The sequence below is a fragment of the Equus quagga genome, chromosome 8 (assembly GCF_021613505.1).
Source record: "Equus quagga isolate Etosha38 chromosome 8, UCLA_HA_Equagga_1.0, whole genome shotgun sequence".
NCBI classification, from domain to species: Eukaryota; Metazoa; Chordata; class Mammalia; order Perissodactyla; family Equidae; genus Equus; species Equus quagga.
This window is the reverse complement of record NC_060274.1, coordinates 8,257,205-8,329,293: the sequence shown is the minus strand read 5'-3', so window position 1 is coordinate 8,329,293 and position 72,089 is coordinate 8,257,205. Positions and strand designations below refer to the sequence as shown.

The 72,089-nt window shown below is 46.7% G+C and overlaps 1 protein-coding gene across 1 annotated transcript; it reads left to right on the top strand.

Moving 5' to 3' along the window:
* The first annotated feature begins 28,487 nt into the window (after nt 1-28,487).
* On the top strand, nt 28,488-29,462 carry MAS1 (MAS1 proto-oncogene, G protein-coupled receptor). The gene has a single exon (XM_046669784.1). The coding sequence runs from the start codon at nt 28,488-28,490 to the stop codon at nt 29,460-29,462; it is 975 nt and encodes a 324-aa protein (XP_046525740.1).
* Nucleotides 29,463-72,089: the final 42,627 nt, after the last annotated feature.

The following is a 72,089-nucleotide window of genomic DNA, read 5'->3' as shown; positions in this document are numbered from 1 at the left end:
AGGAATGCCTGGAGCCACCAGAGGCTGGAAGAGGCAAGGAAGGATTCTCCCTTCGGAGGGAGCACAGCCCTGCTGACACCTTGGTTTCAGCCCTCTGGCCTCAAGAACTGTGGGAGAATAAACTTGGGCTATTTCAAGCCCACCCCCCTGTTTGTAGTAATGTGTTCCCACAGCCCTAGGAAGCTTACACAGCTCTCTAACGTAATCATGGTGATCAGAATGGGTCCGACCCTAGCAATTCCGGGGCTCAGAGAGGAGGCCCACATCCTCCACGTCTAAATATTAAATATAAAAACAAGCTACCCTTTACACCCACTAGTGTGGCTGTTATCAAACAGACACAAACAAGTGTTGGCAAGGATGTGGAGAAACTGGAACTCTTGTACATTGCTGGCGGGAGTGTGAAATGGTGCCGTCGCTGTGGAAAACACTTCGGCGGTTCCTCAAATACTTAAACATGGGGTTACCGCTTGATCCAGCAATTCCACTGCTAGGTATACACCCAAAAGAATTGCAAGCGGGGACTCTATCCCCGTGTTCATAGCGGGGTTATTCACCCTAGCCAAAAGGGGGGATCAACAAAGTGTCTGTTAACTGATGAATGGATGAACAAAACGAGGTAGAAAAATACAGTGAATGTTATTTATTCAGCCTTAAAAAGGAAATTCAGACGCATGCTACAACATGGGTGGACCTTGAAAACATCCTGCTGAGTGAGATAAGCCAGACACAGAAGGAAAAATATTGTATGATTCCATGTACATGAGGTAGCTGAGTCGTCAGCCTCAGAGACAGAAGGCAGATGAGAGATTCCTAGAGGCCGGTGGAGGGAGGAACAGGGACTTCATGTTTAATGCGGACAGAGTTTCAGTTTGCAAAGATGACAAAGTTCTGGAAATGGATGGAGGGGATGGTTGGAATTGATGTCACTGAACTGTACATTTAAAAATGGCTAACATGGTAAATTTGATGTATGTTTTAAAAAACAAGCTACCAAACGTTAAAAATCTTCTCTCTTTCCACCTTGACAAATACACCTTTGTAACCGTTGGAAGGCCAGGTTCAAGTTTAGAAGTCCTGGACTCCTTGGAGTTCTGTGCTGGAACATCGCTGCATGTGGAGAGATGGCCCGTGGCCCCTGTCCAGCCCGCTTGTGCTCCTGCTTTTGGCCCTGTCCCTCACCATGGGGGGCTTCACTCACACGTGTGGGTACCCTTCCAGCACATCCGAGTTCTGTGTACATCTGCTACAAACAGCCCAATTTGGCCACCCTTCGCCCCAGGGGAGTAGTTGACCCTCAGTGGGGTGGACCCAGGGACAAGGCCTGTGCAGGCCCTGGAAGCAGGCCCAGTGCTGTTTGGCCCAGAATACCAGGGTCCAAATGTGCCATTGGCGCTGGGTCCCCGTGGTAGTGAGGGAGCGAGGGAAGCATCCGTGGCTTGGCGGGGGCAGCAGCAGCATCTTGCCGGAGCTAATTCTGCTGCACTATTTTAGCATCGTGCAATTGTTTTTGGCATCCCAGCTTAGCCTGGCTTTTTCTGTCCTCCTGGAGACTCTGTGAGCTAGCTGACATCCTTTTAATAAATTCCCTCCCTACACAAATTAGCTGGAGTCTATTTCTGTTGTCTGCGGTTAAGAACCCTGATTGATACCGGTCCCTTGGCACAAGTGGAGTTTAGAGCCAGAAGTACCTACAAAGGACCTTCTATGTAGTTTTAGGTGAAGTATACCAGACCATTGATTTCAATGGGGTTCCTGAAAACTAGATGGAAAGAAGGGTATTTGGGCATTGATCTGTGGCATGTCCCCCCAGGGCAGCATCTCAAAAAGGATGTCCTCCACCAACCCACATGTCCATCAATGGATGAAAGGATAAACAAAATGTGTTGCATACACATCCCCTTCCATATTATTCAGCCTTCAAAGGAATGGAGTTCTGATACGTGCTACAACATGGATGGCTCTGGAAGACATCGTGCTGAGTGAAATAAGCTGGACACAGAAGGACAAATGAGGCATGATTCCACTTACACCAGGTACCTGAGTGGTCAAAGTCATAGAGACAGAAGGCAGATGAGAGGTTCCCAGAGGCTGGTGGAGGGAGGAATGGGGAGTTAGTGTCTAATGGGGACCAAGTTCAGTTTGGAAAGATGAAAAAGGTTCTGGAGATGGTTGCAGAATGATGTGAATGTACCCTGAACGGTACACTTAAAGTGGTTAAAACAGTAAAATTTTTATGTTATGTATATTTTAACATAAAAAATTATTTTAAAAGATGTCCTCCAAAGAGGCTGTCTGACAGTGAGATTGAACCCTACATCAAATGAGACTTACTGGTCCTCAAGGCAGCCCTTATAAACTGGTTTCAGGAGTATGTGTGTGGGGCCATCTTTGTGGTAAGGATGGACAATGACCCCTCACAAAACTGCTCCCTGGGACCAAAACAGATGCCAGTGGTCTGAGGTGGGCGGCCATGTTCGCTAACCATTATTTCAGGATTCAGTGTGGATGGAGCCACAGCAATGAAGACCCGGATGCTCATTCCTGCAGGTCCCGTATGTGGGTCACTAAGACTTCCCCGGGAAGGCTCGAGAGAATTTGGCATTCCAAGATGTCAGCAGATATTCCTGTTGGAAGTCTGGCTGAGGACTCACGGCTGAGAGCCCACCTCCCAAAGCCCAGAACTCCATGGCACCGGGTAGCTCTGTGCCACTTCAGTTAGGGCAGGAAACGGAGGAGGACGCAGGCAGATGGTCCTGAGCTGAGGGAATTAGTACGTGGGAAGAGTAAAGCTTTTGTCTCCAAGGGCCTCAACGTTTTCCTGTTGAACTAGACTGAAACGTGCTGTTGACCTGGGCACTTCAGAGCCGTGTCCAGCGTGGTGGGTGGGAAACAGCAAGTCTTTCTTCCTGACCAATGTTCATGACTCTAGTGGCATCAAATGATGAGCATGGACTTCTGGGAAGGCACATTTTTGGTCCCAGATGGCAGGATGTGGCAACTCTATTTGAGTGCCTGGGGCCTGCTGTATCCAGAGGAGCACGATTGACCTCCAGGCTACTTGGCTGTAGACTCTTCAAAGCAACACATCATGGGCATTAATGTCCCCAAACCATTTGTCCTGGGAACTCGGGAGCGTGAGCCTGGTGTGTCTGCCAGGTCACCCATAGTGCGTGAGGGGAGGCCACCCTGGGCTGGAATTCCATCAATTCAGACATGCATGGGCCCCCTGCTAGAATCCTCTCATGTCAGGATGATGCATACGGCATGTACCTTAGGTGGGGAAGGGCGGAAATCCAGAACTGTCCACCAGCCACTCCCAAGGAGGCCTCAGCTAGGGAGATTTAACTGAACTTGTAAAGATGTTGGACGTCAGCAGGTCCCTCATGTCTCTGGGAGGAATGCCACAGATTTCTCACATCGGGGAACATGAGGGGGGACCTAGGCTGCCCACGTCTCTCTGGGAAGAGTCGAGACACAGGAAACCTAATCCAGTGGCAGCTGCTTTCAGGCCCAAACCCAAGAACTGCCGTGAGGAGCCACTGACATGTCTTGGAGCACCTCAGACTGGAATAGGCAATGGCTGGATGCTGGAGCCAGAAGCTGCAGGACAGGGACAAAATGGCCGACTGCTGAAGCCTCTCTCCTTCTTGTCCCGAGACAGTTTAGGACCTTACTGTAATTGGCCATTGTTGTGGGCTGGACTGCGTTCCCCCAAATTCGTATGTCAAAGCCATAACCCCTAGTACCTCAGAATGTGACTGTATTTGGAGAGAGGGTCTTTAAAGAGGTGATTATGTTAAATGAGGCCATCTGGGTGGGCCCTCATCCAATATGACAGTTGTCCTTATAAGAAGAGGAGATGAGGACACAGACACACAGAGGGATGACCACGTGGACAGGGGAGAAGGTGGCCATCTACTCACCAAGGAGAGAGGGTCAGAAGGAACCAACCCTGCCCACACACCTTGTGTCAGACTTCCAGCCTCCAGGACTGTGAGAAAGTAAATTTCTGTTGTTTGAGCCACCCAGTCTCTAGTATTTTGTTATGGCTGCCCTATCAAACCAATATACCCATGTGTAAAGTAGGGGAGGAGAATGAAATAGGGCAAGGTATCATAATCCACATGAAAAAGCCTATTGCCCATTAGGGAGCATCCCTAGTGCTTGCCAGTGTAGACAGGGTTGGCCAGACAGAGATCCTGACAGCTTTCCTGGGAGGTCAAGTCTTCTGCCCCTCCTTGGGGAGTCTGGATGGGAGACTGGGGGCAGTGGGGACAAAGCACGCCTAGGGGGGGTCTCACCCTTGCCTCAGGAAGTGGAGCCAGAGCCCATGCAGGCAAAGGGCAGGACTAAGAGTCCTTGGCCTCAGGGGTGGGCATGGGGCGCGGGGCACAGTGGAAGAGGTCATGCACACAGCCTCTTGCTGGTTTGTGAGGGGGCCTAGAACAACACCTTGCTGGAGGAACAGGCTGGGGACAGACTCCCAGCTTCTCTCTGGTTGGGAGAAACCCGAAATAAGACACGCAGATTTTCTGATATTCCTTCTCCCCATTGTCCCCTGAGGGCACCTCCCCAGCCTCAGGCTGCATTGCTCAGCATCGTCCTCTACTGCAGTTACAGGGGGAAAAAAAATAGGCTGCAGTTTGCCCAAGATGGAAAACTCAAGCACACATCTGCAGAGCAATATTCCCCCTGACATTGGCTGGATAAATGTTGCCAGACTGGGAAGAAGGAGAACCCTGTGGACCAGAGAGGTGGGGGGCATGTGCTGGGGGGTGTCGAGGGCTGCTTGGGCAAGACTCCGCTCCGAGCCATCCTCTTGTCTTGTCTTGTCCCTGAGGTCAGCTTGTTGTCCATAGCACTGCGAGCCACTCATCTACCAGTGCCCAGGACACTGCCCAGCTCTGCCACCCGCTTGCTAAGTGGGTGGCTCTCTGCTCCACAACCCTCCAGCACAGAGTGGAAACTGGGACATCTTTGGACTAATAAAGGCAAGCAGGGAAAACTCCTAGCCCTGCTTGAGGGGGACAAAATAGTGCCTCTCTGTGACCGTTCAATTCGGATACCAATGACATGTTCGCTATTTGCAAAGGCATCCACTGGAAATGCCCAAAGGGTAACGTGAAGCCTAAGCTTTATATCTTCTCACGCTTTCTCTTTGCAGCACATTTTGTTTGTGTGTTGGTTTCTTAAAAATCACTTTTATAGATATATAAATTACATACAAAAAATTAACATACTTTAAGTGTACAGGTTGATGACTATTGATAACTATACACACCTATATAACCATCACCCTCTTCAAGATACAGAAGCAGACATTTTTTACTGAGATATAATTGACATATAACATTCTATTAGTTTCAGGTGTACAACATAATGATTTGAAATATGTATACAATGCAAAATGATCACCACAATAAGTTTGGTTAACATCCATCACCTCACAAAGTTACAAACTTTTTTCTTGTGATGAGAACTTTTAAGATCTACTCTCTTAGCAACTTTCAAATATACAATATAATATTGTTCACTATAGTCACCATGTTATATATCACATGCCCAGAACTTATTTATCTTATAACTGGAAGTTTGTACCTTTTGACAACCTTCACCCATTTCCATGACCCCCTGGCCTCTGAACCACCAATCTGTTCTCTGTATCTATGAGTTTGGGTTTTTTTTTGATTCCACAGGTAAGTGAGATCGTATGATATTTGTGTTTCTCTGATTTATTGCACTTAGATAATACCCTCAAGTTCCATCCATGTTGATGCAAATGGCATGATTTCCTTTTTTATGACTGAGTAATATTCCATTGCATATATATAGACCACATTTTCTTTATCCATTCATCCATTGATGGGCACTTAGCTTGTTTCCATGGAAGCAGACAGTATAAAAGGATGGCAGCAAAAGAAGCCTGTTTTCTTTCTTTCTTTACAAATCACTTTTCTCCCTAGTCACCACCCCTCAACAGACACATGAGATTTTTCATTAATGTTGAAATGCCTTTTTCCCCCTGAGCACATGCCAACAGAGGGCTGGGTTGGGGTTCAGAGGGCACACAGGACGCCCCACGCCACCCGTACGGGGGTGTTGCTCCCCTAGCGTTACCTGAGCAGTGGCTGAAGGACACTTTCCAGTATCATCCATCACCTGGCAGAGCAATAAAATTCAACTTTGTAAAGCAGTTGTTATGAGCCGAGTTGCATCCCCCCAAAATACGTTAAAGTCCTAACCCCTGGAACCTCAGAATGTCACCTTATTTGGAAATAGGGTCAGTGTAGATGTAATTAGTTAAGATGAGGTCAGGTTGGACCAGAGTGAAGTCACGTTGGAGGAATGCTCTGTAACTGGCGTCTTAATAAGCAGGCGGCCACGTGAAGACAATGCCCTGTGACGGTGGAGGCGGAGACGGAGTCAGGCAGCTGCAAGCTGAGGAACGCCAAGCGTGGCCAGCCACCACCAGAGGCTAAGAGGAGGCGCGGAAGGACTCTACCCCAGAGTCTCAGAGCGCGGCCCTGCCGACACCTTGATTTTGACGTCTGGCCTCCAGAACCGTGAGAGAATCAGTCTCTGTTGTTTTAAGCCCCTCAGTTTGTGGTACTTTGTCACAGCGGCCGCGGGCAACCGACACGGTGCACACACCACGCCACCCACCATGCTGTCCCACCCTGCTGTCTCCATCCACCAGCCAAGGAGACTCGGCTGAGACCTAGGTTTTACAGTTTGTATTTTATAAACAACGAACTGACTTATTGACAATTTAGATTGAATTTCAAATGACACGTTCCCTGGGCTACACTGGTGTACCCCACAACAGCAGCAGAAGCAACAGCAACAAAACAGGGGCGAAGATGTAGGAGTCACTACTAAGGTCACTACGAGACCTTCCTGCGTCTCCCTCACACAGCCTCGGCAGCTCGGCGTTGGCCCCACTTCACCGAGGAAGGACCTGATGGAACTTGAGTAACTCGCTCAAGGTCGACAATGGGGAAATGGGATTGGTGTTGAAACCCTGGACGGTGTGAGCACACAGCCTGTGGTGTTATGTGGGCTCCTCGTCCCCCTGGCTGCCATCTTTCCCTTACTCTGTGCAAGTGTTGACTGAGTCCTCGCCTTGTCCACAGGAACTGCCGCTGTTGAGGTCTGGTTGGAGGTGGATACAGGGAACGAGGCTTCCCTGTGCAAGTAATGGATTGTCTCTTGATGCAGGTATAAACAGCACGAACGAGTCAGTTTCCGGAGTGCGGCATCTAAAGACCCACTTTCCAGTAATAGCAGGCAGTCAGGTGTCACCTGCTCCAAGGCTAATAGTGAAAACCCCTCAGAGTTAGTCTGTGGCAAGGCAGCTACCGGGGAGGGGACACCTCCGCTGGGGAAGCAATGATGTGGAGACTGTGCATCCAGACGCAGGGAGAGGGCAGGGTGGGAGGATCCGTGCCTGTGGAGTTGGTCAGGAAAGGCTTCTGATCCTAGAACTTCCCTGTTCTAGAACTTTCTAGAACCTTCACCTCAGGTTATTCCTTTTGCAATTTCAGGGTATCAGAACTATTTGAGGGATTTGCATGTAACTCTGATCAATGATGACATTGCTTTAGGTTGGACTTGGCTTGACCTGTATCAATAGGTCTGCCCACTACCCCTGACGTCTCCCCATGGATTCCAGGAATTCCCTGAGGGGTGGAAGTGGACTTCCCAGGGGTCATTAATTTGTGCTTGTGTGTGGAGGCCTGCCTTCTTCATCATCCACTTCTTTCTTCTCAGCACTTAGGAACCTTCTGTACCACTCCCTCCCTCCATTCCTGCCTTAGGGCTTGGAGGACATGTAAAGGCCAGCATCTTCTGACTCAGGGATGGTGACCTGAGGTGACTGGAACCATCCTCATCAGCAGAGCACAGGGAGAGAATGTTCCCTGGAAAATACTGAAAATCCCTTAATCTCTTTTTGGCCAATAGTACAACCTCCTTCTCTAGCACATTCTTATAAGAAGAACACGAGTGTGGAGGGCTTACCCCTATCTTGGTTCTCTGGCTCATCTTTACGTGGTGAGGGGTCTGTGGAAATGAGGAAAGAGCCAAGATTGACAGACGGACTTGACCTTGACAGGTCATAGACTTGGAGAGCCACACCCCAAGTGGTCAAGTCTGAACCCCTGGAAGTTGACTGTACATTCCTCTTTACCCTGAGCGGTGACTGAAATTGGGACAAAATTAACAAGGTTGATTTTATTTATTTTGCCTAATTTACGCTGTTGTAGGCTGGACATTTTTGATTTTGTCTGACACAATTTTTTTTTTGAGGAAGATTAGCCCTGAGCTAACATCTGCTGCCAATCCTCGTCTTTTTGCTGAGGAAGACTGGCCCTGAGCTCACATCCGTGCCCATCTTCCTCTACTTTATATGTGGAACGCCCACCACAGCATGGCTTGCCAAGTGGTGCCGTGTCCTCACCTGGGATCTCAGCTGGTGAACCCCGGGCCGCCAAAGTGGAGCGTGTGAACTTAACAGCTGCACCACCGGGCTGGCCCCTGATACAATTTTTGTATCTAAGCATAGAGTAGGTGGGCAGCTCTAAAGGAGCTATAGTTGCCAGAAATATTTAACTATTATTATTTTCTTGCCTGCAGATCTGAGTGTTCCTCCTTAGGGCAACATATGGACATGGACTTACCAACAATGAGCCCCGTGAATGGTGTGGAATTTGGGTGTTGGACAGGCTGTTTTCAGACACCTGAAGCCAGCCGGGGCATACACTGTCCGCTTTGTAATCTGCCACCAAAATCGTCCAGTAAGTGCATGTGAGACCATGATAAGGTACTCTGGTTTTACAAAAGAGAGTTAGCAAGGCCTTACCCTCTGAAATATGACAGGCAGTAACGACAGAGAGGTCCCCTAAACCAACACAAGTCACTAGTACGACGTGGTGTTACATTCAGACGAAGGGTTTTCTGGGTGCTGGTTACGATCGGGTAGAGACAGGTTGGTTCAGCCGAATATCAGCCTTGGGCTCTCGTATGTTTCCTGTCAGTTACATGGAGGCACAGACTTGTCATCTATCTGTGTTCACCCCAACGTTCTCAGCACCATATGAGGCCACACAAGGAGGTGTAGGTGTGGTTCCTTCCCCAACGATTTTCAGTTTAATTGGGGAAATTAGACTTAACACTCTTGAAGCAATTATAAAACAACCAATATTTAAAACTGTGGTACCAGTTCTAAGCACAGTGGATTTATTCAACTTCCTCCTTTGCCCCTCCCGTGCTAAATGAGTAAGGCATTTTTTTTATGGGGAAAACAGACATATAAACAAGTAATTCTAATCATATGACTTAGTAGGTGCTTATCATAGAATTTCAAGACTCTTTTCCGCATGGATCCAGAGTGACTGCTATTTAAGTGAGCTATTTGGAGTAGCCCTCCTGTGTAAGTTGCTATCATTTTAAGGTGACTTATGTTTTTCAGTCTGCTGAAGGATATTGCAGGTGAAAAAATATGGTTTGCCAAAATCCACAGCTATTGGCAGAAAAAGGACAATGGATACAAGTTTAATGGTGTCCAGTTTGGACCTTTGACTAAATTAGTCCTTTCAAACATTTTTCTTTTAAGGAGCCATGTGGTCCATTTCCAAAGGCAGGTCAGGTACGTGTCTTCAGGAGTCCCAGAAGGAAAATAAAAAACCCCAATTACACGCTTTATGGTCTTCCATTGACATAGACAAATTGGCTGCCCCTCAGGAGAAACTGAGCTACTCCTGATGCAGAATTCTCCAAGAGGAGACTGTAGGTATAGTGGGGTGGGTGCTAGCCATGCGACAGGAGCACAATTTTGATTTTTTTTATGTCTCTTTTTTTATAGAGCCTCTAAAGGCTAGCTGATGAATATCTCCAAAGGAAAATTTAGAAATTACAGTTTTGTGAAGGGCCAAGACAATGCTGGCCAAGTATGCAGGGCTGAGCGCAGGGTAATATTTAGAACATCTAGAGGGACAGATAGACTCCATGTCCTAAGGCAACACTCCAAAAATAGTCTTTTCTCACAACTGGATTTTTTCACGATGTTTGGGCAAGGGAGAGCACATGGTTACAATCTAGGTAAAGAATCTGGAGGGCAGAGTGGCTGTAAAGCCGATCAGGTGCTTAATTGCAAGACAAGGAGACATTCTTATTAAAATTAAGGCACCTGCCCAATACTTGTGTCTATATGGACAGCCACCACACCACACCGTGAGTGTTCCCACTGCCCCTCGGGGCACAGAGCTGTCTTTGATCAAGGACTGCTCACCTTATTTTGTATCACTTCATATTCTCCTCATCACTCTACAAAGGCACTTGTGCTGGGCCGGAAAAGTCATCTTTCTGGCAGATTCCAAATGCAAGTTGGGGATGTGGGGAGGTCAGAGGAGACATGGGGCTGGGGACCTGGCCTCCCACAGCTGGGTCCAATCTGCAGCCTCGTTCTGTTGGGACCCTTCCCAGGGTTTATTCAGGAGGGTTGCTTCCCTCACCCCCCTGTCGGTTTCCTTCCCCCTGTTGTACCTGCTACCGTTTCTGCCCCACCATGTGGACCTGTCGAGCTGGAGGATAGCAAACCACAAGGGGGAGAAAATGCCATTTCTCTTCAAGATTTAGTTTTTAAGAAATGTACCCAGCAAGTAAAGATCATTACTTGAGGAGATCCTCAACCAATCCTGGGACAGGGTAGGCTGGGAAAAGCCTAGAGAAGATTCCCAGAGGCTGGCGGGATTCACATTAGCCTGGGAGAGTTCTGTTCTCAGGGTTTTATCTTGGACTTTTATCTGGCCAGTGAGATCTGAAATCCCTTTTGCAGGACTGGAGGGCAGAGGGCGGGGCCCACCCTGCTCCTAGACCCTGTCAATCAAATGGATGGGATAAAGAATCCGTCATCACTCCAGTCGAGTTTGCAAGTCCAAATTTCCAGCAGACCTGAAGTCGTTCTGCTCCCAAATGATGAACCAAGACAGTTTGTACTAAATTAGTTGTCTGCCATTCTGAGGATCTGCAGCTTCCAGCCCTGACTCTGAGGCCTGTCCTCTTGCTATGAAAATGGGCACTCGGACCTGCCGCAGCCACTGCCATTCTCTGGGCATGAGCAGCCCACCCCCTTGCCATTCCAGCCCTGGCATCTCTCTAATGTTGAGGGGGCTGCTGGGCTTTGGGGAAGCGCTTGATGGCTCTCTCTCCATACTCATGGGCTCAACAACTAGTAAAGCAGAATTCCTTCTAGATGAGGAATGCATTCTAGGATGCGACTGGAATTCACTGGGTGTCTCTGGGTTTAGCACTGAGCAAAGCCCCCATAGCATTCAGAAAGTTTGGAGCTTAAGAGTAAACTCCTGATAGGAGAAAGGAATTCTACCAGTTACAGGTCAACTTGTGGGATCTACCACCTGATGAGTCTCCCACTTATGGGTTCTACCACTCATAGTTTCTACCACTAATGGATCTACCACTTATGGGGTCTACCATCTGATGGGTCTACCAGTAATGGGTCCTACCACTTATGGGGTCTACCCCCTGACGTGTCTACCACTAATGGGTCCACTCTTTGGCCTTCTGGTTTACTAAGCTTCCTCCTTCCTTGTTCTCCTCAAGCCCCTCCCCAGGCCCCCTCCACCATGCTTCCCTATTGTTTGGTGAGAGAAAGAGGATGTTGTTTCTCTGGGGAGCTTCGGAAGGTATTGACTTGACTCGTGGAGGTAAAAGCTAGCACTTCCTTCCGCACTGGACGTTGGGGACCACAGACTCTTCATCTCCCCAGCCTCCACTGACTCCGTTACCCATTCTCTCTACACCTCCCTCCCCCCAAAATCTCCCTACCTCTCAAGAGGAGGATGATTACTCACAAAGACAAGCCAGGCACCGAAATAGCCAACCTATTTGTGGCTTAAATGCAAGCAGTTTTATTTTTACAAAGAGTTGCTGTATTTTCTCTAAGTCTAAATCATTATCTACCACAAATGAAACTCCGGCTCCATCTGCAATAGTTCCTGCTTTGGTTAGTGGTGCCAATTAGTCACAAAACAATTGGCACCTTCTAGCACCCACTCAATCTGGGGGAGAGAGCGCCATCTCTTCCAGGCTCCCCCTGACTAGCCCCCAGCCCCCTGGGTCCTGTCTCCCTACCTATGTACCATCTGGCCCCTCCAGCTTCCTGGTGGCTTGCTTCTCATCCACCTTGTGACTGTTAGCAATTTCCAAATTGGGCAACCTGTTGTTCTCTGTCAGGATGGACAGACCTCTCTGTTCTGATAGGAGCCGGAAAAAGCGAACTGGTGAGGCTCTCTGTTCTGTTGACTTAAATAATGACGTTGGAGCCTTCCTTCCAGTTGGTCACTTTGCTCAGGGTTTCACAGCCCCCGTAGGGACAGGGTGAAACATTCATAAAATCTGGACAGTCCCTGAGCTTCTGGGAAGCAGCGAATGTGGAGCAGAGGAGCAGAGCGGACCCTTCCTTCCCACTGGTCCTCCTTCATTCCCCTTTTCCTTCGGGGGTCTCTTCCTGCCCAACCGTGACTCTGGATCCTTCCTGGGCAGCCTGTTACTTCTCTCCTAACTGGATTTGCTTCCGTGTGTCTGATCCCCTTGTATTCTGCCTTGCAGTTGGCCTTAGACAGTCCTGGTTTATTTTTCCGTTTCTGGTTATCCTCCGGGAAATGTAAAGCTCTGCAGAAAGCTGGCCTTCTCTTCCGTTGGAACGTCAAAAACCAGGTAATGAAAACACACTTCCCACACGGCTTCTCAGGACTGAGTTCACCTCGACTCGCTGCTCAGCACCCACCCACCCGGTAGTTGCCCTGACCCTCACCTTATTTTGCCTGTGGCTTGAAGGTCTTTAGGAGAAGTCCCCTGGTCTCCCCTTTCTTCTCCCTACCGGAGGACAGAGCGCGGGTCCGGCTTCCCACAAGAGCAGCTGGGCTCGCCTTTGGTCTCGCTGCTTGTGAAAACAGTCCGAGGAAAGCTTCATATATGGTTTCCTAAGTCTGCTTTCCCACAGAATCTGCAACTGCCTTCTCGCCCCGTTTTGATCTAATCAGTCCCAGGGGTCCGTCACTGCTTTGACACAGTAACCGTGAGGGAATACTTTCAAAAAAGAAGAAATACTGCCATGAATGGGGGGTGGGTCTTCACTGCAGGGCTTGGCTGCTCAAACCATCCAGAATTCTCCTGCGTGGCCTTGGTGCCTTTACAGTGGGTCTTTGAAAAGGGGCCCAGGGCTCAGGGGAAAAAGTAACCTGACTGCATTGGTGAGAATCTGCATGTAACAGGAACAGCTTCTCCCAGGAATGGTCTCCAAACCAGGCTGAGAAGCAATCTGAGCCTGGATGTCCTGGAACCCAGCTCCTGGGCTCTCTCTCCTCCAGCACATCGTACTCACACAGTCAAGTGGGCACAAGATTCTCTGAAGTTGGGTGGTAGGTAGGAAAGGAACGGATATTTAATTGTCGAGCCATGTGGCCCGCCCTGTGCAAGTGTGTACATACGTCTCATTTAATCGTCGCAACCTTTTGTGGTAACACGATTAGCTCCATTTTACAGGTGAGAAAACTGAGTCTTAAGGAGCTTAGCAGAGATCACATGGCTAGTTACGGCTGACTCAGGAATTTGAGTTGGTCTATCTTTCACTACACTGGTGGCTTTGCCCTTCCATGTAGCGTTTCTCGGGGTCATCTTTCTCCTTAGTCCTGGCTGGCCCTAATGGTTCAAGGGGGTCAACCACCTCGCGTTATCATCAGCCTGTTCCCACTCTGGATCAGCGGGAAGATTTTCACTTGAGTGTGTCACCGAATGATGCCATTTGAAGCGCGGCTTCTGCTGATAAGCGTGGGACCATCTGCTTGGCACATCTCAAATATTCTCGGCAGTGGGAAAGCGGCTCTGATTTCTTCAGCGAAGGGAGGCTGCGGGCATCCTTGGAGGAGATGTTGGGACCGGAGACCCTGCAGGCTGGCGGGCCGGCGGTGCCGCGGGATGCGAAGGGGCTGCCTCCCCGCTGCCACCTCTGACCCTCCCTGAGCGCGTCGACCTAGTGAGTCTGCAGAGTTTTTCACTGTTCAGCCGTCCTTGACAATCAGAGTAAGATTTTCCCTCTTCAGAAAGCTATTCCCTGGGAACTCTTTCTGTGCTGGTTGTTTTCACGGTGTGTTCGATGTTTGGTGTGTGTTGGCAAAAAACTCGGTCTCCTCCTGCCTTCGTTTCGGAAAATTTGCTTCTCTGCTGGGTTAACTGTCTTCAAACACTGTTTTTCAACTTCGGGGTTGAAACTTCTGCGTTCGCTTTGTCTTTTTGACTCGTGATACGGGGCAAGAATCAGGATCAGTTCGTGGATCTGCTGGTGGACTCGGAGGTGTTCAAGGTTATTTAACTAGATGCTGCGAATGGTAAAGGAGTCAGGTTTGAAAAGATGTTACCATAGTTGAGTCCTCTGGGGAAGTCACTGGGCTGGAAGCAGTGGGACAGGGCCAGAGGTGAGCCGGATGGATTTTTCTGTGCCTTTTCTCAGTGGCAGCAACGTTAGTACTGGCTCCTGTTGCCTATAAAGTCAGATGTGCCGCCCATGGGTGGCAAGGTGTCTGTTAAGAGGACTCTCCTGCTCAGTCTTGATGTTTGATGTGAATATCTTGACAATATTTCCCAGGCGGGGGGGGGGGGGCAGTGTAAATCGGTGGGGGAAAGTATAGAATGTTGTTCGATTGCTCTGCAGACAGCAATTAGAAGGAGATAATGAGCCTGCCTCTGGAGCAGGGTTTCTCAACCTCGGGACCAGTGACATTTGGGGCCAGATAATTCTCTATAGTGGGGCTGTTTTGTGCATTGTAGGCTGTTCGGCAGCATCCCTGGCCTCCACCCACTAGATGTCAATAGCCCCTTCCTTTCAGGTGTGACAACCAAAATCCCCAGACGTGCCAAATATCCCCTAGGGGCCAAAATCAGCCTCCCTCCCCCTTTTTGAGACCAGTGCTCTGAGCTGATGCTGCTGTACCCTTGGAAAGGCAGCGAGAAGTTTCTGCTTCTGCACGCAGATGACTCACATGTTAGGAAGCTGGGAACGAGGCGTGGAACACCGGGACAGGCATCCTGGCCCTGCGCCTTCCCAGCAGGCCCCTACCTGCTGCGGAAATTCCATCTCACAGGTGGGCTTCCGTTTGTCCAGACCACGGCACACACGCAGAGGGAAGGGTTTGTCCTTTTCTCCCGAGCTGCACACCTGGGTGGTCCTGCCCAGTGTCCGGGCTCTCTTTTGGGTAGCCTAGGAACAGGACAAGGCTTCAGATGGGCCACCCAGGAACACTAGTTTTGTTGGCTTCTCTTTTCTTTTCTTTCCTCTCCTTTCCTCCTCCTTTCTTTCTTCCTGCCTCCTTCCTTCCTTCCTCCTCCTTTCCTCTTTCCTGCTTCCTTCCTTCCTGCTTCCTTCCTTCTTCCCTCCCTTCCTTCCTTCATTCCTTTCTTCTAAGACTGAGAACCCAGGACCGGGGGAGGACTGTGGCCAACTGAATGAGAACATGGCCGGGGCTGTCTGCTTCTTCGCTCTCCAGAGAAGACTTCAGCGAGCACAGCCTTACAGCTCTGGAAGCTCTGCCTCTACCTCAGTAAAGCTGAACGCCCACAACTCTCTCTTTCTTTGATTCTCCTCGCTTTTTGGTCAGCCCCATCGTCCATCAGCTCCTCTCACTTTCATTGAGAGGTAAATACAGGGGGCAATTTCAAGTTGACCTGCCAGGACTCGGGCTCTGCAAAGCCCACCTCCTTGAACATCTGTGGAGACCCCCTGCTGGTGTTCCCCACTTGCCCACTCTTTAGCTCAGGTTGGCACTTCCAAGAGACTGGTATTGGCAAAGTGTTTTTCAATCTCTGGCTTTTCTTACACCCCAGCCTTCCGGAAATACATTAAACTGCCAACTGTGTGAAGGAGCTGAGGTTTAGAGGGGCTAAGCTGCTTTGCTGAGGACTCGCATCTCGTGGTCAGTTTGATTGAAAGCATGACTCAGAGGCAAAGCAGCCTTAGCCACAGGCCGAATAGACAGTCACCTCTGCAATGTGATTTGAACAATGTCAAACCTCTCTTCTCAAAATCTCTCTGTCTTTTTTGTTGTTGTTGCTAAGGAAGATTTGCCCCGAGCTAACATCTGTTGCCAATCTTCCTCTTTTTTTTTTGCTTAGGAAGATTTGCCCTGAGCTAACACCTGTGCCAATCTTCCTCTATTTTGTATGTGGGTCACCGCCACAGCATGGCTGACGAGTGGTGTAGGTCCATGCCTGGGATCCAAACTCACAAATCCAGGCTGCCAAAGTGGTGCGTGCAGAACTTAACACCATGGGGCTGGCCCCTCAAATATCTCTTTTGCATGCAGATGCCATACTGCCTACAATTCTTTTGATTTTTGTGGGAAGGTGGTGAGTGTCAAGTGTACCCTCCACTATAGTCAGCCTGGCTGGCCAGGGCTGGTGTGAGGCATTGGAGCCTGAGGAGGGGAGGAGCACCCACGTGGGGGCAGCCCAGCTGAGGGCTGGTGGTGGTGACATGGCAGGGCAAGGAGGGTGCCTGCCCTCTGCGAGGAGCGGGGCGGAGGGGACCTGGTACCTGGTTCAGAGCTTCTGCTGGGTGAGGAGTGTGTCCCAGGGCAGGGGAAAGGGGCAGTGATGGCCTCTCACAAGGCAAAAGACCCCAGCAAACTGAGGAGGGCCTCTGTGCAGGGGCGAGGACAGGCATGGTGGACCAGAACATTGTTTATCTACAGGTGGATTGATCAAATAAGCAAATATATCACAGATAATGGGAGCCAGGTGTCTTACCATGAGAGAAGAGAATTACAAATACAGAGAGGAAGAAAACTAAACTGAACTCAGTGGTGTTGAATCAAAATTGGAAATGTTGGTGTGAATTATTGGTATTCAATATATACAGAAAGATATAGAAGTATAGATGTCAGTGTATGTATGTATGACTGTGCATGTGTATTCATACACAGATATTCCTCAGCTCTGCCCACTGAGAGGGCCTGGGAGCAGTGACACCCCAGTGGCAAGGGGTACCCCCATCACCCAGATCTTGGCTTCTAAATACCCTTCTCTACTTAAAGGAACCAGGGCTCCTTGGGGAGATGGTTGATTCTAGTGACTGGTGCAGGGAACATACAAGATGAGTAGTACCTGGGAAAACATCCAGTTGTTTGCCTGGAGAGGCTGGGAGTCCCGGAGGGAGCATGGAAGAGCAGGGAAGGCCTGATTTCTGCTTCGGATCAGCTGAGGCTGCTGTGCCGCCATATGAGGCCCAGCTGGAGATATCAGGGCTGTTGGTTAGGGGTCTGATGTTCTGGGAGATGTCTGAGTTAGAGCCATGGGTCTGGATTTCATGTCCGTGTGGTGAGAGTTGAAATGAGGGGTTGGGTGAGGCCACAAAGGGAGAGTCTGTAGACTGAGAAGGGAGGAGGGCCAGGAATGGAGCCCTGAGGCCCAAAGGGCAGTGTAAGAAGAGATCCAGGAAAAGAGACAGAGAAGAAACTGCAGGAAGGCAGGGGGAGAGCCAAGGGAAGAAAGCACGTCTAGGCCATGGTGTCATCTCAGAGACCCCAGCAAGGAGACACGGAGCAGGACGCCATAGCACACTTTGTATGTGGTATGTGGGGGGATGAGAACAGGATCACATCTTACTCCCTTTCAGAGGACTTGTCCAAAAGCATGATGCTGATGAGTGGACCAGCTCGCTTTAATTATGTTTCAATAGGAGTGTTTGCTGATAGTGGTGATGTCTATGGCTCACTCCATTTTACAGAAGAAAGTGGGATCAGAAGAAACTGACAAAACAATTCATCCCTGTTGGTTTTTATTGTTGTTAGGGGTTTGGCCCTAGGTAGATGGGGCCTTCATAAGTCAAAATCCACTCTCTAATAAATAATATCCACCCTTTAATAAACAAAAAGCCCATCCTTTGAGGCTTTTAATAAAAATCATTACTGACAATCAAGTTGATTGTGGTGATCACTTCTGGTGACATTAAGGCCATTGTTAAATGTCCCAAAAGTTGTACTAGCCACATATCTGGGTGAGTGGACTTCACACGTAAATGAACTGTTAACAAAGGACTTATATGAGGGGTAGAAAGAGTGCCCACTTGGACCTCATTAATCTAAGCTCTGACTCTGGCTTTGCTGCTAACTAAATATCTTGGGCTCATCATGAATCAGCTTCCTCATTTGTAAAATAAAGGGTGGTTTGTGTTATCTGCATGATTCCTTCCACTTCTGAGCCTCAATGATCCACAGAGGACAGGCAGACTTGTGACAGTAAGGAAAGGTTTTTGAGAAAAGTCCAAGCGGCATCCCCTTACATCTTCTTTCACATACCCCAGTTTCTGGGGGAAAAGAATTTGTAGCATATATGACAAAATTGTTACATTTATGAAGAACTCTTGCAACTCAATAAAAGAAATGGGGAAAGAACGTGAAAACACAATCCATCAAAGAAGAAATACAAGTGACTGTTAATATGAAAGAATATCCAAACTCATGAGCAATCAAATAAATGCACATTAAAACAAAGTACTTTTTAATCTCCTATCAAATTTGGGAATGTTTAAAAATGGAGTTGTCACAGGGGAAAAAAAGCATATATATGCTGTGAAAAAAAGCATTCGTGTACTGTTGATGTCAGCATAAGTGGTACAGTTTTTTGGGAAGATTTTGTTAATATGCTTTAAAATCTTGAAAAATATTTATACCCTTTGATCCAGCAATTCCACTTATAGAAATATGTCCTAGGGAACTAATTAAATATGCGCATAAAATTTGCATCCAAGAAAGTTCATTACAGTGCTTTATTTAAAAAAAAAATAATGGTAGAAAATCAGAAGCAACCAGTATGTCCAAGGTTGGAGGATTATTAAAAATAAATTATGGTCCGGGGCCAGCCCAGTGGTGCAGCGGTTAAGTGCACACAGTGTGCTTCGGCAGCATGGGGTTTGCTGGTTCGGATCCCGGGTGCAGACATGGCACCGCTTGTCAAGCCATGCTGTGGTAGGCGTCCCACATATAAAGTAGAGGAAGATGGGCATGGATGTTAGCTCAGGGCCAGTCTTCCTCAAAAAAAAAAAAAAAAAAAAAAATTATGGTCCATCCAAAGAGTGCTTATTAAAGTCATGTGGTTTTTTACAAAACTTTTTTTTGGTGAGCTAGCATTAGGGCCCATCTTCCTCTAATTTGTATATGGGATGCTGCCACAGTGTGGCTTGATGAGCCATACATATGTCCCTGCCCAGGATCCAAACCTGTGAACCCAGGGCCACTGAAGAACAGCACACGAACTTAACCACTGTGCCACTGGGCTGGCCCCTAAAGTCACGTTTTTTTTTTTTGTTTTTCCGCTTTTTCTCCCAAAACCCCCAGTACATAGTTGTATATTTTAGTTGTGGATCCTTCTAGTTGTGGCATGTGGGACACCACCTCAGCATGGCCTGACGAGGGGTGCCATGTCTGCGCCCAGGATTCGAACCGGCGAAACCCTGCACCACTGAAGCGAGGTGTGGGAACTTAGCCACTCAGCCATGGGGCTGGCCCCTAAAGTCATGTTTTTAAAGTGTATGCTGACAGAGAAAACATTTACAATATGATACTGAGTGAAAAAAAGCAGGATACCAAAGCAGATTATAAAACGCAATTTCAATTTTAAAAAAGAGTGTGTGTGAGACATGGAAAAAAAGGCTAAAAGGAAATATCCCCAAAATGTTAAGTCAGGTTAATTTTGAGTAGTGGTTTTTATGTGTGACTTTTTCCCACTGAATTTTCCAAATTTTCTACAATGAACACATCTTGTTCTGTAATTAGAAAAAAAGGCCTTGAAAAGGATTTAAAATCTCCCCACTTTGTGTCACGATGACACAGACTGTAAAATGAGCCAGGTGGGGTGAGCGAGCATCTTTTCGGGGGACGAGCCCTTATGCACAGCAGGGCCACTTCATCTGTATGCGGGGCGAGTTCCCATCGCAGCGGCATCTGAACGCGGAGAGCACACAGTGACCCTGGTCCTACATTGGCAAAGTCATAATTAGAAATTAAACAAGTCTTTGGGGGAAAAAACAATTCTCTATAATATCAGGGAATATGATGCCTTCAGCTCCTTACGTAGGAAGGCTTAGAGGCAGCCTAGATTGGAAACATGTTAACAGAAGGGCTATAAAAGGTAAGGTCTTAAAAATAGGATCAGGCCTCAGGGCAGAATGGGAAGCGCTCAGGAGGGTGAAACCAGAAGCTCCCAGCTGCACAGCTTCCTCAAATTAGCTATGAATGTGTGCATCTCTCAGTGGCTCCGGCTTCCATTTAGTGGGCTATAAAAAGAGAGGGTTTGGTTAGACCAGTGGTTTCCAGACCTTTGTTGTAAGTGGGAGGCTGGCTCAGCTTTGAGTTAGAAGTCAGGGCACCTGGGTCCCTGCCCTGGCCGGCTCTGCCATCAGGATCCACGTGGGCATTCAGGGCCTGACACCCTGCAGGGTCCAGGGAGCACCAGACGTGGTGAAGGGTGAGTGGTGGGGCCCTGTGTAGTGATGTGACACAGTGGCTCTGAACTTGGCCTGTTTATTAATCCTTAGTTTATCCCCCGAGAAAGTGGGGGCAATGTCTTCCTTCTCAGCCTCCCAAGGTGATGGAAGGATCCAAGGCTAGCGTGAAGGGAAGATGCTTTGGACCCTAAAGTCCCACACAGTGGCATGCACATGCTCCAACACACTGCTTTCTCCCTGGGGATTCTGGGGAAGAAGAGGGCAGACAGGATGGGAAGATGCTTCTGCGATGCTGCCAGGAGCGCTTCCCAATAACGATGCCGGCACCCACTCGACTTTTTGTACTCCGTTCCCAACTGAGATTCCCCCTGCCTCCTGCTGTTACCAACCACAGTGGGGGCACAGAGGCTGTTAGAATGAGTTCTCCTTCCACCCTAGACAGTCACCGCCAGGTAACACGCGCATGCAATTGCTGTGTAAAAACAGAGCTGTATAAAAGAGATGGTATGCGTGTCTGGACAGAGAGCCCACAGTGCTAGAACTGGGTTGACAGGGAGACAAGTCGCTCACCGTGGTTAATCCTGCTTCCCCTTGTCTCCACTGCTTTCTGAGAACCCAACTATGTGCTGAGCCAAAACAGAATTATTCTGAGCCAGACTGTTTTGTCAGCTAGCAGCAATTACCCTTCTAGTCTCCTTACCCTCCCAACCTCATATATCATTGTCACCCACCGACCGAGAGGACTCATATACAAAATGACCAAGGAGCCCGGGTGTGGGGGTGGTGAGCGTGTAAGACCAGCTGTGTTCAAGGCTCTTCTTGCCATCGGCTCTGTCACTGGAGGAGCTGAAAGCCAGTCTGGTCTGGTAAGACTGGGAATGCGGTTTTTAGCAATGTGTTTGTTTAAATGAAACCCCACTAGAACAAAGCAGTTTGGAGAGTTGTTAATTTTTAACGAGAATTAGTCTGAATGGGAATTTTATTTACCGTATCGTGATCAAAATCTGCCTCCTATGCGATTTATGAGTTCCGCGCTAACCTTTGAGAACTATTTTCATTAACTGTGATGGCTTGAAGTAGTGGTTTTCTTTCGTGGGTAACCAGAGTGCCGTCTCAGGTCCGTTGTGACAGGCTTTGTTCTTCTAAATAATTCAACGAGTATTTATTGACTGCCTACAAGTGCTGGAGATTCAGACATGAACATGAATAAGACAAATTCCTGTCTTCGAGGAGTTTGCAGATTAGTGGGGGAGATATAATTTTAACTCTATAAGAAGGAATGTGATGGCTATGGAGATAACTAAAGAAGAACACCAGAGTGGGTGGACAGAGTATCGGAAAAGGAAGGGGTGGCAGTGTGAGAGGCTGGGAAGGATGGATTGGTGCAGGGAACAAGGAGAACAGGAGATGAGGAGCCTCATCCCAAGAGTCTAGGCAACAGACATGGGAATAGAAGAGGAGCCTGCGGTCTAGGTGGCTTCTCCATTTGAAATTTACATTCAGGCAAAAGCAGAGTAATGAATAATATTCTAAAGATCTCATATGTGTGTGTTACTCTTTATTTTATGATGTCCTGCTTATTAAAAAATGTAGGCCCTCAGGAACAGGGAATTCACAGACGAGAGCATCTGGAATCTGCCCAATGCCTGTCTCCCGATGCTTCATTCTCAATGGGCCACAAGCCGATTTCTTTGTTCTCCCACTCTCTCTATGACTGCCCCTCCTGTTCCTGATCTCAGTCGTTAGTAGTTTATCTACACAGCCTCATCAGGTGGAAACCTCAGTCCACTGACTCCTCCCTCTTCCTTCTCCTTCTTGGGGCCTGAGGTCTGACCAGTCTTCTCTGAAATGCCTCTGGAATCCGTGCTCTCCTTTGGCCATTATCCTAGTTATTATTCCTCACCAGGACTATTTCAACAGCCCCCTACCAGCTTCTTTGCTCCATCCATTGTTCCCTTTCATCCAGCCTGTAGACTTCAACCAGGATAACATTTCCAAAACACAGTTCAAGTCACATCCTGGCCCTGTGTGAAAACCTTTAGTGGCTCCAGAGTGCAAATGGCAGTGCTTTGCAAACCGTGACCCAGGCCCCATCGGCATCAGAATCCCCTGGGCTATGAAAATTCAGATTCCAGGGCTTTCTGAAACTGTGGGGCCCTGGAATCTGCCTTTGGAATAAGCGACCCCAGGTAATGTTTAAGCACTAACTTTGGATGAGCACAGCCTGTAGAATAAGTGTGACATTTAAGGGCGTAATGTAACCTGATGTTCATGCTGAATTCAGTCCAGCCCTTCATTTCTTTGCAAAGTCCTTCCTCCACCCAAGGTCCACCAGGCTCCTCAAACCCCACCGTGAACGTCCCGTGCCCTCCTGCCTCCATGCCTCTGTTCATCTGTTCTCTCTTCTTAAAATACTTTTCTTCCTCTCCTCAGCTAACAAACTCCTACTGACCCTTCAATGCCCAGCCCTGTAAAGCCTTCCTCGAAACCCTGAGACATCGTTTCCTGCTGTGTGCTATTCTGACTCGCGGTCAAGGTCTCCTTTATTCCATTTCCCATACTGAATTAGATTTAGTTCTCTCTTTCACCCTGTGCAGAGAACTGGGTCTTATTTATTTCCTTAACCGTTAGCACGGTGCTGAAACCTAACGTTTGTTGGAAAATGGAAAGATGATCTATCTTCAGAAAGTGAACTTGGTTACTCGGTTTGACTTTAAAAGGAAAATACAATTTGATCTTGTGTGTTGAAACATCCCCCCCAACTGATTTTTATGAGGAGTACATGAGAGTTCTCTTGTGCACAATGAGAAGCTGAAAGCTGAAGGATGTTGTGGTTCAAGGATGTGGGCCGGGTCAGAAAGATGCTGTTGTCAATTTTCTTAAAAATTCTGATTAGGTCCTGATTTTACATTTCTGGTCTTTGATTTAGGTTTGTTATTAAAAGATGAAGACATCTGACTTCCTCGTAGAAGGGGTTTTGGTTTTCTCATGGCTCTCAACCTGAGCCATCCAATATGGTGGCTGCTGCCCACACGGGGCTAGTAAGCACGGGAATGTGCTGGTCTGAAGGGAGAGGAACAGTAAGAGGAAAACTTGATGTGAAAAAAAGAACGTAAAATAGCTCACAATATTTTTATATTGATTACATGTTGAAATGATATTTTGAACACATTGGGTTAAATAAAATATGTTATTAAAGTTCATTTCTGCTGTTTCTTTTTACTTTTCTATGTGTGGCTATTAGAAAACCTTAAATCATACCTGTGGCAAACATTATATTTCTATTGGACTGTACTGATCTTGTCGCCTCTTACCCTCTACCTTTTTGTACTCCAGATTATTCCTTTTTCTTCTTCTTTCCCTAAAACACCACCACCACCACCAGCGACAACAAAAACCCAACTCGGAAGCACATGCCACCAAACTATGTCAACTACCACCCTCCTCGCTCTGACTATCTACAGACCCGTGGGTCGCTCTCCCTAATTCCTTGAAGATTTTGGCCCTGGATCACAGTCAGTTTTTTCCAATGCTATTCCTCTACTCCAACACTATCTCCCAGCGATTTCAATGTCCATATAGATGTTTCAATGTCCATATAGGGAACTCTTCCAGCGCCCTGGCTCCAGGTCCTTCTCCCCTCACATGACCTGTCCTTCACTCCCCCTCAGCCGCTCATTCCCATGGTCATGCTCTACACTTGTCAATACCAATAACCCCAAAACCACACCGCCACCATCCCACTTCCAAGCATCTCGTTCTCCAGCCCCAACCTCCCATTTGCCGGTTCTCTACCTCTAGTACTGGGACCTCAGCAGTTCTTGGACACCACTGAGATCTACAATAGATGGCTCCTATCCCCTGCTCACTGTCCATCACCTCCCGCAAGACCTCACTTTTCTCCTAACCCCGTTGAATTCTGTAGTCCATCATCACAACCATTCCCTTCCATGAGGTCCAGTTTCTTTGCCCCCGACTCTACGTTGCGCCAGCCTGGTAAAACACCAACTCTGGTTAAATCCAGCTCTCCTCTTTCTCCTTGTTCACGTATGGACAGCTGACCCAGGGCTGGAGAAAAGCCCACATCGTGCTGGATTGTCTCTCTAAATTCATGAGCACCAGCCTAGACTGGCGCAAAGGTTGGCCTGGCCGTCCTGCTCTTTGCGTATTTCCCTAGTCCTTTCCCTCTTTCACTTGATTATTTCACAACTTGCCGTCTCTCCTTACACCCTCAACCTCTCCTCACTGCTAAGCTGATGACCTTGCTCCTTACTTTGCTGGAAAAAGAGATAGTGTATGTTCAGAAGGGAACTTCTAACTTCTTTTTTTTCTTTTTAGGGGATTTATTTTATTTTTTAAAAGATTTTTAAAAATTTTTTTTATTGTTTTCCTTTTTCTCCCTAAAGCCCCCCGTACATAGTTGTATGTTCTTAGTTGTGGGTCCTTCTAGTTGTGGCATGTGGGACGCTGCCTCAGCATAGCTCGATGGGCAGTGCCATGTCCACGCCCAGGATTCGAACCAACGAAACACTGGGCCGCCTGCAGTGGGGCGCACGAACTTAACCACTCGGCCACGGGGCCAGCCCCGGAACGTCTAACTTCTAACACTCCTGCTATCACTCTACCCACCTGGCTGCATCTTTAACCAGATCCTCTGCTCCTACATAACACCAGCAACTCCCCTGAGCTCTAGACCCCTACGCTTAGGGATGATCAGTTGTTTCCTCTCTACTGGATAATTCTTTTTAGCTTATCAACTCCCCTTTAGCCCCACAGCCCTCTCCAGTTACTGCTCCATTTCTGCTTGAATTTACATTCAAGCTCCTCAAGAAGGTTGTCCATACTCACTGTCTCCACCCATGCTCTCTGGAATTCACTTTGATTAATCAGGTTTTCATTTTCTCCACTCTACCAAAACTGCTCTCATCGAGGTCAACAATGACTCTCCCGTAACGGTCAATTTCCACGGCTCATCTGACTTGAACTGGCTGCGATGTTAGCACAGTTGATCACACTCCCTTCTCCTCGAAACACCTTCTCTGCTTCCTGGGTACCACTCTCCCTTAGTTGTCTCAGATGCTTCTTTCTCTTCATCTCCCCACCCTCTAAACTTTGAAATGCCCCAAGCCTCCGTCCTTGGACCCCTTCTCCTCTTGACTACCCATATTTCATAGGTGATCTCGTTTGACCTCATGATTTTAAATTCCACCTGTTTGCATACCACATCCACATTTACACTCCCAGCCTACATCCGTCCCCTCACCTGCTGACACCCTACTAGACGTCTCCATTTGGCTGTCACTTAGGCTTCTCAGACTCCGTATATCCCTTTCCAACCTGCTCCACCTGTGCCTGTCCATTCAGCAAATGGCTAAAAACAGATCCTCTCTTTCTACAATAGCATATGTCTCATCCATCAGCAAATCATGGGTGGACTCAGCCTCTCGAGCCCACCCTTGCCTTACTGCCTCCACCACCACAGTCGGTCCATGATGTGGTTCATGCTTTACTTTTCTCTGTGGCGCTTGTTATGGTCTGACACCTATTTCGTTGTTGTTGTTGTCCTTGTCATTGGTTATTGACTGCCTCCTCCATGGCGTATAAATGCTAAGAGGTTGGTGCTTTGTCCGTTTCATCTATTGCTGTATCCCAATGCCTAGAATAGTGCCTGGTGTGGAGCTGGCTCTGATTAAATATTTGATGAGGGATTTGGGGGCACTTGGGGTCTTACCTACAAACTTACAACAAAGGCTGGTCTCTAGAGCAGATCTGTGGTCGGCCATGCCATGGTATTGTGAATTCTGGTTCTTGTGTTGGGCTCCTGGGGGTATTGGGGTCTATATCTTCTGTCTAATTGTGAAATGAAAGGAGAATTTTCCCCCGTGAAAATAATATCCAGTATCTCCTCAGAGCAGCTGAGGGAAGTATTAGAGGGGACAGTGGAGGCAAGGACCTCTGTGGGCTCCTGGATCACACCACTGGCGAGGTAACTACCCTTTCCACCAGCCCGCCTGCTAGTCCAGGTTTCAGGCACAGCTGTACTGAGTAAAAACTCAGAGCCTGGCCGGTGCCGGCGATCTGCTGGCTCAATCCTAGAAATGTCTAATATCATCAGAGACATTCAAGCTCCACAAAATATCACATCGGCATATTGTGGTGCTTCAGATGAGCTTGTGAGGAAAAGGCAGGTAGCTACTAATAAAAATATTGTTTTGCGGTCGGGCCAGTGGGACAGCAGATATGTTCGCATGTTCAGCTTCGGCAGCCCGGGGTTCGCTGGTTCGGATCCCGGGTGTGGACATGGCACTGCTTGGCATGCCATGCTGTAGTAGGCATCCCACATATAAAGTAGAGGAAGATGGGCATGGATGTTAGCTCAGGGCCAGTCTTCCTCAGCAAAAAGAGGAGGATTGGCAGCAGACGTTAGCTCAGGGCTAATCTTCATCAAAAAAATATATGTATATATATATTGTTTTGGTCAACTTCCTAGAGGTTAATTATTTTTTGCACATGTTGGGACCCTGGTCTGCAAGGACGAAGATCAAAAAGCGAAAAACAGGGCCAGCCCCAGTGACCTAGTGGTTAAGATCGATGTGCTCCCCTTCAGCAGCCCAGGTTCGGTTCCCAGGCACAGATCTACACCACTCTTGGCCATGCTGGGGTGGCAGCTCACATGAAAAAATAGGAAGATTGGCAGGGTGAATCTTCCTCAGCAAAACAAAAACAAAAACAATCAACAAACCTCCCACCCCGAAAAGTAAAAAACAGTATTTTACCACCACACATAAACACAACGTCTAAAAAAAAAGTGAAGGACAATTTAGCGTTCAGACGAGGGCGATGACCTCTGCCAGCTGCCTCCTTTTTCCTTTCTGCAGAGGTGGACGTGGCATATATATATTTGCTACATAACAGGAAGAGGGTGGGAGCTGGGCATGTATTTATTTTGCAGTTTGTAATGTGTAAGAGTTTCTGAGAATCTTTGCTTTGCAGTCTCAAACGTTTAGCATTTTTTTTGGGTTTCAGGTTAGCGCTTTGCTCAGTGTCTGTCAATAGTGTTTTCCTGCCTAGTCTGGTCTACGGTATGTGGATGTATAAACACATCTTATGGAGACTCACCATCTGGTACGGAGTCCTGGTTTGCACGGCACAGCTAGTCTGAGTAGGTGCCCAGCTTTGTCACAGGTGTTGAGACGACGTGAAACAAAGGCCTTCTAATTGTTCACACTTTCAAAAATATTGGTACACTATTGAACATAATTTTGCTAGCTACTCTCTCTCATTTACCCATTGCTTATGGCACTTTATGCATTGAAAAATGAGGGGCCGGCCCGGTGGCGTAGCAGTTAAGTTTGCGTGTTCTTCTTTGGCGGCCTGGGGTTCACAAGTTTGGATCCCGGGCATGGGACATGCACACTGCTCATCAAGCCATGCTGTGGCAGGCATCCCACATATAAAGCAGAGGAAGATGGGCACTGATGTTAGCTCAGGGACAATCTTCTTTTTCTTCAAAAAAATGACAACATTGCCCAAACATCTATTTTGTCATCACATTTTAATGCGATTAACCTGGTTTTCAGGCCAGGAGATGAAGGCACAGAAGATGAAATGATTTTCAAAACCCCATCCTGAAAGCTTGGGCCAGACCAGTAACGGACACCAGGAATTCAGACCCACTCACTTTTCCGGATCCCTTTTGGCGCTGAAACATAAGCAAATAATAATACAGAATTAGGGGCACTGAGGGATCTGCAAGTTATTAAGTCAGTTCTCTTTTCTGGTGAAATGTCTAATTTTATCATCATTAAAAAGAGGATTGTACAGTCTATTTAACATTTGTTTGTATAACATGAAGGTTATGATCCATCATGGACATGCTCCCTTTTCTTCCAATTCATCCATTTTCATGTTTTTTTTTTAAACTTATTTACAGAAAATTCCCTGAAGAACCCCAGCTTGAGGCCTCCTCATGGATCAGTCAAACGCGACATCATTTGTGGAGGAGTCTACGAACACCTCAACTAGTAGGAACACCTCCATCGGGGACCTGCGTCGGGAGATTCCCATCGTGCACTGGGTGATTATGAGCATCTCCCCAGTGGGCTTCGTTGAAAATGGAATTCTCCTCTGGTTCCTCTGCTTCCGGATGAGAAGAAACCCCTTCACAGTCTACATCACCCATCTGTCTATCGCGGACATCTCATTACTCTTCTGTATTTTTATTCTGTCTGTTGACTATGCTTTAGATTATGAGCTCTCTTCCGGCTATTACTACACGATTGTCACATTATCAGTGACATTTCTGTTTGGCTACAACACGGGTCTCTATCTGCTGACGGCCATTAGTGTGGAGAGGTGCCTGTCCGTCCTGTACCCCATCTGGTACCGATGTCATCGCCCCAAGCACCAGTCGGCCTTCGTCTGTGCCCTCCTGTGGGCGCTTTCTTGCTTAGTGACCACCATGGAATATGTCATGTGCATTGACAGTGAAGGCCAGAGTCACTCCCGAAGTGACTGCAGGGCGGTGATTATCTTTATAGCCATTCTGAGCTTCTTGGTCTTCACTCCGCTCATGGTGGTTTCCAGCACCATCCTCGTAGTTAAGATCCGAAAGAACACGTGGACGTCCCATTCCTCAAAGCTGTTCATGGTCATCATGGTCACCATCATCATCTTCCTCATTTTCGCCATGCCCATGAGACTGCTTTACCTGCTGTACTATGAGTATTGGTCCACGTTCGGGAACTTGCACAACATTTCTCTCCTCTTCTCCACAATCAACAGCAGTGCCAACCCTTTTATTTACTTCTTTGTGGGCAGCAGTAAGAAGAAGCGATTCAAGGAGTCCTTAAAAGTGGTTCTGACCAGGGCTTTCAAAGATGAAATGCAACCCAGGCGCCAGGAGGACAATGGTAATACTGCCACAATTGAGACTGTGGTCTGAGGACGGTGGAGCGACATGGTGGACAAAAATTGTGGGACGCAGATAGTTTGTGGTTTGTGCTTGAAAGACAACTTAAGTATCCCCTAAACATGATTCAGAAGGACACCCACCCTATATGCATGAGACACTAATCAATGACGAGGTTGTATTGTATCTTTTGGAAATGCCTGAATACGTGTCGGACCTCCGTCATTTCCGTACCTATCAAAAAAATTCTTTCTTTTCCTCCTCTGATTTTCCGGCAGCATTTTCCCATGAACTATAAAAATTACCCCGGCAGGAAGGTTTAAGGCTGTGTACAGGAAAGGGTAACAAAAGTATTTACTGGGACTTGAGCAGGCAGAGAAACGTAGCGGGAAGAACTTGGGTTTGGGAATCAGGCTGACTGTCGTTTGCTGCCCTTGTGACCTCAGGCAAATGGTTTACCCTCTTGGAGCCTCATTTCCTCACTTATAATATGGTGACAGTCCAAGTCCATCCCTCCTGGGTTTGTTGTGAAGATGAAATGGGAAGTTAAGGGATGCAAAGCGCCTGGCGCATGTCAGTGTTCAATAAACGTCGGTCTCTCTTCACTCCTTTAAGCAGAAGAAGAAATACATATTTTTGTTTTATAAAGCATACACACACACACACACACACACACAGCTCTGTCACGTACAAAGAGTATCGTATGTTTTTAAGGGTGGAATGTAAATTTACGAAGGTCTTCCTTCTACCTGCAGCATGAAAGCTTTTCATGGCACGTCACCTCTATCGAAAATATCTGCAGGTGTTATGGCGTCCACCCAGCTGTGTGTAGAGCATTATTTCAGGTTGTGAAGAGAGACCACCAGTAAGCAGGTTCCCCCGGCTTCCTTCCCTCTGTGGGAATGCTTGATGCAATGAAAGTCTCTTTTGAAATCCTTTGCTTGATAAACATTTTCATGAATGGAATTTAATTTGCAAGTTCATGAGAGTGATCGAGCTTCTGGAACCTCTTCCCCCGCCCCCATGATGTGATGGGTTATTTATAGCCACCAAGTTCTCACCTGCAGCCAGGGGAGTTTCTGGACCTCTGGGCCTCCTCTCCTCCGGAGCATTTCTTTGTGTCATTCCTGGAAGGAGGCTCAGCGGCATGGCTAGTGAGAGCGTGACCACATCTCAGAGGCAATCTGGATGTTTCTCCCCAGACAGACCATTGCAGGACTTTCTGAGCATCTTAGCGCTCTGCTGCTCACCTGCCGTGACTTGTGCCCACATCTTTGAACAGCACGCCCTGGCTTTTAGCTGGGAAACCCATCATGGCCCACAGACTACGTTACTGTGTTTAGTTTCCCTCTGCCCCTTCTGGACACCCCATAAAAATGGCAATGCTTCCTGTGGCACTATGGGGAGTAAAATGTTCTCACCCACAAATGAGCCCATTAGTGTTTATTTTAAGTGTCTCTGAAGGGTCAGAGGAGCCGTGATGAAATGGTTCTCTGTTGTCGCCTGTTTCCTCTCCATCCTCCTCCTTTCAAAAGAAACAATCGCCTGCAGCCCGGAGGGCAGCTTCGCTGGGGGAGTGAGCGAGTGTCTCCCGCCCAGCCAAGCTCGGATGCAGGCGGCTTTTTGGTGGGTGATGACATCTGATTCAGAAACAAGGCAGCTTGCTTTCAGGAGCCCAGATGGGTGTGGAGCAATGACATTTAGAACGATCTTGTTTTTGCTTGAAAACAGAGCATCATCATTGGGAAAGAACAGAATACGGAGATCAGAACGTCTCTCCTCTGTTTACCGTCAACTCCCCCGGTGCCTCGCTGGCCTCCGGGTTAGTGAAAGAGGGATCAACCTCATCTCGTCTCAAAGGGATCTTGGTCTCGAAGAGGTTCTGAAAGACTCTTAGACTCCTTCACCCAAGGAAAATATGGTGAACTAATGGGAAGGCCCCAGTTATTGCCTTTCTGCAGATAAAGTGGGGAAATCGAATGTGGTAATGAATAGAAAAATTCTCCTGACCTCGTAAAGAGTCATGCCTTGCAGCGAGGTAGGATTCAACGTGGCAGTATTGTCGGGACAAATTCTTCTCTTTATTCACCTAATCCCATCCCCCAAAGTGAAATATAAGGTTAAAACGAAAATAGGAAGATTTAAGTAAATAGGCAAATAGGCAGAGTAGACTTAATGATTGATACCCACTGGGCATTTCGACAATTTGCCTAAGTCATTGCAGGTTAGGAGGCGCCATTTCTGAGAATTCCCTGGGCATGGGGACGAGTTTGTTCCAGTATAAGGCCTGTCCTTGACGAAGGGGGAGGATTTGTAGTATTCATGCCACAAATGTTCACGGGTGGCCTTTTCTGCCAAACTCCGTGATGTGAACAAGGCCCGGATGAGCGAGTGGAAGCCCCTGTGGTCTGGAGTGGGAGAAGGAGACGTACACAGCCATCTACGGCTCCAAGCTGCACACACATCGATGTCACTAGAGTGTTCTAAACAAAGTGGTGTGGGAGCCAACAGAAAGGCGAAATCACATCTTTTGTAGTAAAAAAGGATGTTTCATGCAGGTGCCCTTTGGGTTGCCTGAAGGCAGGTAGAATTTCAAAAGACTAAGGAGGGAGGGGACTCAGGCAGAGGGCAGGCACCAGTGAAGGCAAGGACACACAGTGCAGGAGGAGCAAGTCTAGTTTCTCTCATGTCTGCAGACTGGCTGGCGAAGTGGTCCCTGGAGACTCGTGTGGTCCAGCTCGTCAACCCCCTCCTCTCTCTTGTTGCTGTTATCTTTGGCTTTCTGGCACCACACTCTTCAAGTTTCTTGGAATATGGCCCCCAGGCCTCCTCTCCGCAACCACTCTCACCATCATCCAGCCATGCCACGCGTGGCCATTCTAATTTCTTATCTCCACAAGTCCCCCACTGGCCTCCATCTCTGTATCATCTCAAGTGACCCTCAGCTCCTCTCTGCTCTGAACCTTATTGGAACTCAACCCAGTCTACTTCTGAAGACTGAAATCCCGCAGTCCAACCCTCGGACCAGGCTCTCCTGTCCTTTACATCGTTCGCTTTCTTACTCCCACTGGCCCTGGGTTTCTACGCCACTGAGACCTCTTGCCTGACCGTTGAGTTTGTAGGGTGTCAAGTCCCCTCAGCGTCTTCTCTGTCCCTGTGCAAGCAGAGCCCTAGTGTCCCTGGTCTGGTCGCCTGCTCTGTGCTGTCCTTTCTAGCTCTTTGGCCCCTGTTGCCTCCTCCCCCAACCAGGCTGCTGAGAAGCGCAGAGAACTCCCACGGTGGTCAGATCAGGGCTTCTGCACAGTCGTGGTCCTGACAGACTGGTGCCCCCTCATGGCCCAGTGAACCTCATCCTCCATCCTATGGAGAGTTCTTCCAAACTCCCTCTCTCTCCTCAAACTCCCTCCCTGGTACCTTTTCCCTCACTGTTCCTCTGTCCTCACTACCTTGCTTCTTAGACCCCTGAACAAAACTAAACCATTAGGAACAGCTCTGAGATCCCCCTGCCATCTCGGATGACCTCATCCACACCGCTGCTTTCCTGCTTTTCTCCTGCCTGAGGATTTTCCTCCTCTTCCAAATTTCCTGTCCACTGGCTTCCCAGACAATAATCTTACTCCTGTATTAGCAACCAAAGTCGCGGGGTTTTATAAAGTGAAAAACTAAGTCCTTACAGCGATCTACAAGGTTCTCCGTGATCGGGCCCCTGTCTGCCTCTCGGCCCCTCTGACTCTCCAGGCTTAGCACGGCTCCCTCCTCCAGCCACAACCTCCGCCTCACAATTCTGTGAAAATGCCAAATACACGCCTACTCCTGATGTTTCTTCTACCTGGACGGCCTCCCTCCAGGACTCTGCTCACCTCCCCTCTTCCCTCAGGCTTCTGGGCAGATGTCACTGCAATGGGAAGCTCTCTCTGTCCCCCCAACACACTCAGTCACCACCCTCCTCTCCTCCCCTCCCTGCTTGGCTCAGTTTCTCTGCAGCGCTCGTCGCCATTACCATGTTGCATATCCATCTGCTTGTTGGTCCCTTCTGGAGGATGGCTCCTGGAGGCTGGGGCCTCTCCTGTGTCACGTCTGCGGCCCCAGCACCTGGAAGAGCAGGGGCTCCTTGTTTGCTGTGGTGGTGGAACCACCACTCCCGTCTCTGGGAGATTTCTCTTCCACACGTACACAGGCTCAGATGCTCCCATCTTAATACAGTCGAAAAGTGAAAGACACAGGCCGGCCCAGTGGCTGAGTGGTTAAGTTTGAGCACTCTGCTTCAGTGGCCCAGGATTTCACCAGTTCAAATCCTGGGTGTGAACATGGCACCGTTCATCAAGCCATGCTGAGGCAGCGTCCCACATACCACAGCTAGAAGGACCCACAACTAAAAATACACAACTATGTACCAGGGGGCGTTGGGAGAAAAAGGAAAAATAAAAAATCTTAAAAAAAAAGTGAAAGACCTTCCCCACAGTACTGTTCAGCTCCGAGCCCTTCTCTCCCTCCCGTCACAGACAACATTCTGGAAAGGCTCTCCCACACTCACTGTCCATTATGATTCACCCTCCACACCTGGCTGGCTGTCTTGCGACCTTATCACCACTTTGAGATTGGCCCAGCTAGGAACCCGAGTGACTTCCACATTGCCTTGTCTGATGGGCTTTCCACCTATATCTTTTGGGGTATTTGACATGGCTGACCATACTCTTCTTGAAAATATCTCTTTTCTTGAATTCTGGTTAGTCACTTTTCGCTCTGGATTTCATTTTTAATCCCACTCTACCTATTCGGAGTCTTTTCATCTCTTCCAGCGCTCTTCCCTGCTCTTCCATTAAATGCCCGTGTTTTCCATGATGCAGTACCTGGGCCTCTGCTCTCTCCTTCTGCACACTTTCCCTGGGCATCCTGATCCATAATCGCCTACAAATTAACGACCCTCAAATCTACATTGACTGACAGAACTCTCTGCTCGGCTCCAGCCCTGTATATTCAACCACTTAAAAGGCATTTGGACCTGATGCCCCGCCAACACTTCAAATGCAGCCTGTCCAGTTCCCCACCATTCCTCCTATAGTCCTTTCTCAGTGGATGACACTATTAGTCACCTGTCACCCAAGGGATGCTGTTCCCTTGACATAGATTGCCTTTCTTTCTTTTTCATCTAGCAAACTCCGTTTATCCATCTACATCCAGCTCAGGCATCAGCCACTCAAGAACATCTTCCTGGACCCTGCGTTCCTGGAGGACCGTTTCACACCTGTTCTTTCCCAGTCTTTCAATATCTCTTTCCCACCCTCACTCTCAGCTGATGGCTTGCTTCCCTTTTCACAAGAATAGAGGCAACCAGAAGAATCTTCCACACCTTACATCATCGTGTGTACTGATCTAGCTGCATCTCTCTGCACGTGGGCTTCTCCCCTCCTCCTTCTGGGGGAGCCCGCTGTGCTCCCGGCTAAGGTGAACCCCACATCTGCACAGAGCTCCCTCCTCCTACTGCCTGCCCAAGGCCGTGGCTCCAGCAATTCTGCCCGCTTTGTCCTACATCATCAGTTTCAGTCCAGGCCAACAGAGGACAGATTTTCAGGAAGCAGGATGGGGGACGGTTGGTGAACTGCCTCACTGGCCTGAGGGGGACATCATGGCCCCTACCACACGTGCCAGTTGTTTCTCTGTAGACGACACTTCATGCACTGAGATAACAAGAGGAGAGCCCAGCAGTCTACCTGACCCCTCCCCTTCCCTGGGCCCCATGTGGACTGACTCGAACTAGTTAGTTTCCTTTATGAGGTTCTGTAAAGAACATCTGTCAGATGCATTATGGGATTCCTACAATTTCACCACTAGTGAAATAATTCCTTTAGGTTAAATTTTGACTTTTCACTTAACCCCTTGTTCAATTACCAACCACCTCTGGGGATAGTTTACCGAGGGATAACATACCAAGTTGTACATAACCCGTCCTGTGCTTTTCCTCACAGAGAGGAGCATTCCAAGACTGGACACCCAGGCACGAAGGCTGCTGAATCAAGGGACGGGGAGCGGGTGGCTGGGGTGTGGAAAGGAGGAGGCAGGGCCACAAAGTACTAGATCACTTGGTGCCACACACAAGAAGCTTCCTTTCTTTTTCTTCCACGTTTGACTCCCTAACATTGCAAGGTTGTATGGGGGATAAAAATCCCCCAAACAAGAAAACATTAATTACCAAATAGATCACTTATAAAACTGGTCCCACCACGTCTCCCTCCCTGCTTAGCACTAAGTTCTCTTTTCCTGTCTCACCAACATTTCTGTGGGTCACTCTTGCAACGTTTGAAAGTCAGTGCAAACACAATGCAAACTGACAGCAAATTTCAACTGGCAACCTTGCAAAACATTCTGGGTTCCGTGAAGTTGGTAAGAGAGGTGTTGAACTACTGAAATAACACTCCAAACTATTGACAAAAGAGCACTGGGCAGAGTTAGGCCAGTTAGCGGTTGAATCAGAGGAAAATCAACAAGGATGGCGATGAGACGAGAGCTTCCAAGAAAAGGAGTTTTCATGTCAAATGTGTGAGGAACGCTCTTGAGAAAACTGATGAAGTCTACAGGCATTTTCCCCAAAATTATCCATTTTTTGATATCCAAAAAATTAATGGTGAAATAAAGGACATCATGTCATGGTATTGTACAATTTTGACAAAAAAATTATGCCAAAAATTAACTCATTTCTGTGACTTAAAACAACAAGGTATTGTCACTTCTCAAGGTTCTGTGGGATGATTGAGCTCAGCTGGGGGTTTCTCATTTGGGGTCTTTTGCAATCACAGTCAGATGTTGGCTGACACCACAATGATCTGAAGGCTGGACTGGGCGGGGCACCAAGATGGCGGACTCACGTGGTTGATTGACCAGCAACTGTGGGCTCAGCTGGAGAGGTGTCCAGAGCGCCTCCTCACGGCCTCTTGATGTGGCTAGAGTTTCTTACAACATGGCAGCTGTGCCCTGAGAGGAACCCTCCTGACAATGAGCTTTTCTGAGAGGCCCAAAACCAACTCTTGATTTCCTATTGTTTAAAAGAGTTAGCATGCTGTCAAAATTGCAATAAGTTTTGATAAAGGCAAAATAAAAGAATTTTTTCATAATTTTAATTTCACCTTTCAAAATAATATACTAAGCTTTTTTTTTCAAGATTTACTATGAAATTTTGGTCCTCATTTTAAGATTCCCTTTTAATGAACTTTTACTAAAACTAGTCATCCTTGGACGAGTTTTTCTTACACTAATTATTATTTTTAAATGTGTACATAGTGTTAACACAAAGGATTAAGCTGCCAAAGCAGATTCAACGTGAATCATAGATCTTACCCAACAGAAAACCAATGATTCAAGTAATATAGGCAAGTACAGGCACCAATGGAACATTCTTTTCTGGAGGAGCCCAAAACTGAGATGCAGTTCCCAAAATGCCCCCTTCTCCTCAATGAGAACATATTTTAGTTTCAGATCAACCGACGAATTTTGAGCAACGTCGACAGGGTCTCGATGTAGACATTGCCCTTGAAGGAAGGTATTTAGTTTTGGGGCCCTTACATTTTATATTCTGTTAGTTACACAGATCAAAATTGTGTACATGACTATTCCTGCTTCTCCAATCTTCTGTGCCCCATAAGTCTAAAAATTCCAAATTTAGTTACATTACCAATCTTGACAGATCAGGTATATCCCGCTGAAAATAGGACTAGTTCCCTGAGTGGAACATTTTTACAAGGCAGTCTGATTGACGTTAGCATCTTTGCAAGGAGTTCTGGTTGAGGTCATTCACTCCCCAGGGTGCTCCCTGTAGAGAAGGAGTGAGTTACAGGCAAACACTCCCTTTCGAAAACCTCCGCCCATGCCTGACTGTACGTGCTTGAGGCAGAGACCTCATCTTTCCAGAAGGAGAGCAGTGGGAAGGATACTGCACTTAGGACTAAAAGCCTGACTCTCTACTTACTAGCTGTGCAAGAGTCAAGTGTTAATCTCTCTGACCCTTATTTGTCTACGTAAATGATGACTTAGTTGGAGTTCCCCCCAAAGCAGATCTTGAGGCAAGGATTTGGTGCAAGTAATTTATATAGGAGGAGGGAGGAATTCAGGTAGGAAAGGGAAGATGCCAAAATAGGACGAACATAGGGGCCCAGGGCAGTGGGGATCCTCTGAGAGACTCATGTAACCCGCCTCTGAACTGCCCTCCTGGAGGAACGAAGGCGGCACTGAGCCACCACCTCCTGGCTCATAGGTGAAGGTCACTCTTAGAGTGACGCCCTCCAGCTCTTCTGGGTGTGCCCTGTGCTCAGGTGCAGCACAGCCCATGGTGAGCACACCTTGAGGCAGAGTGGGTCAGGGAGCTGTGGGCAGGTGCAGGGCGTGCCTGCAGGTGACCTCAAGGTGGCCTCGGGGCTGACTGACAGCATCCACTCTCTGGGAATAAAAATAACCTGCCTCCCAAAGTAGCTGTGCCAAGTAAGTGAGATGAAGGATGTGAAACTCTGTAAACTAGGAGACACCAATCAAAAGTTAGCTATTCCTTGAGGCCATCATGCTAAGCGAAATAAGCCAGGCACAAAAGGACAAATACTGTATGATTCTGCTTACATGACGTTCCTAGAGTGGTCAAGTTCATAGAGACAGAAAGTGGAAGGGTGGTTGCCAAGGGCTGAAGGGAGGGGGAAATTGGGAGCTAGTGTTTCGCAGGTACAGAGTTTCAGTTTGGGAAGATGAAAAATTTCTGGCGGTAGATGGTGGTGAGGGGTGCACAGCAATGTGAATGTGCTTAATGCCACTGAACCGTACACTTAAAAATGGTTAAAGTGGGGGGGGGGCTGGCCCCGTGGCCGAGTGGTTAAGTTCGCGCGCTCTGCTGCAGGCGGCCCAGTGTTTTGTTGGTTCGAATCCTGGGCGCGGACATGGCACTGCTCATCAGACCACGCTGAGGCAGCGTCCCACATGCCACAACTAGAAGGACCCACAACAAAGAATATACAACTATGTACCGGGGGGGCTTTGGGGAGAAAAAGGAAAAAAATAAAATCTTAAAAAAAAAAATGGTTAAAGTGGTAAATTTTATGTTATATATATATTTAACCGCAATAAAAACAATTAGTTCTGGGGCTGGCCCTGTGGTCGAGTGGTTAAGTCCACACGCTCCACTTTGGCGGCCCAGGGTTTCACTGGTTTGGATCCTGGGCACAGACCTAGCACCGCTCATCAGGCTATGCTGAGGCCGCATCCCACATAGCGGAACTAGAAGGACCTACAACTAGAATGTACAACTATGTACTGGGGGACTTTGGGGAGAAGAAGAAGAAAAAAAAAGATTGGCAACAGATGTTAGCTCAGGGCCAATCTTAAGGAAAAAAACATTAGTTCTTAGTCTTTCAAGACCCTAGCCATGCTTCTCAGCATGCTTGACAGCATCTGGCCCAGTGATGGGCACCAAGCCAACAGTGTTGATGACAAAGAATGAAGACAAACTTCCTCTGTCGCTCCGGGGGATGTGGAGCTGACACTCTCTCCAGGGAGAGCCCAAAGACAGGAGGGCAATGAAATAACACATCCCAGAATCTGTATTTTCGAATGAGTGTAATCTCCTCGGAAGCTGCCCCACACAGTCTCAATGAAGCCACTGCAGGGGGCCAGAAGGTAACCATTTTCAGCTTTTCGGGCCATCTAGTCTGTATTGCAATGACTCGACTCTGCTGTTTCTGTGTGAAAGCAGCTGTAGAAATATGTAAATGAACGAGCACGGGTGTGTTCCAATAAAGCTTTATTTACAGACACTAAAAATTAAATCTCATGTAATTTTCACGTTGTAAAAATTGTCCATTGTTTTTCCTCAAACGTTAAAAAATGTGAAAAGTTATTCTTAGCTTGTAGCTGCACAAAAACAAGCAGGGGCTAGCTTTGGTGGCAGCTACTTTGCCACCCCTGGCCTAGAGTATTTTGGGAATCCTTCTTCTGGAATTGCCTTCCATGTGGCCACAACACATCCACTTACAGTCCTGACCTCTGCAGTGACAAATCTTCATTGTTTCCTAGGGATTTGACTTTGCAAAAGGAGCAGCAGACGTCCTAACTCAAATCTGATGGAGGAGACTTGTGGAAAGCTGAGGAATTCTGTTTTTGGCAAATCCTAAGGTGACACTAGAAAAAGAGAGAGAGATTTTCTGTGGTAGCTAACTTGTCTATAAATATAATTCCAGTTCTATGCTCTCGGGGACCGTTTTATTCAATCATACCAAACTATATTCTGTGCATTCAGAGGGAATTATTGGAGTTGCTCAGAGACCGGGAATGAAATGTTCATGCATAAGAATTCTTGTTGGGGGGCTGGCCCCGTGACTGAGTGGTTAAGTTCAAGCGCTCCGCTGCAGGCGGCCCAGTGTTTCGTTGGTTTGAATCCTGGGTGTGGACAGGGCACTGCTCAACAGGCCGCGCTGAGGCAGCGTCCCACATGCCACAACTAGAAGGACCCACAACGAAGAATATACAATTATGTGCTGGGGGGCTTTGGGGAGAAAAAGGAAAAAATAAAATCTTAAAAAAAAAATAAGAGAGAATACATAAAAAAAAAAGAATTCTTCTTGGGTTTTTAGAAGGATAAAGATCTCACATATGGCTTTTGGGTACAGCACAAATAAACTCTAATTGCTAACACATTAAAAACCAGAACATTCCTAATATTGGATCGATTAGCACTTGCAAGCTTTGTACCATCACCATCCTAAATAACGAACATAACCCTTGTTCCGAGTTGTGGGATAAATATTTCAGGATGCTGTTAACGCAAATGTCATTATCACACTGACATACTGATGTATGCTTTTGAGCAAAGCGTACCCTTCAGAATGGTTTACTCTTAGGCAAACGTCGAAAGCCAAAAACGTTCCTTAAAACACATAAAACAAAATAACGGCACAACGAAACATCGTTAAAAATCCTTCGGCCTCATCAGCTTTGGTTGAGTACGCTTGAATGTTTATGGGAAATCAAAGTGAGCTGGAGTGCTTCCTACTTTTGTTCTTCCAAGGAGCGGGGAAATAGATGAGGCCCGAGGGGCAGAGGGGCCATTTCCCTTCCTGCAAACCACTAACCTAGCGAGTGTGTGACAGCACTGATTGTATTTTTGGAGGGCTCAGCACCCAAAATCTTGCCTTTTATCTCTGCAGACCAAGAACAAGGGCAGTTCCCCGTTGAGTTTCAAGTTTGAAGCATCTTCTGTTAGACACATGAAGTAGGAAAAGTGACGTTAGCTTTACATGGGTAGAGCTTGGCCGTCAGCCTGGTGGCCCGGCTCCGTCCTCCACGTCCAGCCACTTTCTCTGGGCCTGTCCTCGAGAAAGGGGAGAACAACTGGGCAGCACCCTCTCTACAATGACCCTTGAAGGACTGTCACTCTTAGACAGTTCCTACTTGCTTTGACTTTTCTTTACAGACCTTATTCCCAACTTTCAATCATTTGCTTTGTTCTTCTTAAAGTTGGGTGAACTGAAATGAGAGAAGACAATGCCACTGACAGCAAAGCATTGCTGAGAGCTACAGACACAATAGAGAATCTTGGGTCCTCGTGCATCCCCTCCCCACACAGACTGTAGCACCGTGGAGAAAGGAATGAAATTACAACACTGGGGAAGTGGCCTGGGAGACGCGATGAGCCTGCGTCCTCTCTCTCGAGTTACAAGAGATGATGACCCGGAGTGATGGGAGATACTCATCAAAACTGGTCGGAGTTCAGCAAAGGAACCCTCGGGGAAGACGAGGTAGGACACTGATGTCTTGGGAGTTGCACAGTGTTTGTTGGATGACTGAGAGCTGTACAGATTTCTCAGGAGGGGTCCCCAGAGGGGTGCCAGCTCCCGGCTCAGTTCACAGCCTGGGATAAGAACAGTGCTTGACTCCGAACGAGACTCCCCACTCTAAGCTGGAGGAGATCCTGGACTCACGCTGGTCCACAAAGAGACCAGACTGAGAGGCAGCTTGGAGGATGTTTTCTAGTCATTTGACAGAATAATTTCATGTCTATTGAATCTAATGATTGAAATATTAGACTTGTATTTTATAGGACTTTGTTTTCTGCTTCACTTTTCAAGTGATTTATTTTTATTACATTTTGCAGAAGAAATGGTCTGCTATGGATTATAAAAACAAAAGGAAAACGTCCCTTGTTATAGATGGTTGCCAAGCACTGCTCTAGGCTCTGTGAACTTAGATAGTCTCTATGTCTCCTTTCTCTTTCTGGGGAGTTGTAGAGGTACGTTGGTGTGTTGTGTTGGGTTGTGTTGTGCTATGCTAGGTCTAAAGAAAAGCAGTGCTCAATGACCTAAAGAACAGAAAGATCTTGGATTATTTATCAAGGAGGCTGGGTTGCTGCATGAGGCAGAGTGTAGCCAGGTTGCTGTTGTCGACCCTGCCCTTCCCACCACCCCCTGGACCCCACCCAGAGCCTGAGCTGTTGTGACCTGCTGCCTCTGCGTGCCACCACAATGGCATTCAAATCATTTTGTGTCTTTGCAAAGTCCTGGGTGAGAGTGCAGTTGGAAATGCCAAGTTCACACACTGCACGCATGTCCTGGCTCCCGTGGGAGGGGAAAAGGGAGCAGTTGCGCCCATCCTGTCCCTTGTGAGACCTGGGTCCCTACATTCCGCAAATGTTACACGTAATGGGACACTAAAATGACAAGTGCCCGTTATGGTCCATGGCTTTGGCTGCCCACATTCCACATACAGCCCTTTCCCCGTTCGTAAGTGTTCCACACCCTCCACGCCTGTCTCCGCCTCCCTCTCCAGCTCCAAGCCTTTCCAGTTATCACATCCAGCTTGAGTCCGGGATGTCTGGGTGACACCCTTTTCTCTTCCTTTTTCTTGCCCTGGAATCCTTCCTCTGGGTTTAACGAGAAGCAACGAAATAGAAAACCCTAAGAAGAAGGTAATCCCAGAGTAGCAAATATTCACCAACTGGGTAATTCACTTCTGAAAAATTAAGATATTTTTCATTCAATTTACATTCTGCCAAACATCTATCTTTACCTCTAAGATGGTGCATTCTACGGTACAGTTTTTGCATGATCTACATGTGAACAAGTCAATCATAATAAAAAATTGTCTATGACAGGCTGTCTGCATTTTTTTTTTCAATTCTGTGATTTTTCACAAGAAAATAAGAGGACAAACTTCCCAATTGTTTCTAGAACCTTGGGCAGCTTTAAGGTCAGGTGTGTGTGGCACTCCATGTGTTTTAAACAGAAGGGAAAGAGTTGCTTTTGTGCAGTGAATTTTCCACATCTCCTATAGAAGTGTTCTTTTCTGGAATGTACATGAGTTCAGAAGCGACTGGCTTTAGTGGTGAGACTTTATTTGCATAAATAATGGTACCGACCTCGTAAGAAGAACAGAGTAATACTACTAACTCAAATAGCTACTGACTATCTGCCAGGCATTTTTTTTAGGGTTTTGTGTGTATACCACATTTAATACTTACAACCTTATAAGCCCATGCTATTATCTCTATTTTACAGACCAGGGTCCTTAAACTAGACATAAATATACCCCTAACTAATGGTAGAACCAGAATCCAAACTGTGACATCTAATTCCGGGGTTTCTACTGTTCATCTAACTCAAAAATGAGATTCTCTCCCATATTGACCAAAGATCCTCTTTCACTGTTCATCCTGAAAAGGAAGGTGAGAAATTAACATGTCATGTGGATGACGTGAGAAATCACTGGGGAAAGATTAAGACGTTCCTTCAAGCTGAATCTCTTTTCACATCATTAATTTCTTAACATCTTTCATGGAGATAAGTAGTGCAGAGTTTGGCTATTAAGAAAACTAAATCTTGGTGTTCTGGCTCCTTGATTGCTCCCCGGTCTTCCTCCTCCAGCCCGGCTGCTGTGACTTGGCATGTTATGGTTCAACTCCATGGAAGAAATGGACCTGGAGTGGCTCCAGTGTTCTCATTTCAGGTTTTACTGGAAGGTTCTGCAGGAAGCTGCGCTACCACTGCCTACAAACAAGACAAGAGGAACCCAAGTGCCGGAGAACTCAGCTCTGGGGCCTGGATCCTGTTTCTAAGGGAGTATCTGGAAATTCCTGCTTTGCGCCTGGGTCGTTATCACCTTGTGGTTGTTCCTCCTGAAAACGGATCCTGCAGACCTGTGCCTTAAGGGAAGCCACCGATATAAATGTTCCAGAGCAGAACCTGGCAAGTTGGAGGGTACAGGATCGAAGACAGATGGGGCTGGAAACATGAAGGGCAGTTCTAAAGCATCTTGAGAAGAATAGGAAAGAAATTCAACGAGGAGACATAAGGCGAAAGGACACAACAAAATATTCTAGCAATGAAATAGGAAGAATGAAGTTGGTTTGAGCGAGATAAGAATTAACAGTACACAAAATTATGAATAAAAAGTGGATTCCGTAATAATTAGCAGGAATCTGTATCTTCTTTCATCAAAGAACTTAAATGTTTTAAAATAGATCTCAATAGCTGTTGAACGAATGAACAAAGCAAGCTTTCTGATACAAAACGAATAACCTCGGGGCAGGCTGTTGGTGTAGTGGTTAGGTTCGAGTGCTCCGCTTCAGCGGCCCAGGGTCTCTGGTTCAGAGCCTGGGTACAGACTTATGCACTGCTCATCAGGCCATGCTGTGGCAGCATCCCACATACAAAAATAGAGAAAGATGGGCACAGATGTTAGCTCAAGGCTAATCTTCCTCAGGAAAAAGATGAAGATTAGCAATGGATATTAGCTCAGGGGCCAATCTTCCTCACCAAAAAACAAAAGAAAAACAAAACAAAACAAAAAGCAAATAACCCCTTTCTCCTTCTGTGTGCCACACCCAGATTCTGCTTTTTGAAAATTCTTCCAAGGCAGCCATGATGTGCACGTTTAGTCTACTTATGCCTGCAACAACCACTATCCTACATTTTGTCTTTGTCACTCTCTTGCAATTACCATTTTGCCACACGTATAGGCTACATAATGTATCATTTATTTTTGTGTTTTTGTACAATAATTGTATCATATTCAATGAGGTATATCTACCAATTTTTTTTCACGCAACATTCTGTTGCACGATTCTCTTATGCTGTTGTGTGTAGCATAGTCATTTATTTTGACTGCTGAAATAAATTCCTCTTGTAAATATACGACCCTCTATTTGTTCTCTTTTTTTTTTTTTTTTTTGCAGGAAAAGATTTGCCCTGAGCTAGTATCTGTTGCCGATCTTCCTCTTTTTTTTCTTTCCTTCCCAAAGCCCCAGTGCATAGTTGTACATTCTAGTGGTAGGTCCTTCTAGTTCTTCTGTGTGAGCCACTGCCACAGTATGGCAACTGACAGACCGGTGGGGTGGTTCCAGAATGGGGAAACAAACCCAGACTGCTGAAGGGGTGAGAGCGCCAAACTTTAACCACTAGGCCATCAGGACTTGCTCTATTTATTCTCTTGTCTGTGGACTGTTTCTAGTTTTCGTTTTTTTCAAACTGGAAACATTGCTGTTTAGAAGCTTTTCTACACGTCTCCTTATACATTTATGCAAAAATTTCTCTTGGGGATATACCCAGGTATGCTTTCCATACCTAGAAGTAGGATTGTCTGGTCAGATTTACAAAACAATAGCAAGTGTTTTCTGGAGTGGGGCAGAGCAGATGGAGTGAACCAATTCGTACTCCTCCTATGATACACGAGACCAGATGACCCACTCAGTTGGTCCAGAGGATGAAGCTGATCCTTGCTACACTTCTCAATGTTCACCAGTCTAGAGGATGTAAAATGGTATATCGTTGTAGACTTAATTTGCATTTACCAGATTACTAAAGCTGCTGCACATCTTTTTATGGTTATTGGCTGTTTATGGTTACTGGAATAGTCTCTTCTCCTCCCAAATTCACGTTCACTCAGAATCTCAGAATGTGACCTTCTTTGGAAATAGGGTCTTTGTAGAAGTAATTAGTTAAGTTATGATGAGGTCATACTGGATTAGGGGAAAACCTGACTCATGTAAGTAGTGTCCTTATTAGAGGGCCATGTGAAGACAGAGACATCCAGAGGGAAGATGGCCGTGTGAGAACCGAAGCAAAAGTTGGAGATATGTCTAGAAGCCAAGGAACACCAAAGATGGCCAGCAAACATCAGAAGCTGGAAGAGACAATCAAGGATTCTTCTTTAGAACCTTCAGAGGGAGCACGGCCCTGCTGGCACCATGAATTTTTTCTACTGGTCAAATATGTAAAAATCTCTCTGGCAAGTCTTAATTTGCCTTAATTACTTAAATTGCCATACTCACTATAGCCTTAAGTCTTGATATCTGGTAGGGAAATGCCCTCACCCTCTTCATTTTATTTGGGCGTGGCGCAGCAAATGCGGCCAGTGTTCTGCCCACACCCCTTTGGATTTCTTTATATTCTCCATTTCACTACCAGCTTTACCTGAGAACACTTCCTAATAAATCACTTTCACATGTACCCCTGTATATCTCTGTCTCAGGGTCTTCTGGGGAACTAAGTATTTTAAAACTTTGATATCCCACATGCATTTTAGAATGTCTTTTCAGGTTACTGGAAAATCCTGTTGAAATTTTGTTTGGAACTGTATAAAAGATCAGTTTTTGGGGAGAATTTTGTCCTTATGATAGTAAATATTTTTCACACATGAATATAAAATATTTTCCATTTATGGGTCTTCTTTAATAACTTCCAACAAGGTTTTTGTAGTTTTCTGGGTAACGGTCTCGCATATATTTTATTAGATTTACTTCTTGGCCTCTTTCTTGGCCTTTATAGCTTTTGTTGCTATTGTAAATAGTGGGAGTTATGTTTTGCTTTGTTTTAATTTTGCTTCCTAACTGTTGCTTGTGTGTAGAAATGCAATAGATTTTTACTCTTGGTCCTATTGTTTGGTACGCCTCATAATTTTGGCTTGAATTCTGGACATTGTGCATGAGAAATGTGTGTCAGTCTATTGAAGATTACAGACTCCTTAGAAGAATATTTTTAAATGCAGATAATAAAATGCACGGGATTACAAAGAAGCCAATTATACTGAATTGCAATGCAAAGGATTTGGGGGTCCATTGGCCCCAGGTTAGGAATGGTGTAGAAATTCTGGATGATATTCTCTCTCCCCGGAGAGTTTGCATAAGTGCAAATTGCAAAATTGGAGCGGCAGCTAGAGTGGAGTTTGATCGTCTTCATCCCACCATGAACTGAGCTGATTTGAGACTGAACTGCAGTTCTGGAAGGTTCTGTCTATCTCTGGTTAGTGCTCCCCTGCAGGGTGCCCTGCCCTCCAGGAGTCCCAAGTAGGGCCTTATTTTAGTTAGATAGTTTCCAACAAAAAGAAAATGCAGCACCCAGCGTTTTAGGGAGTAAGATACTTGGCAAAAGCAAATACTTCTCCGCAGATAATAGCATCCAACAGATTGTGGATATCAAGACATTTAATCACAAGGTTCTGACATTTCAGAACTCAGAGTTTGGAGCTGTGTTGGATTTCAGAGATAGGCAGAGCTTAATAAGCCAAATAAATTATTCTTTCATTTTCTGCTGAAAACGCTGTAAATAGCATTTGACAAGTTCTGTCTGTCATCTTTTTAGGAGGAACATTAACGATTCCTCTAGCATAATAATTTTGTGAAGGAGAGAGTATTTCTCAATATATTTATTAATTACCAAATAACAAGGCAAACGAAAGACCAGAGACCAGTTGCCTCTGTCCTTTCTTTCAGTGAGCCAACAAATTGTTTAAGATATTTTTAATGTAGAGTTCTGACCTTTTAGTTAATTCACATTGGATTTTGGCAACAGAAAGGGTTATATAACAGTGCAGCTTCCTTCCACCAAATAGAGATTTGAGTTTTTAAAAAATCCAGCTATTTAAATTTAGAAATATTGAATGTTTGGTTAAGAAGGAATTTTTTTAAGACTATTTTTTTAGAGTAGTTTTAAGTTCACAACAAAACCGAGGGGAAGGTACAGAGATTGCCCATAAGCCACCTGCCCCCGACACGTGCACAGCCTGCCAGTTACCCACATCCCCACCAGAGGGTACACTGGTTACAAATGGTGAACGTTGATTAACACAGCATCATCACCCGATGTCCATAGTTTACATTACAGCTCAGTCTTGGTGTTGTCCATTCTATGGGTTTGGACAAATGTATAAGGAAGTGCATCCATCATTATAGAATCATTCAGAATATTTCACTGCTCTAAAATTTATCTGTGCCCCACCTATTCATTCTTCCCTGCCTCCCAACCCCTGGCCACCACTGATCTCTTTACTGTCTCCATAGTGTTGTCTTTTCCAGAATGTCACATAGTTGGAATCATACAGTAGGTGGCTTTTTCAGATTGGCTTCTTTCACTTAGTGATATGCATTTGAGGTTCCTCCATGCCTTTTCATGGCTTGACAGCTCATTTCTTTCTAGTGCTGAGCTATATTCCATTGTCGGGATCTACCACAGTTTATTTATCCACTCACCTACTGAAGGACATCTTGTTTGCTTCCAAGTTTTGGCAATTATGCATAAAGCTGCTATAAACATCCTAACAACCTAAAACATGTGTAGGTTTTTGAGTGGATGTAAGTTTTCAACTCCTTTGGTTAAATACCAAGGAGCACAATTGCTGGATCATATGGTAAGAGTATGTTTAGTTCTGTAAGAAACTGCCAAGCTGTCTTCCACAGTGGCTGCACCATTTTGCATTCCCACCAGCAATGAACGGGAGTTCTCATTTGGTGTTGTCAGTGTTCTAGATTTTGGCCATTCTAATAGGTGTGTAGCAGCATCTTATTGTTTTAATTTACACTGCCCTGACGACATATGATGTTGAGCACCTTTTCATGTGCTTCATACGCTTATTTGCCATCTGTTTCTTTTCTTTTTTTTTTAAGATTGGCACCTGGGCTAACATCTGTTGCCAATCTTCTTTTTTTTCTCTTCTTTTTCCCCAAAGCCCCCAGTACAAAGTTGTATATTCTAGTTGTAGGTCCTTCCAGCTCTGCTATGTGGCACACTGCCTCAGCATGGCCTGATGAACAGTGTCATGTCCATGCCCAGGATCCGAACCAGTGAAACCCTGGGCTGCCGAAGCAGAGCAGGGAAACGTAACCACTTGGCCATGGCACTGGCCCCATCTGTATATTTTCTTTGGTGACGTGCTTGTAAGGACTTTGGCCCATTTTTTAACCAGGTTATTTGCTTTCTCGCTGTTGTATATTTTGGATAACAGTCCCTTTACCAGGTGTGTCTTGTGCAAACAGTTTCTCCCAGTCTGTGGCTTGTCTTCTCCTTCTCTTGACATTGTCTTTCACAGAGCCGAAGTCTTTAGTTTTTTGTTTTTTTTTGTTTTTTTTTAAAGATTTTATTTTTTCCTTTTTCTCTCCAAAGCCCCCCCGGTACATAGTTGTATATTCTTTGTTGTGGGTCCTTCTGGTTGTGACATGTGGGATGCCGCCTCAGCGTGGTTTGATGAGCAGTGCCATGTCCGTGCCCAGGATTCGAACCAACGAAACACTGGGCCGCCTGCAGCGGAGCGTGTGAACTTAATCACTCGGCCACGGGGCCAGCCTCCGAAGTCTTTAGTTTTAATGAAGTCCAGTTTATCAACTATTTCTTTCAAAGATTATGCAAGAAGAACTTTTTCCTTTTTGCCTTTTTTTGGAAAACTTTTCTTGTTAAAAAAGCAAGAACAATAACCATAGTATAACACTCCCCATATCACACGACTTCAATTGCTTGAGGTCAGCTAGAAGGAAAGGACAGTCCTCCATGGTATGTGGACTCTACCTTATCTATTCAAATAGGTTCAAACATTTACTCAGCATCTTCCACATGCCATGCACGACACTAAGCATAAATCATGTGGTCCTGGCTCAGAGATTCTGTATTTTGTCTCATGCTGGAGTGTAAGCAGTACAGGGTTGCTCCAAAGGCTAAATGTACCAAGTCAGGGATCAAAAACAAAGCAAAACAGAACACTTTTTAAATGAAACATTCATTTCCATGAACTTATCTAGCATTTGCCTACAGAAAAATCTAGAAATTGTTTTTAATTTCAGCACCTGCGTAAGTTTTGAGGTTTATGGTTTAGACTGTTCTTATTTTGAAGTTCATAAGGGCAGATGGTGGGCGTCATAAGCATTTCAGGGCTGGGGACCACTAAAGAGCTCAGAGTCGTTTAAGTTCTGACAGGGCAAGCTTGGTTGAGAGAAGCTTAGAAGATGGAAACAGGATACTTTACTCACACTGCCTGCTTCCCCTCCGCAGCATACTCTCTTGTCCAGAATTCCTTGGGTTAGGGACAAGAAATTCAAGGACTGTGGGGACAGATTTGATGCGGAGAACATGGCGATATGGAGGTGCTCACATTCTTCCCAAGAGTTTGGATGCGGGCAGGAAGGGCGGTGAGAAAGTTCTTCCACGATACGATGAGGATTATTGTTGTCAGGTCAAGGGTTTCAAGGCTGATCAAGGAAGAGGCAGGACCAGGAGGTGGCAGTGTTGCACAACAAGCCTTACTGTGTGGCACCTGGATCGGTTGCATTGCGGGGAGAGGCCCCTCACAGCAGGAAACTCACCAGAGACAGCAGGCACTGGGTCACCATCCAGAAGGGGAAGCGGGTACAGGAACTCCCAGAGGAGAGGGGAATCTGAGAGGGGGACTATGTGTCCAGGTGACGTCACTCCGTAGCAGGATGGGGAGTCTGTGTTTGGGGTCTGTGATGGTTAGTTTTATGTGTCAACTGGACTGGGCCATGGGGCGCCCAGATATCTGGTTCAACCTGATTCTGGATGTGTCCGTGAGGATGTTTCTGGATGAGATGAGCACGTGTACTCATCTGACTGAGTAGAGCAGACTGACCTCCGCAGTGTGGGTGGGCCTCATCCAATCTACTGGAGGCCTGAATAGAAGAAAAAGGCCGAGTAAGGGAGAATTTGCTGTCTCTGCCTGCCTGTCTTCAAGCCGGGACATTGGTCTTCTCCTGCCTTTGGGCTTGGACTCTAACTGGAACTTACACCATCTGCTCTGCGGGGTCTCCAGCTTGCCAGCTGCAAATCTTCAGACCGAGCCTCCGTAACTGCAGGAGCCAATTCCTTATAATAAACAAACAAATAAATAAATAAATAAATATATATCTCCTTCTGGTTTTGTTTCTCTGGAGAACCTGACTAGTACATGGTCTTTTTTTTTTTTTCTTAAAGATTGGCACCTGAGCTAACATCTGTTGCCAATCTTCTTTTTTCTTCTTCTTCTTCTTCTCCCCAGAGCCCCCTGGTACATAGTTGTATATTCTAGTTGTGAGTCCTTCTAGTTGTGACATGTGGGACGCGGCCTCAACATGGCCTGATGAGCGGTGCCATGTCCATGCCAAGGATCCGAACCAGCGAAACCCTGGGCCGCTGAAGCAGAGTGTGCGAACGTAACCACTCAGGCAAGGGGCCGGCCCAGTACACGGTCTTTTACAGCTACAGGGCTTGCTTATCCACAGCTAGCGATGTTCGGTGCTATTTTGTGGGGTAAAATGGGTAAGGTCTAAAATGGCTAAAAAATTTGTGCATTTTGGCTATATGTAAAGCAACTGAATGTGTGAGAATTTGAGTTTTGTGCCAGTGGGCTTATGAGCTAACAGTCCTAGCCTGCTGTGCAAAAGGAAACAATATGGGGACCACTGTAGGCCAACGCACAGGAGCCATGTCTGGCCCATTTGTGTAACGACTATGGAGGGAAAAGAGGAACATCTCAAATTAGTAAACGTCTTGATAGCTAACGGTGCTTTCCCTAATTCTGGAGTGGTCTCTATTCAGGGATGGCAATGAGCTGGGGGTCTTACATGTCGTGTGAACTCTCTATCACTCTCGCTTGTCCACACCACACCAGCCTGGACAGGGAAGCCAGGCTCAGGTAACCATAGCAACAGTAACAAAAATAGTCGCATCTTCTCAGCCACTGTCTATGTCCTTACTTTTCCTGGCAGAGTTCCAGGCAGCCCCACGTGCTCTTCTTGGCTGGCAGCCACGTAAGCACGTCTACTGCAGCCACTGGTGTGTTTGCTTAATAATGTTTTTTTTCTAATTAAAAGATATTCAATGTTTATTATAGAGGATCTAGGAAGTAGAAAAATATAAAGAGAGAATTAAAAGTGATCCCTACCAGAGATAACTACTAACACTTTTATATATTTCCTCTTAATCTTTTTAAGGGCATATTTATAAATATTTAACATTGTTACTGTTTTGTATCCAGCTTTGTGCACCTTAAATGAAATCACATGACTTTCCTGCATCATTAAATGTTTTAGAAGCATAATTTTTAATGCCAGCATAAAATTGCACTCTATGGTTGTAGCATAATTTGTCCAGTGGTTGGACACTCAGATTGGTTCCCAGTTTGCCCCTTGATAACCAGTCTTCAATCACGGCGAGGGCCCTGGCTGCCCCCACTGACGCTGCTCCAGATGACGTCCGGAAGGACTCTCTCCCTGTTGGTGTTCATGCTTTTAGGCATCAAAGAAGATGAAAGTCCTTTCTCGCTGTCTTTCTTCATCTCTGATCTTACAACATTTCATTTATCTCATTCTACCACGAGGGTACAAGGCCTCTTCTGAGAAATGATGAAGCTGCCAAAGCGAATAAACCCAACTGGTTGGGAAAGAAGAGAAGAGCGGACCTGGAAGCTGGCAGATCTGACAATTGAGGCACCGTTCCAACAGGAACACGGTACAAACACATGGTTCGTGTTCCATTCTAAGATGTGGTATGAATCCTTGAAAGTTATTCTTGATCTATTTCTTTGTCCGAGACCATGCCCCTCAATCGAGAAGATATCTTTGCACAAGATCTTCACATGGACCTGGAGGAGAAAGCTATGCCCCTGGGCTGGCCACACTGGAAACCAATCAGTGACTACGCAGTTCAGTTCAGCGGCAGCTCTTCCAGCCAGTTGGTCCAGGCAGCTAAGGCAGGGGTCCAAGAACCTCCATCCTCCATCATTTAGGGGGGTGAGTAGCTGCTTTACTTGCTAAGGTGGATCATACTCATCTTCTCTTGCTGCTCTGGCCCCACTTCATCAGACACAACCCAAACTCAAGGTCACCCACAGCATCTCAGTGGTTAGTTGGTTAGAAGTGATAAGAGTCTGCATGGCCAGCCCAGGAGGCCTCGTCCTGATCAGCATCTCCGGGTTGGACAGCACTGAAAGCTACTGCTGCTCCAACATCAGATGTGCTTTTCCCAGCATCGCTACAAGGAAGAGAGATTTCCATTTGTAAAATGTACTGAACAGCAATCCGGAACTGCACCAAACCTCTCTCAGATTGAAAACCGTGGGTAAAAGAGAGATTGTCATGAACTTAAAAGACCTTTTTGACACAATGAAAAGAAATTGTTTGCGTATGTTTGACTTGGAGGGGGTGCCTTGTGGCTCTCCGAAGTGGCCCACAGCTCTGCCTGATGCCAAAGATCCTGGTTTCACGGATGCTGTAAGGGAGATGCTCAGTTCCCCAGCTCCTCCTCCTCGTGGTCTCGTGAGAACATTTGACAAAACCTGTGTTGCAGTGTATCAGAACTCCAGCGTGATCTCTTTTCCTGGTGCAGTGTCCCTTTTTTCTTCTGGGACTTGCCTGAAAAGAAACTTGGCACTAGGGTCTCAGATCTATGGGTAAGCTTCGTCCCAGGACCGGCTAGCATCATTGCTACATTGGCAGGATGCTCAGGTGTTTTATGCCTGACAGGTCTACGCTGGTTTCAGCGGGCCACCAAGAAGCCACCTTTGCCAAACGATCAACAATGGCAATCTTCCTCCCTCCCCGTGTAGCCAGGCCTGGACCAGATGGGATACGTGCAGGCTGCAGGGCAGGAGCTGGGGGAGATCTGGAGGAAGCTGCAGGTACTCAGTGGACACCAAAGAGGCAGGGGACTCAACAGAAGTGGTGACGCAAAGGGGACCGGGGAAGGGTGGGAATCCGGGAATCTGGGAGTTACACAGACGAGTCCCAGACCTAAAGATGTTCAGGGTGCCAGGGATGGAGAGTGCGAGGAAGAAGGAATGAGAGGGGCAGGTCCGTGGGCTGTCCGGTCCCATTCTTTGGGGACACACTGCCTTTATCTGGGAGGCATCGGAATGTGGTGAGGTTGGGGAAGCCAACAGTGGAGGCTTTGCCCGAGTCGGTGTCCTGGCTGCTCCAGACACTAGCCAGTTCCTCCAAACAGTGTGTCACCCTCCGTGATTCAGCTCCCTTATCTAACAGGCGGGATGACGAGAATAATGTCATCTCTATGCAGTGGTGAGGAGTCAGTGTTGCTCCTCTTGAAGCACTTGGAACGTGCGCCCAGTCAGCTCTGCCTAGCCTCGTTATCATCAGTTCCATGCCCGAGGGGCCTCAGCTGTGGGTGAGGAGAAGTTGTTACGGATGCAGAAATGGCCCGGACCGGCAGCCAAGCATTTACTACACACCTTGGACACAGCTCTCATCTGTGTCATTTCGCTTGCTCACCGCGGTGAGGTTGCAGGCAGCAATTATTACTTCTATTCTGTACGGGACGAACTGAGGCTCAGAGACAGTAACTTGAGTCACACAGCACGACTTGGCTTTGCACTTTCTTTCTTCTATCTACAACCTCCCTCCTCCCTGGTCCCCTTGGCCTCATAGAACTGTGGCCACACTCGTCCCTAAGAGCATGCCTGCTGAAATAAAGAGTAGAAGGCAATTGAGGAGGCGAATGCCAGAAGCTGTTTTCCGAGGGCTGGACCAGCAATGTGCTACTTACTCTCAGGGCCGCTCCATGACGCAGCCCCTCTGAGGGCTTCAGGACCACTGTGGGGCCAAGAAGCAGCTGTGTTCTGACCTCAGGAAGCCACTGTCACATCTACTGCTGCCCTCGGAAGCTCCTGGTGCTCCCGAACCACAGGTGGGCTTGACAGAAATCAAGTGAGGAAGCAAGGAAGCCTGCGGGGGACCTCGGCCTGACTTACAGGCGCCGCGCCCAGCAGGGCACCCAGCACGACTCTGATCCTTCCTGCTCCTCGTTTATTTATGTGTCAAACAGCGCATTTGATTATAGAAGCTCGAGGCTTTCTCCCAGTGGGAGCCTCCATTTCCATCCCTTTGTATGAAAAGACTCCCCAGAGTTTCTAAGAGTAAGGAAAAAAAGAGAGAGAGGAGGGAAATAAAGGGCTCAAACTTAGTTCTCCTTTTTCTTTCTTTAACAGGTTCATGTCTGCTCTTCTGCTGTTCCTCATCGTGGGAGTAATTCAAAGTCCCAAGTAGGCAAAAACCAGTTGGACATGTTTTTTAAAAGGGCAGCCAAACAGGCATTTCTCTTCCAAATAACAAGTTTGATTCCACTGTTGGTTTTTTTTTAACTTTTGTTTATCTCCACTAATTATTTCACTTCAGTTTTGATGCTTTCTCACTGAATAAATATTCCTAAATAGGTTAAAAGAACAGAGAAATAGCATCCTTCAAAAACATTCATCATACAACGTTCCCTTGTGATGAGTCCTGGGTTGAGGACGGAGAAACTTTATCTTGCTTTTGACCCTGCCATGGAGTGGTGATTTTGGAAGCCATTTACATCTTTGGGCCTATTTCTTTTTCTTTTTCTTTTTTTTTGAGGAAGATTAGCCCTGATCTAACACATGCCGCCAATCCCCCTCTTTTTGGTGAGGAAGACTGGCCCTGAGCTAACATCTGTGCCCATCTTCCTCTACTTTATATGTGGGACCTACCACAGCATGGCTTGCCAAGCGGTGCCGTGTCCACACCCGGGCTCCAAACCGGTGAACCCCGGGCCACTGAAATGGAATGTGCGAACTTAACCACTGTGCAGCCGGGCTGGCCCTGGGCCTATTTCTTCCTCTGTCAGATTGAGTGGGTTGGACTCTCAGGTGGGCAATTATTATTTTTTGGACATTCACTTTCTTTTTTCTTTTCTTTTTTGGTAAGGAAGATTGGCCCTGAGCTAACATCTGTTGCCAATCTTCCTCATTTTCTTTTCTCCCCAAAGCCCCAGTACATGGTTGTATATCCTAGTTGTAAGTTGTTCTGGTTCTGTTATGTGGGATGCCACCACAGCATGGCTTGATAAGTGGTGTGAAGGTCCACGCCCAGGATCTGAACTGGTGAACCCCAGGACGCCAAAGCAGGGTGCATGAACTTCACCGCTCAGCCGTGTGGCTGGCCCCCACTTTCTGTTTCTTTTTTCGTATAGTCATGGGACCTTGGGTTTCCTGTGGACAACCACGCTCTTCCACCATCATGGGCTCCACCGTATGTGAAATTTTTTGAGACTTTCAGTATCTGTTCTTCTTATTGCCGAGTAAACCAGGAAAAATGACACAACCAGGGTTGGGGAGAACGAGGAACAGATGGAAGGGTTTTTGCACCCAGAAGGGTGGGAAGAAACCAAAACACTCCCTTTTGCTTCATGGAGCATCTAAGAACCACCCCAAAGTTTGACGAAATCAACAAATACCCAATCAAATAGGAGCGTCTGGAAGGTTGAGGCCATTTTTCGGTTGGCAAGATAATAAACAAAGAGGATGGTTACATCTCAGAACTGCAGTGTCATTTTTCAGCAGTTTTAGTACAACTGGCCTTTCCCTAACTTTTCTTTCAAATGGCTCCTCTTTGACTTTTTAAAAATAGCGTTTTAATTTTAGAATCGTTCTCTGTTTACAATTTGTGAAGATGGGACAGAGAGATTCCTTATCCACTACTTCCCTAACTTTTTGTTCAACATTTCCCAGTGCCCGGTTGCCAGGCTCACAGACACCATGACGGGGTTTGGAGGAGGCTGCTCCAGGATGCACCACAGTGTTTCCAGCTGAGGACAATAAAGGCTCAGACGGCTCAGGAAGAACATTTGACCTTCCCCCAAACTGCCTAAAAGAGTTTAACACAGAAAGCCTGTTCCAGGAAGGAGCCGATATCATAAGATAGCTATAGTGTGATGTAAAATAGGTGTGCTAGAAAGGCCCCACAAGCCCGTTTTTGGCCCAGCAAAACTTGTTTAACAATCATTTGCGTTTCCATCTCCATGTGAGTTGTCTTCCTCCCCTCAGAAATCCCAAACCACTGCCCCCAACATGATCCTTTGTCTTCAGCTAAAGATGATATCTAAGGTGGCAGCTTTGGCCATGTGGCCGAGTTACTCAGTTTCCTGGGTCTCTCCCATGTATATATCTTATAAAGCTTTGTTTGATTTTCTCCTGTTATTCTGTCTCATGTGAATTTAATTCGTAGCCCGGCCAGAAGGACCCAGAGGGTAGAGGGTTTGTCTTTCTCTCCCACATCATCAATCCCATGACCCTCGTGTGTGAGAAGACCAGCGACAGCCTCTTTTTCTACTTCCTGTATGGTGTATAACTGGCTCACAGTTTTCAAAGCAGACGGATTGGGAGTGATGTTGGAAGGGAAGGGGAAGGAAAATGAGGAGGGCAATGAGCTCTTTAACATGCTCAAATTTTATTTGAAGAGTTAGTTTCGGTCTCCCTGTCTGCAAATCTTTGCAGAAACTGCTAGCAAGAATCCAACCGGATGGCCCAGCGCTAGGAATACCAACAGTCCTCGTTCCTACAGGAGATCACTTCTTGCGGCTGCAAGTTTTGCTCTCAGCTTGTTTCAGGGGCTGGTTTGGGGAGTGAGGTGCAAATGCTGGATAAGTTTTCTGCAGAGTTTTCGTCATTTGTATTCCCCACGCCTGGAATATTCTCTGTGGCAACCTGTATGGCAGCTGTGCTAAAGCCATTTGAGCAAAACGGGGCCATGCTGACCTCTGGGAAGAGAAAGAGGCTTTTCCTTTGTCCTGGGAAGGGAAGAGGATATGCAGACTCTCCAGGATGGAAAAGACCTCGGTGCCATTTTTTAAGCTTCTCATTGCACCTTCAGTTCCTCTACTGCAATAGAGACAATGTGACGTTGGGGCTGGCCCGGTGGCGTAGTGGTTGAGTTCAGCACACTCTGCTTCAGTGGCCCAGAGTTTGTGGGTTCGGATCCCAGGCACAGACCTACACACCATTCATGTGGCAGTGACCCACACACAAAATAGAGGAAGATGGGCACAGATGTTAGCTCAGGGCCAATCTTCCTCACGATAAACCCCTAAAACAAAGCAGCATGGTATTGGCATAAAGATAGATGAATAGATCTGTGGATCAGAAGAGAAAGTCTACAAAAAACCCATGCATATACGGACAACTGATCTTTGATAAAGGTGCAAAAGGAAGGCAGTGGAGAAATGATAGTCTTTTCAAAAAACTGTGCCAGGACCGTTGCATATCCATAGGCAAAAACATGAACTTGGATTCATAACTTGGACCGTATATAAAAATTAGCTCAAATTAGATCACAGATCTACATGTAAAATGTAAAACTATAAAACTTCTAGAAGAAAGCATAGGAGAAAATCTGTTACCTTGGTTTAGGCAAAGATGTCTTACCTACAACACCAAAAGCAAAATTCATAAAATAACAAATTGATAAGTTGTACTTCATCAAAATTAAAAACTCTGCTCTTCAAAAGATTCTGTAAAGAGAATGAAAAGATAAGCCACAGACAGGGAGGAAATCTTTGCAAAGCATTTATCCAAAAAGAACTTGCATCCAGAATATAGAAAGAACTCTCTAAACTCAGCAATAAACAAACAACTCAGGGTTTTTTTCTATCTGCTTCTTCCTTTTTTTTTTTTTTTTTGGTGAGGAAGATTGGCCCTGAGCTAACATCTGTTGTCAATCTTTCTCTTTATCTCTTTATTTTTTTTCTCCCCAAAGCCCCGGTGCATAGTTGTGTATCCTAGATGTAAGCCATTCTAGTTCTTCTATGTGGGCCGCCACCACAGCATGGCTTGATGAGCAGTGTGTAGATCCGTGCCCAGGATCTGAACCGGTGAACCCCAGGCCACCAAAGTGGACAGCGTGAACTGAACCATTTGTTCTAGGGCCAGCCCCACAACCCAGTTTTAAAATGGGCAAAAGTTTGAACAGACACTTCATCAAAGAACACATGGTGAATAAGCACATGAAAAGATGCTCAACACCATTAGACGTTAGGAAAATGCCAATTAAAACCGTGACACAACACTACACACTGCTTAGAATGGCTAAAATTAAAAAGACTAACCCTACTGAGTGTTTGTGACGATGTGGAAAAAGCAGAAGTCTGAGCCACCACTGGTGGAAATGTAAAATGGTGGGACTGTTTTGAAAACATTTTAGTAGTATCTTAAAAAGTTAGACATATACTTACCATGTGATCCATCCCTCCCACTCCCAGGTATTTTCTTAAGAAAAAAGAAGATATATGTCCAAAGACAGGTACACAAATTGTTCAAGGCAGATAGTCCAAAGGTCCACCAACAGGTGAATGAATAAACAAATAGTGGTATGTGGAATATTACTCAGCAAGAAAAAGGAATGAACTATTGATGAATGTAACAACATCGATGAATCTCTAAATGATTATCCTGAAAGAATCTAGACAGAAAGGAGTACATACTGTATGATTCCATTTATATTAAAATCTAGAAAATGCGAACTAATCTCTAGAGACTGAGGGCAGAGAGTGGTTGCTTGCACTCTCGGGATTACAAAGGAGAGGCAAAAGAAACTTTTGCAGGAGATGGATCTCTTCATACCTCAAAAGGGCTGGTGGTTTCATGGGTCGATACATATATCAAAACGAATCAATTTGTCCGCTTTAAATGGGCATATTGGATGTCAATATGCAATTGATTGCATGCCAATGATAGCTCAATAAAGCTATTTCGATTTTAAAAAATTCCTCTACTGAACAACTGCCAAGTGCTTTTCAGCAAAGCTCTCTTTATCAAAATCAGAGATAAGGCGGTGCCAAAAGCTGCAAACTAAATAGAGTCCTTTGTCCAAATGAGGAGATTCTCAAGCCACGTGAGCCTTCTGCAGTGGGAGCAGTCAGAGGCACGGGGCGACAGGATGGAGAAGAGCTGGGCGGGTTGGCACGTCAAGAGAATTCACTTCCTGTCCGAGCTGAGTGGCCTCATCTGGAGGATTGTAGCCTTGGACAGGTTGATCTCTAATATCCAAGCCTTCATGGTACGGTGGAGATACCCTGCCATTTTCCATTGGACAATCTGGATTTGAATTCTGGCTCCACCACGCACCAGTCTTGGCGTTGTGACCTTTGACCTCTTTGACCCTGGGCATCCTCAGTCAACACGGGGTGGGGTGGTGGTTATCCTCCGGCGGGCTGTGGGGAGGGTTGGTGTATTGATGATGAAGAGCGCCTGGGCTGGAGCAGATATACGACCTGTGCTTGTTTCCTTCCTTGCCCTTATTCCACTGGATGTGAACCCTCCCCACCAGGTCAGAGATACAAGACTTCAGACTTTTTCTCTACTATTCTGGGACTAAATTTAATTTCTACTTGGAACCATCAATCCACTGGAGGGTAGAAGTCAATCCATTTGGTTGGTGCCTTTCCTTGGAGTACCTTCTAAGTCGCGGAGGGTTTATGTGGGGCTGTGGCAGGGTGAGCGGTCTGGGTCTCCCCTTGCTGGGGTCTCCTCAGATGTCTTGACTGGCCTTTGGGGGACGATCCATGTAGCTCAGAGTTGAGTCGTCCCTCGTGCAACCTAGCCCTCTGCAGGCCCAGCTCTGCTTGTCTTCCTCCACGCCCCATTCAGGGAGGCAAAAGGCCAGAGAGTTGGAGGTGTGGGCCTGGAGATGGCTAGGATCCGAAGCCCGGCCCCACCATTTCTTAGAAAGGGCAGAAACTTTGTTTTCACATCTGAAGACAACGGGGATTAAAAATCACTGAGCTCATAGGATGGTTGTGAAAAGCAGATGAGTCAGAACTCAAAAACAGTGCCTGGAACTTGGTGAGTTTTTGATAAATGACATTTATTTTGTCATGCTGAAGTGCGGGGACCTGTCTGTCCTTTGGCCTGGCCTCTTGCTCTCTCCAGGCTCCACCAGGAAAGGTGGCAGTGGGCCCCTCTGATCTGATCTCCCCCAAACGATCTGGGGGATCCATGGGATGGAGAGGGCGGGGCCCAGGGCCCATCGCAATCTCCTCACTCAAGGCTCCCTTCTCCAGAGAGGGTCCTCATGGGAAACTTACCCAGTCTTGGGGGGGAGAGGGTAAGAGCAGAATGCCTTGCACCCCCTCCTCATGCTTTCTTCTAAAAAATACATTCCAAAAAACACCTCCACCCGGCCCTCAAATCTCAAAGCCACGTACAAACTCCTTTGCTGTCTCCATTCTGCTTGATGTAGAGCATCAATGATGAGCCACACGTGTGGGTACCCTACGACTGAATGCGGGAGGCTCACGGGTGCAGGGACACACAGGGGGCACCCTTTGTTAGCATCTCCAGATGTCAGCCTCTGCCTGGTTCTCTGGGGTCTAAGGGGCGGTGCCTGGTGCACAGGGGAAGTGACCAATAGAAGCCACTCAGGCACCCTGACCCCCAGGAGGACCCAAGCGGGGATGGTTGCATTAGACTTCTCCATGCAGGAGATGGGCATCCCCTGCGACCTAAGGCCCTTTGCAAAGCTCAGGGCTCAGCAGACAGGGGTGAGATGACCCAGGAGTGGAATCAGCTCCCACTCCATTTTCTTCTGGGGACATGCAGTGTGCTCCCAGGTAGCTGACCGGCCAGGCTAATGACGTTTTGGAAGATAATGCCAGCTGAGAAATATGTATTGAGGAGCGATGTCATCCTGCCACCTTGTGGTAATAGCATTCTGTGGATGCTCTTTGTTACTGAGGCCTAAAGACTTGGGAGCACTCGTTTTCCTGAAAAGGCCGAGTGTATGATCCTTCACAGTGTCTTATTAACTACCATTACACTCTCTACGAAAAACAGATTATTTAAATATAAAATGTATCATTGAGATCAATCTTTGGGAAATAGGATACTTGAAGTATTCATTCAACAAACGTTCATGTTTTTCTATATGTGAGGAACAGTGCAAGGCTCTGGGGAAAAATATAAATAGAGTCTCTGTCTTCAATGAGTTTAAAATGTGCCAGAGGATAAGGATATTTTACACAAATGTCTATATTATGAGGCATAAAAAACGTATGTGTCATAGGAGCTCTGGATAAATGGGGAAAAAGCTGATGACAGCGTGGGAAACTGGGAATGGTCTAACGAGAGAGGTGGCATTTGAGCCCAGGGAGTCACCAAATATCTTTCAGTAAAGGAGGGACGCAGAGGGTCTGTGCGGTAGAAAGATCATTTGACTGGTAGTGGCAAGCAGTGACCTGGAAACTTTTTTGATCAGGGACCACTAAAAATCAAACAAACTGTATGGCCCAACCCTCTATGTTAGGCCATTTTGCCAAGTGCCTAATCTAAAAGCTTCCACCTGGCATTTATTCCTCTTTTTTCACTCTGTGCTCAGGAAAAATAAGCACACTACACTCATTGGAACGTTACTTTCCCGTTTATTTATTTATCAACTATTTTTGAATTGGGTAGTCTTTTTATAATCGAGTTGTCACAAGGTGCCTGGTCTTTCAGGGGAGCTAATATTTAAAGCATCATGTACCAGTCTGGGGTCACATGATCCTTAGGAGTTTCACATACGTATCGTGTTATTTTTAAACATTTCCAAAAAAGTGTACATATACCAATCATGAGGTCTCAAAGGGTAATTAAACTCTCAGTTTCCTTTGCTTCCGTCAAGAATTATAACAACTCAGAGTGGTCACATGAGTTAAGTCATGCTCATTAGGAGCTGATGGCATGGAGTGTCTGGAGTGAGACTGATGGCCCCAACACAGTGGACAAAGCCGTGTCTCAGGCAGCCACGGTATTCCTGAACTGGGCATATCCAACATGCATTCAGGCTCACATAAGAATCTTAAGTGGCAAGACAAATCTCAGCAGCGTTTACCATCATTTATTCATTCAAGAAGTGGTAAACATTTTGTTGGTGGTGAATTATGAGAATAATTTGTCAGGGAAATAATTGACTTCATTTATCTCTTCTGTAAATATGCACTTTCTTATTTGAAAAGAGATCAATTGTGTTATTATTACTCTTTAGTATTTTTCTTTTCCTTTCTTTACTTTTTAAAGATTGGCATCTGAGCTAACAACTGTTGCCAATCTTTTTTTTTTCCTGCTTTTCTCCCCAAATCTCCCCAGTACATAGTTGTATATTTTAGCTGTGGGTCCTTCTAGTTGTGGCATGTGAGACGCCACCTCAGCGTGGCCTGATGAGTGGTGCCAAGTCCGTGCCCAGGATCTGAACCGGCGAAATCCTGGGCCGCCGAAGCGTAGTGCACGAACTTAACCACTTGGCCACAGGGCCAGCCCCTCTTTAGCATTTTTCTAGCTTCCATTTTCTCCTACCATGGTGTCATTCATCCTGCTGTCTCCAGGGTCTTCTTTAGCAAATCTACAACTTGCGTAAAGTATGAGGTTATAATTTGGACACTTTGTTCTATTTGGAACCTGACCAATGGGGGAGCAGATGGCTAGGGTTATCGAAGCTTTGTGATGCCCTCTTCCCATTGATATACTCCTGTATCCTGCTTACCCCCAAACCTCTCTGCCCCGCAAATCATGGACACGACTTCCTCTTCTACTATGAAAGAATTTTAAAGCTGTAACATCCTCTCTGGACTGTGTTTGCTAGCATACGTGTGCCTTACCCACTCCCCTCTCTTGACCACAGCATTGGTTTTCTCTCCTGTCATGTCACGGTTTGCTGCTTCTGCAAAGCCTTCTCTAAATTCGCTAAGCAGAGTGAGTCATTCCTAGCCTTGAACTTCCAGTGCACTTTCTGGAGTCCTTATTTCTGCTGTTTGGTTTGTTTGTTTACTTCCCTATCCATTTGTTCAACAAATATCTGGCAGATGCCTACTATAGGCACATGGACCTAGAGGTACCACCGTGAACACAACAGGCAAAATCCCCACCCACATGGAGCTTAAAATCTAGTGGGGACAACTCATCATAAACAAACAAGTGACTCTCAGGCGTGAAATGCTCTGAAGTGACCGAGAAAAGAAAAGCGTGCTGACATGGAGAATAAGATGTAGAGAGAACAACTATTTCGATCAGCTGCAGCTGGCCACACCAAATTTGAGAAGGCGCCAGCTTCCTCTGCTGGTGTGGGAAAGAGAGCTCCTGGCAGAAAAAACTGTATACACATAAGCCTTGAGTCAGGAAAGAACTTGGCAAGCGAGCCATTCACAAAGGAGACCAGTGGGACAAAAGCTTAGAGAGTGGGAGGAGAAAGGACAGGTTCGTGGTCTCGTGAGCCAGAGGCCAGAGTGTGGATTAATTTCCAAGTGCAATGGGAAACCATTAGAATATTTTAGCAGGAGATTGCCATGACCCCATAAAAGGCATAAACTTCTCCATCCACAAACTTGAGTGTGCAGAAGTGTGATTTGTCTAAAACTGAATTCAACTTAGCTGACAACTTATTGTTTCTTCTGTTGGAGGAGAACTTTGTCTTCCCATAATTGATTCACTTGCCTCCGCTTTACACCAGTCTCTTCCAGGAAACCTCTCGATGAACTGGATTTTTTTGCAACGCCTCTCCCTTCTCCTTTCTCGCCAGGTGGTGTCTGGGTTCAGGGCAGGCTCCCACATGGTCCTGGTGTGAGGCGGTGCTTTGTGGTCCTTGGCCATCTTGTTCCAACTGGCCTCTAAGGAGGTGACCCGTCCTGCGAAGACACCCACATTGGGCTGAATTTGTTGGTGTCTGTCCCAATCGTGAACCCCTTTGGGACCCACCCTAAGATATTTTGGCCATTTCTTTGCTGCCCCGCCCACCGCCTGTGGATCTCCCCTCAGCCCAGCGGCCGGAGCGCCTCAGCCTTGCCACTCACCACTCAGGGGCCCTGTGGGCACAGAAATTCTCTTCGGGGTTTGCAGCCTAGAGGTCTACACCCCGAGAGCCAGGCATTCCTCAATGTGCCTGGGGTTTCTATCTCACTTTCTGTGCTCTCCCATTCCAGTAGCCAGCCCAGGGTTGGGGGCTGGGAGATGGGGTGCTGGACCCCTTCTCAGGGACCTCCCCCAACATCTAAACTATCAATGACTCTCAATTTCCTTTTTTCGCCTGCAGGTTGAATTCTGCCTTTTGAGTGGGAAACGGCTTTTATGTGTGTCCACATGTTTCCCACTATTAGAAAACAAAATTCAACTGATTAAATTTTAAAGATCTGACTGGCTTTATTCAACCATTCGTAAATTGGGCAGCCTCCCATCTAGCAGATGGAAAAGAGCTCCGAGGAGCTGGACAAAAGGAAAGACTTTTACAGGCAGAGGGGGAGACAGACAAGGAAGTCCTATTAGTAAAAAGGAGATTGGCTGTGGCAAGGTCACCTTCCTTCAGGGGATGGCAGGGATCAGGCAGACGACCTCACCAGTGTAGACCAGATGATTGACTGGTTTAAGATTCTGTTCCTGGGAGAGGCTGAAACCGTAATCAAGTTAGGTATTAAGCCTCAGTTTGGTAACATGGGGCTTAGCATAAGTGACTCCATTTTGGGCCCATGTCCCAGCCCTGCCCTCGGGATGCTCACCCCATAAGTACCTCTGTCCTCTGTACCTGCTGGGCCCTCTGATAAGGGGTTGGGAAATCTGGAACACCGGTGTGAGTCAACTAAAACCAGCTAATCAGCAACCAGCAGGCTGGTGGTCCTCACCAAAGGGCAGCCAGAGGCCGTCCCTCCGCCGCCCTCAGACTCCAGGCTGCCTGAAGCCCACTCTCAGCTTTCACCTCTCTCTCCGTCCCCGGCTCCCTTCTCTGAGCCAACCTCCCCTTCTTCTCTGCTTCCTCAGCTCCCAGCGGATTTTATCTCGGCTCTGGGGGCCGGAAACCGCTCTGTAGATCTGCTCCTGGATTCTCACGGCCGGCCCTGAGGCCAGTGGCTCCTTGGCCTCGCAGCCAAGTGTTTGCAAACTTTGTTCCAGGTCTGAAGTGGGTGACTCAGGCCCGCGGGGTAGGGAGGAGAGGCCCTGAGGGACACAAGAAGGATTTTCAGGTGGGGGTGGGGTTGCAGAGCTGAGAGGGAAGTTCACTGGCGAGTACTTTGAAATCTGATTCTAGAGCATTCTAAACATTCTCAAACTTCCCAATGGCTGCTGCAGAGAAGCAGAGGACAGACCAAGGCCATCCTGGAGGGTAGCGCTGATGGTGGCCAGGCCTGGAGGCGGCCCTGGAGACAGGGAAGAACATAAATATAATGATTTGTTTTGTATTTATGGACCCCGCTATATGGTGTGTGCCTCTAAGTCAGGGACCTTATTTCATTATTACGACAACCCTTGGGGACGAGTTCTGCATATTTGTGGAATTTATAAATTCTATCTCAGTCCATTAACCTTTTTTCAATCTTCCAGGGTCATCTGGATTATATCCTTGTTCTGCCAAGGACTAGGCATTCCATATAAATTTTGATTAATGGCAATAACTAGGCAAAGAAAGCAGCTGTCTTTTGTAACACACTCAGGATCTATTTTGTCTCCTGAATAGTCATCCCCTGAGGGAATACCTCCAGGAAGGGGCCTGTTTGTAAGTGATTAGAGGGTTAACGAAGCCTGCATAATTCAAGGGGATGTGCATTTGCTGTTAATTCTTCAAAGTGTCTAATTTCTGTCTTAAGCCTAAAGCCAACAAGTTCCAGCATTTGTCGGGGAAAATCAGAGCCCGATCAGCCTTGGCAGAGCCCCCGCAAGCTGCCTCCCTCATTTACCGAAAAGAAGAGATTTGCTGGAGGGGTGCCAAGGTCCATGGGAGACACACCCCTCATGCTTGTGTGCCTCCTGCCCAGATTTCCTGTCCCTTTGGTCGCAAACCTGCCCCTGCCCTGTGAACAATGGCACCATCTGCATTGAGTCTGCGGGACAGGAAAACGTGAAGCAATAATCCAGATATAATTAGCCCATCCCACTCAGCCTTTGCTAACTTCTGCAACCACGACCCCTATAGCGTAGTCTTGGGAAACAGAAAATCCTTGTAAGAATTGCGCCACGGAGCGATTTCACAAACTCTAGAATAGAATTGCTTAAAGCTAAGTGCGCTGTTCAAGGTGGAGCAGCGAATGCGGAGCAAGGGGACAGTTAGAACAGCTGGTTTGCAGGGACCATTTTCTGGAGGAGCAGCCTGTAACTGTGGACATTTTTCTCAACCTAAAAGGAGGATGGGTTCTTCCATGAGAGAGTTTGCAGGCCTGGAGCCCGGGTGTGGGGGATGTTGGTCTGGTTGTTGCGAAGTGTGATGTTAAACAGGAACGCTGGCAGGACTTAAACAGACCCATCCAAAAAAGTCAAAGGGCATCCTTGCCTCTGCTCGTGTGGCTTCATAACAAAGATGGTGCAGCCTGTGAGGCGACCTATGAAAGAATGCGAGCGAGGTGAGGTCACACAGGCCACTTGAAAAGGAAATGCAGAAGCATCTAGTTACAGCTACTGATATGTACCATACTCAAAATTAAAAGAGAAATTTTAAAAACGCAGGAATACTGAAATCCTCACACCATCAGCTGAGACAGGTGACATCATCATGCCTCCGGCAGCCTCTGGAAAACCCCGAGGTGCTGGGGGGAATGAGTGAAAATGGCGAAGCACATCTTATTATTATAAAAATAGGTTTGACCTCACAGACACCTTGAAAAGGTTGCAGGGCCCATCAGGGGTCCCCAGGCCACACTTGGAGAAACGCTGACATAGAGAAATGTAAATGGCTCCTGGATCCCTGCTGAGCCTCTGAAGAAGTGAATTCTGTTCACAGAGGGCCACTCGGTTAGCGCTGTTTAGTTTTCAATCTATAGCCCAAAGAAAGGCTTGCAGCACAATGTGGAAAAGAAGAGGATCCCATTTTACAGGGATTAAAAACATGTCCCCCTTGGGCCGGGACTACGGCGTAGTAGCTAAGTTTGGCACTTTCCACTTCGGTGGCCCGGATTCACAGTTTCAGATCCTGGGCACAGACCTACACCACTCACCAGCCATGCTAGGTGCCAACCCACGTATATAAAGTAGAGGAAGATTGACACAGATCTTAGCTCAGGGCTAATCTTCCTCAGCAAAAAGAAAAAAAAAAAAAAGTCCTTCAGAGCAGATTTCCAGCAAGATAGCAGCAAAGTTGAATGTCAAGTTTACTTCCACTAATTCTTAGTCTACTTTTTTATGTGCATTCAACAAATGATTTGGTCGTTGATACTTAAAAACCATTACCACACCTATACCATTTATTGAGCACTTAGTGTGTACAGAGCACGTGGAAGTTCTTTATCAAGTGTTCTGTGTGTTCCAGACAGTGCCAGGAACTTGACACCATTCATTATTATTCATATTTTACAAATTAGGAAATTACAGTTGAGGCAGGTTAAGTAAATCATTCAGAGGGCCCAGCTGGAATGTAGGAGAGCAGGGTTTCAAACCCAGGATGCCTTTTTGAAAGCCCAGGTGCTTAACCACAAAACCACAGTGTAAGGGCCAGTCTGGTGGCATACTGGTTAATTTCATTCTGGTGGCCCAGGGTTCACTGGTTTGGATCCCGGGTCCGGCCCCACACGCTGCTTATCAAGCCATGCTGTGGCAGCATCCCACATATAATATAGAGAAAGATGGGCACGGATGTTAGCTCAGGGCCAATCTTCCTCAAACAAAAACAAACCATAGTGTATCCTATAAACACTTCTGTGCATTTAAGGCCCTGTAGGAAAAGGCTCACACATCTAGACCCATGTCACGAGTCAATCTCTACCGCCATGTCGATTCAACATCCAATAAGTGAGGGTTGTTCCATGCTTGGTGTTCTACCGGACACTGTGGAGGACACAAAAATCATATACAATATATTGAGCCAGCCCTGATGGCCTAGTGCTTAAAGTTTGGCGCTCTCCACTTCGGTGGCCTGGGTTCGGTTCCCAGTTGGCGAACCACACCATCCGTGTGTCAGTCGCCATGCTGTGGCAGTGGCTCACATAGGAGATCTAGAAGGACCTACAACAAGAATATCTGACTATGGACTGAGGCTTTGGGGAGAAAAAAAAAAAGAGGAGGAAGATTGGCAACAGATGTCAGCTTAGGGCGAATCTTTCCCAGAAAAAAAAAATCATAAAAAATATAGCCCCTGCCTTTGAGTTTCCCAAAACAAATGCCCCATAATGGAAAGTTAGCTAACAATACAACTTAGTTAATATATGGCAAATGACAGATGAGAGGAGTGTTCTTGGCCTCCAGAACAGGGAGGCCACTGGGGCCCAAGGGGTCAACCGAGGCATCGTGGAGAAGGAAGGTTTTGTGCTGTGCTTAGCAGAAAGATAGTTGGCTTATAGGAAAAAAGAATGGAATTGGAATCAGAAACTGGACTTAGCTGGAGTCCCAGTTCTGTCATCAATCAGATGTGTGAACTCGAGCCAGTACAGAACTTCCAGGGTACGAGGGCGGCAGTCCAGTAGTGACATCTCCAGGCACGCTGATGCCAACTCTAGGTCACCAGTCTTACCACTGGGTCGCTGGTTGTCCCCTTCCTCGGTCACGCCCAATGTGCACATCCCTAGAGCCTGGCCACCCCAACGTGGCACATCCCTCCCTCGGAGTCGTCTCTCGGCCAGCAGCACTGCATAAGCATGAGCTTCTGGCAGGCTCACACTTTTCATAGTTTCCAAACTGAGTTGTTCTCCCCAAATCTCCTGTGAAATCTCACAGATCTGTACCCCGCTCCAGGTCCCCCCCGCCCCCACTTCCTTGTCCTACAACCCTGGGCGTGTTGCTTTAACCTCTTGTGAACCTCAGTTTGCTCCTGTGTAAAATGAAGATAACAACGCCTCACAGGGTTTTCGTGAAGGTTAATGATTGTCCGTCCCCCAGTACAATACTTGGCACATGGCAGGAACCTCACAAATTAGAATGGCTCTTTATTATCCATCTCTGGTATACCGTATATACAACGTAGTTGCGAGCAGCCCAAGTTGTGAAATGTTGTATTGGCTTAATTTATTTCTTTGTTTCAAACTTCAAATCTTCAAGGACCTGGGTCATCATGGAAAGATAGAAAAGAAATGGATAAAAAAATACTGCTAGTTGTGCTAAACCTCCCCCGAGGGAGTCGGGGTTGGGGGGGAAAGAGAAGACTGTGAGCGTTTCAACTTTATGAGGTACTCAGCACTTTTTGTTTTTAATAAATAACCAGAAATCCCTCTTTATACATTTTTGATAGTAGAGAATAATACTTATGAGGACTAGTAGTTTCTAGTATGTAATGATTTACTCAGGGGCAAAAGGCGAATAGTCAAAGAAGACCAATTTTTGAGTCTAGTCTCACATTCCTCAAACTCGATTTCCCCATTGCTATGTCCCAGAAAAGGAAGGAAGGAAAGTAGGAAGGAAGGAAGGCAGGCAGGGAGCGAGGGAGAGACAGAAGACAGGGAGAAAGGAAAGGAGGAAGGGAAGAAGGAAAGGAAGGACAAGAAACTGCCTTGTAAGAACCGTGCTCCTGTGGTGGTTGTTAGGATGTTCTACTTCATCACTGTGACATGCTAGTAATTACTGTTGGTTTCTTTCCACTAAGTTCTTTCTTATGTTAGTCTGGAATCTCAAGGTAAGAGAAGTGATAGTTAGCTTTTTAAAAAAAATTATTGAAGAGAGATGAAGGATTTTCATTTTCAATGGAATACAGGTGTCAAAGGCACGTGTATACTGTCAGTATAACTGAGACCCAGGGATGATCTGGGAAAGGGGTTTGGGGTTTTCCCTTTATTATGCCTTTAATACCCACTTCCCACATTTCCTTTTTCAGCCCCTCACCTTCTCCCTGACTTTCTGTGGTAGCCAGTGTAGGGGAGGAAGACATTTCCTCTACTCACTCTGGGTCCTTCTGGCTGGATAACGAATTAAATTCACATGAGACAGAATAACAGGAGAAAATTAAACAAAGCTTTATAACATGTATACATGGGAGAGACCCAGAAAAACTGAGTAACTCTTCAAAATGGTGGAAGCTCTCACCTTAAATACCATCCTCAGGTAAAGACAAAGGAGGATGTTGGGGGTGGGGGAGTCAGTGATGGGAAAAGCACAGTAAACAAGAGTAAGGTTATTAGGCAGACTTACGTCCTCACCTTCTGCACTGATAAGAGTTTCTAGAGATAAGGTCATCCTCCCTTCTTCCTGGTACAGAGAGGGAGACACCCTTACAGATGGAGATTTCCTTTAGAAATGTAAATGTCTCTTAACAAAGGGTAAGTAAATTCTATTTTTCAGAGTTTCTCTCATGTCTGCAGTTTTTAAAAGTAACCAGCCCAAAGTAATCCTCATGCCTAAGAGACGTATCTTGGGGTGACCAATTCCAGTCCCCCACACCAGTCTCCAAGATGGTCCCCAGTCACCCTCAACTTCTGGCATTGATGTTTTTGTGTAGTTCCCTCCCACATTATGTTAAGGGTTGGTCTGTGTGACCAATAGAATATGGCCAAAGTGAGGGTGTGCAACTCCAAAGTTTTGTCCTAGGCATTGCAACTTCTACCTTAGTTTGCTGGATTCCTTGCTCTGGGGGAAATCCAGTTACCATGCTGTGAGGATGCTAAAGCAGCCCTGTGGAGAGGCCCCCATGGAGATGAGCTGAGGCCTCCCACCAACAGTTGCACCAACTTGCTAGCCACGTGAGTGAGCACCTTGGAAGTATGTCCATCCTCGGTCAAACCTTCAGATGATGGCAACCTTGGCTCACATCTAACTGCAGCCTAGGAGAGACCCTGAGCCAAAACTGCCCTGCTGACCCACAGAAAGTGTGAGATAATAAATGCTTATTGCTACTTTAGGTTGTCAAGTTTTGGGGTAATTTGTTAAGCTGCAATAGATAAGTAACATACATTTCTTTCATATTAGGTAAAAATAATGGTGATAGAGTAGGCAGGCAGGTCAGAAGAAAAGGATAGCGATGAGTAAAGGACAAAGAAGGAGGCCAAGTAAGAAGTCAAATGAAGGGGGGAAAAGGTACATCCAGGTTTTTCAGAGTAGTGCAAGTTCACTATTCTGATAACAACAACAATAGGTAGCTTTTATATGTGCCAGGCACTGTGGTGGTATCTATAAGTACACTTTTTTTAAGGGACCATGGGTTCTCATTTCTTTGTTTAGAAAAATATGCACCTTAGGGCCAGCCCCCTGGCCTAGTGATTAAGTTCTGTGCACTCTGCTTTGGCAGCTGAGGTTCAGTCCCTGGGTGTGGACCTACACTACTCATTGGCAGCCATGCTGTGGCAGCAACCCACATACAAAATAGAGCAAGACTGGCATGGATGCTAGCTCAGGGCAAATCTTCCTCAGCAAAAAAAATGAAAAAGAAAGAAAAGGAAAAGAAAAAGGAAATAGACACTTTAGAACAAGGGAAGAGGGAAACAGACGGAATAGTAGATATGAGGGATAAAAAAAAAGCTGCATAGGGGCCGGCCCTGTGGCCGAGTGGTTAAATTTGCACGCTCAACTTTGGCAGCCCAGCGTTTCGCCAGTTCGGATCCTGGGTGTGGACATGGCACCATTCATCAGGCCATGTTGAGGCAGCATCCCACATACCACAACTATAGGACCTACAACTAACATATACAGCTATGTACTGGGGGGATTTGGTGAGAAAAAGCAGAAAAAAAAAAAAAGAAGATTGGCAACAGTTGTTAGCTCAGGTGCCAATCTTTA

Coding starts and splice junctions, on each gene's coding strand:
- MAS1 (XM_046669784.1), top strand. CDS start 28,488: ATGGATCAGTCAAACGCGACATCATTTGTGGAGGAGTCTACGAACACC.